At 32.4% G+C, this 70639-nt stretch overlaps 10 protein-coding genes across 12 annotated transcripts in view; 6 read left to right on the forward strand and 4 right to left on the reverse strand.

Moving 5' to 3' along the window:
- Nucleotides 1-5157: 5157 nt before the first annotated feature.
- Nucleotides 5158-7071, forward strand: LOC129895404 (transcription factor bHLH87). Its single transcript, XM_055971118.1, has 2 exons — nucleotides 5158-5266; nucleotides 5751-7071. The coding sequence occupies exon 2, from the start codon at nucleotides 5791-5793 to the stop codon at nucleotides 6940-6942; it is 1152 nt and encodes a 383-aa protein (XP_055827093.1). The 5' UTR covers nucleotides 5158-5266; nucleotides 5751-5790; the 3' UTR covers nucleotides 6943-7071.
- A 13251-nt stretch (nucleotides 7072-20322) lies between these two features.
- On the reverse strand, nucleotides 20323-24483 carry LOC129896042 (senescence-induced receptor-like serine/threonine-protein kinase). Its single transcript, XM_055971859.1, is given in 14 exon segments — nucleotides 20323-20653; nucleotides 20734-20923; nucleotides 21023-21085; nucleotides 21157-21283; nucleotides 21361-21587; nucleotides 21699-21844; nucleotides 21998-22078; nucleotides 22302-22448; nucleotides 22711-22782; nucleotides 22882-23017; nucleotides 23157-23256; nucleotides 23258-23630; nucleotides 23741-24290; nucleotides 24372-24483. Coding segments are annotated over 14 exon segments (2625 nt in total). The 5' UTR covers nucleotides 24454-24483.
- A 2164-nt stretch (nucleotides 24484-26647) lies between these two features.
- On the reverse strand, nucleotides 26648-27574 carry LOC129893781 (uncharacterized). The gene has a single exon (XM_055969164.1). It carries the CDS (start codon nucleotides 27572-27574, stop codon nucleotides 26648-26650), a length of 927 nt encoding a protein of 308 aa, XP_055825139.1.
- Nucleotides 27575-29046: 1472 nt separating this feature from the next.
- On the forward strand, nucleotides 29047-32859 carry LOC129896211 (mediator of RNA polymerase II transcription subunit 6). The gene is made up of 5 exons (XM_055972066.1): nucleotides 29047-29402; nucleotides 29908-30082; nucleotides 31477-31546; nucleotides 32084-32193; nucleotides 32457-32859. Exons 1-5 carry the CDS (start codon nucleotides 29164-29166, stop codon nucleotides 32604-32606), a joined length of 744 nt encoding a protein of 247 aa, XP_055828041.1. The 5' UTR covers nucleotides 29047-29163; the 3' UTR covers nucleotides 32607-32859.
- A 1130-nt stretch (nucleotides 32860-33989) lies between these two features.
- On the forward strand, nucleotides 33990-36357 carry LOC129895609 (uncharacterized). 3 transcript variants are annotated; one of them, XR_008767807.1, is made up of 2 exons: nucleotides 33990-34196; nucleotides 34409-34844. XR_008767807.1 is itself a non-coding variant. In XM_055971340.1 (2 exons), exons 1-2 carry the CDS (start codon nucleotides 34094-34096, stop codon nucleotides 36164-36166), a joined length of 225 nt encoding a protein of 74 aa, XP_055827315.1. In that variant the 5' UTR covers nucleotides 33994-34093; the 3' UTR covers nucleotides 36167-36357. The 3 variants fall into 3 exon arrangements, 1 of the variants encoding a protein (XP_055827315.1); XM_055971340.1 differs by lacking the exon at nucleotides 34409-34844 and adding an exon at nucleotides 36045-36357 and having other exon boundaries at nucleotides 33994-34196; XR_008767806.1 differs by lacking the exons at nucleotides 33990-34196; nucleotides 34409-34844 and adding exons at nucleotides 35740-35942; nucleotides 36045-36357.
- Nucleotides 36358-44206: 7849 nt separating this feature from the next.
- LOC129896210 (GDSL esterase/lipase APG-like) lies at nucleotides 44207-46621 on the forward strand. The gene is made up of 5 exons (XM_055972065.1): nucleotides 44207-44629; nucleotides 45031-45161; nucleotides 45410-45643; nucleotides 45820-46075; nucleotides 46168-46621. The coding sequence occupies exons 1-5, from the start codon at nucleotides 44377-44379 to the stop codon at nucleotides 46362-46364; spliced, it is 1071 nt and encodes a 356-aa protein (XP_055828040.1). The 5' UTR covers nucleotides 44207-44376; the 3' UTR covers nucleotides 46365-46621.
- A 10031-nt stretch (nucleotides 46622-56652) lies between these two features.
- LOC129895197 (GDSL esterase/lipase APG-like) lies at nucleotides 56653-59647 on the forward strand. The gene is made up of 5 exons (XM_055970878.1): nucleotides 56653-57008; nucleotides 58186-58316; nucleotides 58471-58704; nucleotides 58833-59088; nucleotides 59181-59647. Exons 1-5 carry the CDS (start codon nucleotides 56750-56752, stop codon nucleotides 59375-59377), a joined length of 1077 nt encoding a protein of 358 aa, XP_055826853.1. The 5' UTR covers nucleotides 56653-56749; the 3' UTR covers nucleotides 59378-59647.
- A 2506-nt stretch (nucleotides 59648-62153) lies between these two features.
- LOC129895668 (F-box protein At2g35280-like) lies at nucleotides 62154-63519 on the forward strand. The gene is made up of 3 exons (XM_055971401.1): nucleotides 62154-62348; nucleotides 62424-62604; nucleotides 63027-63519. Exons 1-3 carry the CDS (start codon nucleotides 62167-62169, stop codon nucleotides 63447-63449), a joined length of 786 nt encoding a protein of 261 aa, XP_055827376.1. The 5' UTR covers nucleotides 62154-62166; the 3' UTR covers nucleotides 63450-63519.
- Nucleotides 63519-66575, reverse strand: LOC129895667 (protein CHUP1, chloroplastic). Its single transcript, XM_055971400.1, has 4 exons — nucleotides 66335-66575; nucleotides 66140-66237; nucleotides 64673-65434; nucleotides 63519-64595 (listed from the first exon to the last, which is right to left on the reverse strand). Exons 1-4 carry the CDS (start codon nucleotides 66489-66491, stop codon nucleotides 63720-63722), a joined length of 1893 nt encoding a protein of 630 aa, XP_055827375.1. The 5' UTR covers nucleotides 66492-66575; the 3' UTR covers nucleotides 63519-63719.
- Nucleotides 66576-66916: 341 nt separating this feature from the next.
- LOC129896681 (uncharacterized) overlaps nucleotides 66917-70639 on the reverse strand; it is a 4142-nt gene continuing 419 nt past the window's right edge. The window contains exons 3-9 of the mRNA XM_055972618.1: nucleotides 70520-70625; nucleotides 69816-69858; nucleotides 69426-69498; nucleotides 68168-68255; nucleotides 68009-68065; nucleotides 67809-67887; nucleotides 66917-67562 (exon numbers count right to left, since the gene is read on the reverse strand). Of these exons, the coding sequence (XP_055828593.1) occupies nucleotides 67549-67562; nucleotides 67809-67887; nucleotides 68009-68065; nucleotides 68168-68255; nucleotides 69426-69498; nucleotides 69816-69858; nucleotides 70520-70625 (460 nt within the window). The 3' untranslated portion in view covers nucleotides 66917-67548. The remainder of the gene's footprint in view (nucleotides 67563-67808; nucleotides 67888-68008; nucleotides 68066-68167; nucleotides 68256-69425; nucleotides 69499-69815; nucleotides 69859-70519; nucleotides 70626-70639) is intronic.

The raw sequence follows: 70639 nt of genomic DNA on the forward strand, positions 1-70639 counted from the left end.
TAGAATAAAATCCAACAGGATAACCTAAACAAGTAATTTGACTGCTGTCATGATAATTAAGATAAGTACCAATCATTGCTAATTTTTAGAAGAGAATCAATGGGATTCTTATGATCAAATCTGATGGTTCCAAATCAGCAGCTCCGATTGATTTCCCAAGTGGCAAATGTCTATCTGGTACTGTAATCAGCCACTAAATTTCTGCCACGTGGACATGAGGGTGTTGTGTTCACGTGTACATAAGGATAAGAATTTTATACTGATTACAGTAGAAGAGATTTATGGGTCCCAGTGGGCAAAACGTTGAGCCGATAGATTGATCGGCTTGAAAGTGATGTCATGGAAGCTGACAAGTTGACAACTCACGCCGGCGTCGGCGTCCTATTATTAACACGGGAGGCATTTATTTAGTTTGGATAGTGACATTCAAGGACGTGTAGATGGATGGATGGACCACTTTCTTCTTAATGAGCCTGGCTCACTTCTGAATTTATCGGCCCAAACTTAACAGGTCGTAATAAAGACGTCAAAAATATTTAGACTGTATTTATGATACTTCTAAAAAGTTATAAAAATGTAGTTATATTTTGAGTTCATAGAAAATACATAATATACGTGTGTATTGATACATTTTTTCGCATGTACAATTGTGCAATAGCCTGAAACAACTAATACTCATTGCCTGAATAAAAACTTTGTATTGATACAATCAGTGGCGGAGCTATCCTTTCCAAGGAGTCATTTGACATCACTTTGTCGGAGAATTACATTATATATATATATATATATAAATAAGTGTTGACACCTCTTAATACAAGTTGAAAGTTTAGTGTAGTGATTAAAGGATTGCATAAATTGTTTGAAGTTGTGTGTTTTAACCCTGAATATAACTGATACTTGCCTGATAATTTATTTATGAAAATTTCTCGTTGCTAATCAGTTGTCGGATGGTAGGAATGTTTTCCTTCATTAGGATTAGGACTTCATTTTTTTTTTCACATTACGTTTTATGCCCTTGAATTTTATATGTCCAATATTCATTTTACTTTTTCACTTCTTTCTCTTAAATTATTAATAGTTTTACTATAACAAAATCTATTTTAATGAAAACATGAACTAGATGGAGATTTTTTTAATGGATAACATGTAAAATTTTTTGCAGCAAATCAATACTGTAATATTTTTGTCCACTTATAGATTGTTTTTATTGTTGTGATTTACTGGAGTTGTCTTCTTCTCCTACTAAATTCCAAAAATATTTTGTATTATATCACAAAGAAACTTCTCATCATCCCACGGATAAAATGACAAAAGCTATCAAGGCTTGAAACAACTTCAATTGACCTGTACGTACATTAAATTAAAGTAGATGATGTTTTTAAAAAAAGAGTAATTTAAGAAATGTAGAAAAATAAAAATGATCCAACTAACATATATAAATCCTGTTACGTGGAGATCACATTTCCGTTTTATTGTTGCATCCCAAAACCGATTTCTTTCTCTTTGATCATTTGTGTCCTAGCTAGTTGCCTTTATCTTATCTTTTAGTTACAACTTCCCATTGTTTGCAAGATTTTTTTGCTACTTATGCCAAATGGTGTAAAGTAGTCTAGCAGTAAATAAAGAGGAAAAAATTTAATTATGAATGAATATTCAAAAGCATATTAAGAATTTATTCTTTGTAAGTTCAATCTTTTAAGGTTTTCAACATTCACATTTACTAGTATTTGTTATTCTTTTTATTTCAATTCATGTCGTATGCGCTTTTTGCTGAGAATGTCATCTTTTAATAATTAGAAACGACTTAACTTTAAATAATTTTTTTTACCCAATACAATGATTTATAGTCACACAAATGTCTAAGGTTTAGACTACAAATTCCAAATTAAAATTCTTTCCGTTTTTCCTTAAATTTTGTTTCAAATCAAATGTTTTCTTAATGAATTTTTACACATAAATCATATTTCGTGTCAAAAGTACTGAATTGTATTTAACATTGAGATCAGTATATTGAGCTAAGTTAACTCAAAGACACTCTTAATATGATGTGATATTGTTTACCACAAATCAACCTACACTATTTTCCCCAAGAACCCCACACCAACTCTCTTAAGAGTATTACCTTATGTGTAGCTTTTTTCCTTTCGATTACCAATGTCGAACTTTGTTGGGGCACCAAAAACAGCAACCAAATTCCATTGGAAAAAAGACACTAGGTGGGAGTTATCCGATTATCCTATGTTGATATGGAATATAACTGGTATCCGATAAAATATTTGATGCATGTACAAGCTAGTTCAACCATCTAGCTAAATTTATGTGGATAGAATTATTCAATATTATGAATTGATAGAAGATGATAAATATTCAATGAAAATAATTGAGGCGTGCACAAATTAATTATTCATATTATTTTCTGAAGAATCTCTAACTCCTACCATGTTAAAATATATTCATTAAATGGAGCATATATACCTCATGAAAGAGAATCAAATCATTACGAGCTTAATTAATTATTGGTGTGAAATGATTATTTGGTTTCAACGACTCTAAATATAAAAAACAAGTAGACTAGAAGGTGAAGAAAAACATGAGCGTTGACAATTACAAATAAGAAAAAAATCAAATCAATCTGTTTTAATGATAATATAGAAAGGGGCCTGCCTGGATGGAAAATTTATACAGAAAGAAGCCAATTGCTATGGCAACCCATTTCACTGAGCTGTAATGATGGGTCACATGTGGCTATGATTCAGAGATTTTAGATGCTCTATGCTAAATATACATTGCAATATTTTTTTCTATTTCTTGCTAAGATTAAAAAGAACAGAATGAAGAATAAATAGATTGGTATTGCATAACGGTGTGATTCAGTGGTTAATAAAGTAAAACGAAAGAATCATGAGGTTTTTTTAAGTTCAAATTTTAACAAAAATGAAAATATTATTTCCCTTGTTTCAATTTACAAAAGAATAATACATTTTCTTATTTAAAAGAATTGTTCGATAAATTTAGATTTCAGCGAAGATAAAAATATTAATAAGTGATTAGTTTTCATCTATTTTAAGCTTTGATCATATTAATGAGAGATAGCAAATATATATAATTAATCGAGAGACGACAAACTGATCTGAATACCGTGCATAATCACAGATAAAAACAAGAAATAGTGGGAGTGATAGATAAGATGTGAAAAGACAAAGTCCTAGGAGCAAGTTGGTGAGCTTCTCATATCTTCACTTAGCTTCTGATTTCTGACTCCTAACCATTTTTCTTGCCTGCCAACATCTCTCTGGCTCCTCAACTCTTCCACTACTGTTATTCTTCAATCTATTTTCATTGTCCATTTTAAAAATTAAAAATAATATAATTTAGATTTTTTATTTTATTTTTGATGATTTTTTTATAGTCATACAAGTGTTATGACATATTAAAGACTATAAATTTTAATAGTTACATGTTCACATAGATATTATGACATGTTTTTTTAAAAAAAAAAAAAATTGTCAAGTCAAACATGTTCAAATAAATTGAAATAGCAAGATGTCATTTTATTTATCCTAAAATTTTTAATCCATTTATTTTTACTTTTTCACAATGTTGATAGGAATATATCCGTGGATAATGAAGGAAGGAATAAGAATTTCTGATGATACTGTGATTATTTGTAAAAGAATAGATTTTGAGCCTATTTGAAGTCTAAAACTTAGCTTATGAAATAAAAATTATCCAAAAATCATATAATTAAAAAAGATAACAAATATTACTTCAACCAAAGTTCAACATTTCTTTAAAAATTGTGACAAGTTACAGTTCTGCCGAGTCAACTGCTCCAAAAGGAACAGAAAAAGTAACTTTATTTTCACACACCTAAAAAGTTTGCTAAAAAATGCCTTGACTGTCATTTGCTTTTTCCAAATTGCTTTACTATTTGCAAAAAAGTTTACCTTTTTTCCTGACAAAGCAATTAAAAGGGTATGATTGACCCTTGGTAAACTTGGTCATCAACTCATCATCATCTAAAAGAAGATGGTAAAAGGGAGACTAAAAGTAAAAAAGTCACAGTAACAAAAATATTGTCATGATTAAAGCTATGATTGATGGGAGTCTATCAGAAAGAATGGAAAAATTGCCAAAGCCTAAATTGTTGCTTTCGGAAGTTTAATCATGTGATATCTCAGTGAACTTATTGGAATCTGATAGGAGAGCCAGATAGATTTTCTTTCTAAGAAGTGACCCAAATAAATAAGAATATACACTTAAGCTATTTATATTTTAGCACGATTAAGTTTAAATTTATATAAAAAAATTTATACTTCATGATGCCTAGAACTTAAACCCAAACTCCATACTTGGCAAAATAATAATTTATCACTCTATTATAACTTTGTCGATCGATTTAAACTGGCTTTAAAATACATGTGGTTTCATGAACTTTTTAGAGCACGCATGGAGCAGCAATTGCTAGAGCAACTAAGCAAACCAAAAAGGAGGTGGTCAGAGCTTTTCTCAATTCCTAAAATGTTTAATAATTTATTAATTAAGAAAAAAACAACATTCAAACTGACGGAATAATAAATATAATGCTTTTTTATTAACATTCAGAACGCATCTCAATAATCTCATGCTCCCCATCTGCAAAACTATATTCTTACAGCCCCACCACTTGCACAATAATCATATATTCAGTAAAAAAAATTTTATATTTTATTTATATAAAAAAAATATAATATACGTAAATTTTATTTTTGTTTTATAAAAATAAAAAAAGCTATTTTTAAAATTTTTTTAACTTAAATAACATATATCAAAATAATCTTAGAAAGTAATTTATTTTTTACAAAAGGAAAAAAGAGCTAGCAAATGATAGAAAAAATCTTTACATAACATTTAAAAAACAAGAATAAATAATAAAAATCGACAAATAATATAATAATTGAAGCACCCGCTTGACCCACGAAACTGACCAAAAAGCCTTATCTTCTCTAAATAATAATAATAAAAAACATTACATCTCCTGTCAACTCTTTGAACTATATATATATATATATATATATATATATATATAAATATTTTATTCCTGTGCGACCAATATTTCCCAATTAAAATATATACTACTCTTTTTTCTTCCTTTTCCATATATAAATAATTAGCTAATGTTCTTCCAACCAACATATTGCAAAAGAGGTCAAGAATTTTGGTATTCCAATATTGCAGCTAAAACAAACTCTTCTTTCTCTAACAGCTTGCAGTTTTCTGTTATATGGTGAATTTCTTCTTCTCTGATAATTTATCATTTATACAACTAGACAAATTGTATAGTAGCTAAAACTGACGTTAGCAAAATCTATTCTTGTATATTATCACAGATTTATATGAATCAAAAATATGGTTGTTAGAGCCACTACTTCTGCGTTTCACTAAATAATTAATACAGAGTTTCATTCTGTCACTGAAGCACAACATTTAATTTTTCCTGCAGCATACAGCTGCTAACTTAATTGTAAGTTTTTTTTTGTTTTTATTTTTATTTTTATTCATGACTTGATTATCACCGTAATATCTAGAAAAGTTCATTAATCCATACATAAGCATCCAGAAAGAATTTAAAGTCGATGGGTTCAATATTTACATTATTGTCATTGAATCCATTACATCTGTAATCAATATATTGGTGAAAGTTTAGTGATTTTAGCTCCGTGTTGGATTTACTTGAAAGTTTATTAATTCCTAACTCACATTTTTTTCAGGTATTGAAGAGCGGGTCTAATTATTTCTAGATTACTATCAATGGAGAATTTGGATTGGAATGAAACTCCATTTAATTTTGGAGCTTCATTTGATCCAATACATGTAATTTCAAATTGGAACATGCCACAGCGCCAAGAAGCTGCTAGTAGATTAGCTGCTGATTCTATGGCTGCTAAATCCGGAGAAGATCTAACCCGGGATTGTACTGAAATTGGCTTTTCTTCTTCCCCAATACTCAATATGCCGAATAATTACATCACTGATAACAATAATCCAATGGGTCTAATGTCTGATTTTGGTGTCCAAGTTGTTAAGCCAACAACTGGGCTACTCTCCAATACTGTATCTTTAGAATCCATTGATTGTTTATTATCAGCAACCACCACCAATAATACGGACACGTCAGTCGAAGACGATGGCATGTCCGTAATTTTTGCTGATTCGAATAGCTTGTGGAATTCGGGAGAGTCTGTAGCAGGTAATATTAAAGCTCCTAAAGCGCTGTCGCCAGGCTATCAACAGCTTTTGACTTGTCTTCCTACAGACCATAAGATACCGGAAGATCAACAAAAACAAAGAAAACGAAAACCTTACGAGCTCATTAATGCTAATGAGCTCGATGAGGCGGTTTCACAATCATCTCACGAGTTCAATCTATTCCAATCAACGGGAGATTGTGGTAATTTCCAGCTAATTTTGGAAAAACAATCGAAGCCGAAGAAGGCGAGGTTAATTGAGAATACTAATAAACGTCCGAGTTCATCAAACATCAATTTCCAACAAGCTAGCTCATCGGTATCCTCAATAGATCAAGAGCCGGATTCGGAGGCGATTGCACAGATGAAAGAAATGATATACCGGGCTGCAGCATTCAGGCCCGTGGATTTCGGGGCTGAAGTACTAGAAAAGCCCAAACGGAAGAATGTAAAGATATCAACGGATCCACAGACAGTGGCGGCGAGGCAACGGAGAGAAAGGATAAGTGAAAGGATTAGGGTTTTGCAAAGGCTAGTACCAGGAGGAAGTAAAATGGATACAGCATCAATGCTTGATGAAGCTGCAAATTATTTGAAATTTTTGAGGTCACAAGTGAAAGCATTAGAAGCAATAAGCCAAAAACAAGATCCTTTTACTTCAATAGTACCATTTAATCACCCAATTCCCATGCAATTACCACATTTTCCACTATAAAACCCTAATCAAATTCATCCACCAAAGAGTTGACATGCCTTTTTTTGTTGAAAAGAAATCCAGGAGGAAAGGGACAATAAAGATATGTAGTGTAAAAACTTATTAAGTAGTTAAAAAAAAAATTCTCTTTGTTTTTGTCGTTATTATTCTGCAGACGGAGGTTAATTTTTTTTTTCTTTTTCCTCCCCTCAGTTTTCTATAAGATGGGACTAAGAATTATTTCTAGTACGTATGTATGTAGGAGTTGATAATTTTTATTTGTTTGCATGGAACAAATAATTAAGGTGTTGTTCAATTAGTATGGTAGTCTGTACTCTGTAACACATTTAAGGATCCCACATTTAACATTACAGTCAAGTAGATCTTATTTAATATAAAGACTAGATGGAGCTTGAGTTTGATTTATTCGTCACGAATTCTTTGATTGCCATCGCGAACAGTAATTATGCTATTAATAAGTAATTTCGATCTCTTGAACGCCTTGAGAGGTGATTTGTCTTTGTTCTTTATCTAAAGTACTTGAGAGGAGTAAATTGTAACTTAATTTCAATAAATATTAGCTGGATCTTGATTAGTGAAGGGAAAAAAAGAATTTAAATTTGTATACATAACAGTGTAAGTTAAACTTGTTGGAATTCAATTCACCCAAGATCACAAGTAAAACATTAGATACATATTTGAATTTATAAGAATGGGAAGGAAATTAACCTTGTTCCACGACAATAACTGTTATGACGGAAGGACGCAAACCCGAAAACAAAGAAAATAAATAAATAACATCAAATTTAACGTGGGAAAACCCCTTCAAATCGAAGGTAACAACCACGGGATCTTCGAAATTTGAATTGCTCCACTATAACAATAAGAGGGTTACAAATATTCTCCTAAATGACTACACAACAATTGCCAAACAAGGAGAAGCAATAGTTATACCAACAAAACTAATAGGAAGAAAATCACCAAAAACAGAGCTACTGTTCGGGACCTAAACTAAGATGTTGCTGACCTCTAAATCCAATTTTTACCGTTCAAATCAAACACTAAGATGTTAGAAATACACAGTAAAAATTTCAGGCCGATCCAACGGTTAATGAATCGGAAAAAGCAATTTGAACATTTCTGATTGAAGAGGCAAAACTGCTGCGAAAAACACCCTTTTCTTCTCTCTTCTCTCTTGTTGAAAGCTCTCTCAAAAACCTCTCTTATGTGCCTAATGTCTCTCAAAGACACTACCAATGAGAAATTACATAATTCTCTCAAATCATCATATTTATAGAGTGATACTTTTTCCTAAAGTCAAAACCAACTCCAAATAGGATTATAATTCCAATCTTTTTCCAAATAGAATTAGGAACCAAATTAGAAGAATTATTCCAATGCTTTTACAAATACAATTAGGCCATGGGCCTTTGGCTGGAACATGGGTCATATCCCAATAAACTCCCCCTCCAGCCAAGAGGCCAAATGGACTTCAAGTGGAGGAACTCTTGACAGGCTTCATGCCTGTCGCTGTTCTACAAAACTCTTGTTTTTCTGCGATCACTATTTTTGTAAGCATATCTAAAGGATTGTCATCAGTGTATCTTCTCAACCTCAAATAATTTCTCTTCCACGACCATTCTAATCCAATGATACTTTCTACTAATATGCTTGGACTTAGAATGACAGGTGGAGTGCTTGGTGAGATAAATAGACCTCTGATTATCACGGAAAAAGACGAACCTTGACTGCTCAAAGTCAAGATCTTTCATAAATTCCTTCATCCAAAGTAATTGTTTGGCACCTTCAGTGATAGCAATATATTCAGCTTCTGTAGTGGATAGAATTATGCACTTTTGTAGTTTAGATTGTCAGGAAATAGCTCCCCCTACAAAAGTGATCAAATAACCAGAAGTGGATTTTGAATTATCAAGATTGCCTCTCAAATCAGAGTCTGTGTAGCATACAAGTTCAGGCTTGCCACTACCCAAGCACAAATCCATATCTGAAGTGCCCTTCAAATATCTTAGTATCCATTTCACTGCATTCCAGTGTTCCTTTCCAGGATTAGAAACAAATCTGCTAACAATACCAACAATATGTGCAATATTTGGTCTAGTGCAAACCATAGCATACATCAAACTACCAACTGCAGAAGAGTATAGAATACATGACATCTCCTTCTTCTCTACATTAGTAGATGGACTCTGGGTCGTACTCAACTTAAAGTGTTTAGCAAGAGGAGTACTAACTACTTTTGCTTCTCTCATATTGAATCTCTTGAGTACCTTCTCAATGTACTGCTTTTGGGATAATGATAACTCATTCTTCTTTCTGTCTCGATGAATTTGTATGCCTAAAATTTTCTTTGCTGGCCCCAAGTCATTCATTGAAAATGATTTGCTCAACTCCTTCTTAAGGAATACAACTCTAGATTTAATCTTATCAACAATCAGCATATCACCCACTTAAAGTAATAAGATAATAAAATAATCATCAGAGGACTTCTGAAAGAATACACAATGATCTGAAGAAGTTTTCTTGTATTCCTGATTTTCGATGACAGATTCAAACTTTAAGTACCACTGCCTTGGAGCTTGTTTCAAGCCGTACAAGCTCTTTCTCAATTTGCAGACATAGTTTTCTTTTTATTTAACCACGAAACCTTCAGGATGCTCCATATAAATTTCTTTTTCTAAATTACCATGAAGAAAAACAGTCTTGACATCCATCTGCTCAACCTCTAAATCTAAACTTGCAGCTAAACCTAGAATCATGTGAATAGAAGACATTTTTACAACAAGAGAGAAAATTTCATCAAAGTCAACTTCCTTTCTCTGGCCAAAACCTTTGACAACTAACCTCGCTTTATATCTAGGTGCAGATGTATGTTGCTCTTACTTTACTCTTAAGATTCATTTATTTGTCAAAGTTTTCTTACCTTTCAATAACTCCACTAACTCATATGTTCCATTCTCATGAAGTGACTTCATCTCATCTTCCATGGCTTCTATCCACTTATCTCTATGAGTATCTAGCATGACTTCATCATAATCTTCAAGTTCTCCCATGTCAGTCAAAAGTATATACTCATTAGGAGAATAATGTGTTGACTTTATCTTCTCCCTAGTAGATCTTCTACAAGAGGTTTCTGTAGCATCTGGAGTAGTCATTTGAATATGAGTTGGTGGATGATCAACCATAACATCATTACTAGGAGCATATTCAAGTTCTACACTCTAATGATCATTCTGATCTTGATCCCCATCGACATTAGTATCTTAGATTCCTTCATGTGCAAAAGATGTGTCAGTACTAGGAACTAGATCAACATCAACCAAGCTCTCATTAATCTGAGAATCTGTTTTCTCAGTCTGGTTAATATTTTCAATTTTTAGTCTTCAAAGAACACAGCATCACAACTTCTGATAAGCCTCTTATCAATTGGATCATAAAAGCGATATCCAAACTTATTTTGACCATAACCAATGAAGATGCACTGCTTAGTTTTAACGTCCAATTTTGATCTCTCATCTTTTAGAACATGCACACAAGTTTTACACCCAAAGACTTTCAAGTGATCATAGGAGACATCTTTTGCAAACCAAACTCTATTTGGAACATCACCATCCAAAGCAACAGTGGGAAACAAATTAATAACATAAGCAACAGTGTTAAGTGTTACTGCCCAAAAGGAATTTAGAAGTTTAACCTATGAAAGCACGCATCTAACTCTCTCAACAAGAGTTCTATTCATCCTTTCTGCCAAGTCATTCAATTGAGACATTTTGGGAGGAGTCTTCTGATGACGAATTCCTTGCGCTTTGCAGTAGTTATCAAAAGGACCAATATACTCACCACCATTGTCAGTGTGAATATATTTTAATTTCTTTCTAGTTTGTCTCTCAGATAATGCTTGAAACTCCTTAAACACATTAAGTACTTGATCTTTGGATTTTAAAGGATATACCCATAACTTACGAAAATGATCATCAATGAAAGTTGCAAAGTAAAGTGCACCACCTTTTGATTTTACTTTAAAAAGACCATACAAGTCAGAGTGTACTAACTCCAGTAGTTCAGACTTTCTTGAAGGGGGATGACTGTGAAAAGAAACTCTTTTCTGTTTTTCAGCTAAGTAATAAACACATCTTTTCACCTTTGTTTGTTTCACACCAGCAAGCAAATTCTTCTTAGCCAAACATCTGATCCCCCCTCTCACTCATATGATTGAGTCTCTTGTGCAATAATTCTGATAAAGTCTCACTTTCTACCAAATTTATAGAGTCCCAAGAATTGATCCTTGTGTCACGTATAAATTTGAATGTTTTCTTCCTCGAGCTACAATCATTGCATCTTTGATGAGCTTCCATTGGCCATTGAATAATTTATTATGATAGTCATCATCATCTAGTTGTCCTACAGAGATCAAATTCAAAGAAATGTCTAGAGCATGCTTGACATTCTGAAGGACTAACATTGTACCAAGATTGGTCTTCAAACAAACCATGCCAACATCAAGCGCCTTAACCTCACCAGCATTATCCATCGTTAGCACGTCGAAATTAACAAGAGTATAAGATGAAAAGAAGTCTTTCCTCGGTGTGACATGCGATATAGCTCCAGAATCTACTATCCAACTTGTATCTTAAGATACAAAATTATTGACGTTTTTATCACAAGCAAAGAGAAGGTTATCTCAGACAACAACAACAACATTGTCTCTATTATTTTCTTCTTTATTTCCTTCTCTAAGATCTTGCTTCAACTTATTGCAAAATCTTTTAATATGTCCTTTTTTTCCACAATGATGACATAAAAAAATTTGATACTTGGATCTTGACTTGCTTCTACTTTTACCTCTATTTCTCGAACCTCTTATTTTACCTTTCCCTCGATTTTCTGTAAAGAAAACATCTGAATGTGAGGATGTGCCTTGAGATCTTCTTCTGACTTCTTTATTCAACACACCACTTTTTGTATATTCTATAATAACCTTACAACCGAAAGAAGAATTTGTTAAAATAACTCAAAGAGTTTCCCAACAATCTGGTAGAGTATTAAGAAGGCAAAGTCCTTGTATTTCATCATCAAAATTGACACTCATTCCTGACAACTCTTCAAGAACACCTTGAAAATCATTTATGTGATGAAGAATAGGACTGCCCTCCTTGTACTTAAAGGTCATCAATTGCTTTAGCAAAAACAACTTGTTATTGCTAGTTTTTGAAGAGTAAAGCGTCTCCAACTTTTCCCACAATCTTCTAGCATGTGTTTCATTCACAATATGGTTACGAACATTATCTTCAACCCCTTGCCTTATATATCCACATACTTGTTGGTGTTCAAAATTTCAATTTTCATCTGTCACATTCTCGAGTTTATGAGCAGCAAAAAAGGGAAGATGCATCTTTTTCACGAACAATAAATCTTTTATCTTGTTCTTCCACAAGTTGGAGTTACTCCCATTTAAACACACCATCTTCCACTTGTTATGATGGAAGGATGCAAATTCAAAAACAGAGAAAATAAATAAATAACACTAAATTTAACGTGGGAAAAACCCTTCAAATCGAAGGTAACAACTACAGGATCTTCGAAATCCAAATTTCTCCACTATAACAATAATAGGGTTACAAATATTCTCCTAAATGGCTATAAAATAATTGCCAAGCAAGGAGTAGCAATAGCTATACCAACAAAAATAATTGGAAGAAAATTACCCAAAACAGAGCTACTATTTGGGACCTAAACTGAGATGTTTTTGTCCTTTTAATCCTATCTTCACCATTCAAATCAAACACTAAGATGTTAGAAACACTTAGTAAAAATTTCAGGCCGATCCAACGGTTAATGAATCGGAAAACCCAATTTGAACGTTTCTAATCGGAGAGGCAAAACTGCTGCGAAAAACACCCTTTTCTTCTCTCTTCTCTCTTGTTGAAAGATCTCTCAAAAACCTCTCTTATGTGCCTAATGTCTCTCAAAGACACTACCAATGAGAAATTACATAATTCTCTCAAATCATCTTATTTATAGAGTGATACTTTTTCCTAAAGCCAAAACCAACTCCAAATAGGATTATAATTCCAATCTTTTTCCAAATAGATTTAGGAACCAAATTAGGAGAATTATTTCAATCCTTTTACAAATAGGATTAGGCAATGGGCCTTTAGCTGAAACATGGGTCATATCCCAATAATAACTTTATTGAAGAATACAAGATCTTTTAAGTCTTGATACTGCTCTTAATCTATTGTTTCTTCTCAGAGATGGGGTAGAAAAGAAAAGAAGCGTAGTAACTGACTTAGGGACCATATCTTTATATAATATGTTTAAGTATCCTTTCAAGTTTAAACAGTACATTTTTAGGTTTAAACGGCATCTTTTCAATAAGTCTCCATTAGACTTAAGAAAAGGTCCATGGGTTTTTATGTTATCTAAATAAATCTATATTAATAAATATTTACTTTTAAGGCCCAAAACATTAATACTTTATCATATCATTCAATGGACTACTTTAATAATAGCATATCTATGTACAAATATATTAATATGTGAGTCTTTAAAATAGAAATTACTAACAAAACTTTACAAAATTATACCATTAGATTATGAAGAATTTAATCAAATACATAGTTTGCAGGATAATTGAATATTGTTTCACTAGTCTAACAGTGTAATCACATGTATATAGACATGAATTACACCAAAGAATCACAGCCTATGAATCGTACCTTGTTTCAGAATAGTTCCAACGCTTTTCGTAGAAGAAATCTTCACAAGAATCATCACTTGGAACTCTACAGGAATTGGAGAAAGAAGAAGGAGAAGAAACAGAAGAAGTGTCTGTTCTTTTAAATTTGCAGAGAATGAAAAGATGCATTTGTTTCTCCTGAACCCTTTCTATAATCCTAAAGGGATACAACTATTCAAATAGTTGTATCTTTTTCATTCAAATAATAAATAAATAAATATAATAATTATATATTATTTATATATTAATATGGATTCGGGTTGACCACATGGATGACCCGATCTAATTTCCTTCAGATTACATGCGACCAAAACTAAAGGTCTGTTCTAATGTCCATAGTAAAGATTAATATTGGTGGAACAAAGATTTTCACTAAGAAAATTTAAAACATAAACTAGCATAAATATGACGAATCAAGAGAATTTCAAATATCTACGATATATACCTAAAAAAAACATTAAATTAGATAAAAACTAAAACATGTGTAACTCTCTGTTTTAAGCAATTTTGAAAAGAAAAAAGAAAAGTCATCAACACTCAAGACTCATCATTATTTCATCATGATATAACTCTGAAAGTTATCTTTACTGTCTAACTAAATAATCTTGATCCAATTATCATGATGAACTCATTATTGCATATTCTAAAGCTTCAATAATGAGCATCATAATGAAATCCACAAGGTTGAAGATCTCAAAAGGACATAAGTAATAATAAGGGCTATGATTAAGATACTGGAGAACTTAAAAAGTGATTACCACTTTATTTGTACCTGCAAGTTTAATTCTATTTAATTTCAGATTTTTGTACTTAGTTAGAGATCTTAGAAAAGAGTGAAGTTTATTTTAATGTAAAAACAGTGAGCAAATTAATTAAAGAAAGGGAAAAAGGGACTTCCTTTGTTAGTAGATCAATTAGTGAATCCAAGTCAGTGGTCCTGTCTCCTTGATTCGATCCAAAGCGTGCCCCTCGGGGTTTTCACTCCTCATCCTTATTGCTAACCACGTTTATATATTCTTCCTTTTTGGCACTTGCTCTTTATTTTAATCATAATCATCACAATGTTTTATGTAAAAGAGGAGGATAGAAAATGCAAACCTCTAAATATTTACCCTATTTCATATTTACATCAAATCATATCAACTTATAGTAATTAGTTGATTTAATATAACATGATTAAGTAATAATAGTGTATTAGCAAAACAATATCATGCATCTACTGGTGTAGTGTAAACACTGTGTTTAGATAAATAATTTTACCATGCAAACAAGGATGAGTGGCACTAAATTATACAGTAAAGAGTGTGGTCTAGTAGTTAACGCAATGATGAAATTTATGAAAAATCAGAATTCAAATTTCATCAACAACAATAAATCAAATAGGCGGTTTCTTTCTATCTTAGTAATTTTTGATTGATAAAATTATTTAATACTTTTTCTAGTAAAAGATAACATGATCTGACGGGGAAGAAGGATTAATTCAAGATTTGAAATTTATGAATTCAATATATATATTTAAGTCTTCCTCACCACTGAATTTATTGAACTTTGTAATTTGGGGTTCAAAATTTAATATTTTTTAAAATTCTAATGATTTCACATATGAATTTATTTATGCTTTGTGAAAAAAAATATTAAATCTAGTTGAATTCATTAAAACTTCACTACATACACTCTTGTCTGATAAATTTGCCTAGCTAATTAAATACACATAAAAGTTAGCACGAACATCATCCTTATAAAATATAAAAAGAAGAAGAAAGAAATAGAAGCAGACATGTGTACAATTAATTCTTGTTGATGACGAGTAGGGTGATGGTAGAAGTGGTATATCTTTGAAAAATGTGGGTTTTGAGTCTTTGGTAGTATACTGCAAGAGGGGTTAGGGGAATTGGACTTATTTGATTGGATAGAATTAAGAGGTTAGAGATTTTGTTTACTAAATATAGCAAGTTCAGTTACTTGACATGTAACAATGCCCTACTTGTGCTCATTCAATAGCTGGACAAGTAGATTGTCACATCAAAACCGTTTTACCAAAAATCAAAGTCAAAATTTCTTTCCTATAATGTTTTCATGGATAGGAATATATATTTGATTTTGATTTTAGCTAAATCGGTTGTGATATGACTATCTACTTGTCTTAGTTGATTTTTTTCCAACTTTTAAAGTTGATTCATTAATACCAGTCGAATTGCGATAATATATCAACTATCTTTTTATCAAGTCATTAGTTAGTACCAACTCTTATTTGTCACTGACTTTTTGTTGATTGATTTCCTCTGATTTGTTATCATTATTTTTGATAAAAGTTTTGTGGCGTTCCTCTTTGAATATAATGTTGCTATTTAAATTGTACCCATTTTTTATTTTATTTTTGTACGTTTACCCACTTCAAAATAACTTGAGATAAACGGTATATGAAGTTCGGTTTGACAAAGTCAAATTTCAAAGAAATATACGACTAAAGTTCAAACATTTTTATTGAAGTTTTCAAGCATATATGATAGGTGAGGTAGTCGGAAGAGTCTTGGGCTAAGACTCCAAATATCACGTCCTAAGAAGAAGTTTAACATATTTTGAAGCGCACAATGGGCTAAAATCAGGCCCAAAAGCAGTTGATTTGACCCGCTGAATTTGCCAGGCCCATGTCCACAATAAGGCTTCTGGTCCCAATGCTACGAGTAACTTGAGATTGTCTTCTTCCATTTATCATATGAGAAGATTGACGAGACAGATTATTATTTTTTTGGTTTTCCACTCAATGTCCGAAGCTCGTAAAACTTTGACTAAATCTAAATCACGCACTGCAGGACCCATTCGGGGGTGGCACTCCAACAAGATTTTCTCCATACTTAGGAGTATGGCTCGAACCCGAGACTTCTAATACGAGACAGATTTATTAAAGTCTCAGTATTAGGAAATGTTCCTTCAATATTTTGAAGCTAGTTGATGATTTTACCTTAATGAATCACTAATTTCTGAACTATTAGATCAAAATATTTGCTATGTGAAAGAAACTTGACAAAAACATGTCTAATAAGCAATTCTTCACGTGTGTGTATATATATATGACATGGGTTATATATATATATGTACAAAGTATATAGGTTATATATACTTTATACTAAATATACATATAATATACATGTACTATACATATAATAGATATACCTAAACACGTCATATATGTTTTGTGCATATTTCCGCCATGACAAAATATTCGTAACGAACTAGGAAATACTATAAAACTTAAAAACATCTGCAAGTTTTTCAGCAAATCATGAAGAATGATGCGTGTTTGACTTGTCTCAAGTCGGATATAAAAAATGGTTTTGATCTTTGTATAAACAAATTAAAGACATCGACCGGACAAACCATAAGGAAGCTGCTGGAACTATTATATATATATATTCGTTGATGACTTACTCTAGTAATATTATACTTGGTTTTAAAATAGTGACGATGCTCTCAATTTGATAATCATATCAATGCTGAATAACGGTAAGGAATTTAAGTACTTCGCAAGTAATAGTAATTAATTGCAAACTGAATTAAACTATTGATGCTCCAGTTTGTTTAATTAGTTTATTATAAGGAGATCTATTCTAAAATGGTTTAAGTCACAAGATAATATTCGATAGAAAAATCTCTTTCTATCAAGTTGTACCAGTTAGTATATTGCTTGGAATAGTTATCATACAAGTATAATTTTAAAATAGTTGCTAGTATAGTCCTAATTGTCATACTTATTGTAAGGTTGCGGTCATCAAAATTCTAACCAGGAGTATGACCTTTCGGTTTGGAAAAATCAACAAAACTATCAGTTAAATTGATTATTTTTAAAATATATATAGTTATACCAAGTAGAAGTAGAATTTATTAGCACTGCGACTCAGCATGTTAGCTACAGATAGTTTAGTTTATTTAGTATACTGCATTAATTAGTTTAGCAATTATTGTTTATTTAGAGTACGTTATTAGTATTTGTTTAGGAGTCTTTTTATTCTCTCTATAATTTTATTTATATCTTTCTACGTTCATTAATAAATGATCTTCTTTAAGCACTTACTCAGTGTTTATATGATATCAGGGCTCTATACGCTCAAACGAGAATGATCAATTTTTTTTCCTTCTTTCTTCTTTTCTGTGCATCTCTCACGCAGATCAGAAGCTCAACAACAATGACAAATCACAACGGCAACAACAATTCCAGAGTTGTTAATGCTGACAACACAACGGGTACCAACATCATTATTCAATTCAATCTTGCATTCCAATTACCTATCAAACTCAGCTGTGGCCATAACTTCGCTACAGGGAAAGCCCAATTCTCCATGCTTATCTATGGCTACAACCTCTTTGGCCATCTTGATGGGACCACTCCGCCCCCAGTTGCACAATCACCCTTGGCACAAACATATCTCCAAATTCCTTGTTTATCAACGCAGGAACATCATTCCACCAACATTCATGAAAGTGAACCAGCCTGCCCTATCTCCGAGTTAGAGCTCGCTCCTTTACCACCTCACTGTCCGTCTCCCACTACCCGTGTTGTCACTCGATCTCAAAACAACATCACTAAACCCAAACAAATATTTGATTACCTGGCCAAATTGAACCCCACATCATACCCATTACTGCTAAACAAGCTCAAAAACATCCCGAGTGACGAGATGCAATGAAACAGGAACTTGATCCTTGAATTAAAAACCAGACTTGGGAACTTGTTCCTCCAAACCCAACTAAAAATATTGTCTCCTACAAGTGGTTTTTCAGGATCAATAGGAAATCGGATGGGTCTATTAATACATACAAAGCACGGCTGGTTGCGAAAGGCTTCACTCAGAGGCCGGGCATTGATTTTCATAAGACCTTCAGCCCGATCGTCAAGCCTACCACAGTCAGAATTATCCTCTCTGTGGCACTTAGCCACAATTGGCACCTTCGCCAGCTTGATGTCAACAGTGCGTTCCTCCAGGGCAACCTAGAAGAGGAGGTGTACATGGCACAACCTCCAGGGTTCACTAATGATGATAAACCAACTCATATATGTCGGCTTGGCAAGGCAATCTATGGCTTAAACAAGCCCCTCAAGCGTGGTACAATTCCCTCACAAGTTATCTTTCATCCATAGGCTTTGTTAAGACGAAGTCAGATGTCTTGCTACTCGTCAGACAAATTCTATGCGACACAATGTTTGTCCTTGTCTATGTCGACGACATTATTATCACCGGCAGCAACACTTTTAGTGTTGATCAGGTTATTGCTTCACTAATCAAACTATGTGAACGAGATCTTGAATAATGAGCTAATGACCGACTGCAAAAGTGTCCACACACCAATGAGTGCATCTGAGCTACTCACATTGTCTGATGGCACTCACCTGACTGATGCAACACGCTATCGTCGTTTCTTAGGCAGGCTTCAATACCTGTCTTTCACTAGACTAGACATCGCCTATGCAGTGAATAAGTTATCCCAGTTTATGAAAGCACCATCAGAACTTCATTGGAAAGCTGTGAAGCGTGTTCTCCGTTACCTGCGACGAACCTTCAGCTGGCCTACGTGTAACCTCCATTGTGGACTTCAATCTGCACGTATACTCTGATGTGGACTGGGGTGGGGACATCTCTAACAGAGTTTCCACATCTGGGTACATCCTATTCCTTGGTCACAATCCGATTAGCTGGTCCTCGAAGAAGCAAAATACCGTCTCTCGCTCCTCTACTTAATCTGAGTATAGGGCGGTAGTTAATAATGCTCTTTCTGAAACACTGTGGGTCTCCAATCTTCTTACTGAGCTGTGTTTTCCAGTACATCAGTTGCCTACCATTTATTGTGACAATCTTGGAGCCACATTCCTGAGCAAAAATCCTGTCCTCCATAGCCGTGTGAAGCATGCTGCAGTGGATTTTCACTTTGTTCGCCACCATGTAGACATCAAAAAGGTTCAGTTTTTTCATGTCCATGGTGCCGATCAATAGCTGATACTCTCACCAAGGCACTATCTAAACCTGCTTTCCAGAAAAATCTATTCAAGTTAGGCTTAGTGACCCATCGTCTAACTTGAGGGGGCGTATTAGCACTAAACGACTCAGCATGTTAGCTACAGATAGTTTAGTTTATTTAGGATACTGCATTAATTAGTTTAGCAATTATTGTTTATTTAGATTACGTTATTAGTGTTTGTTTAATTAGGAGTCTTTTTATTCTCTCTATAATTCTATTTATACCATTCTACTTTCATTAATAAATGATTCTTTCAGCACTTACTTAGTATTTATAGAATTAAAGGGGCAAGGAGGGGTTCATCGGAACTAATGAATCTTGTCACTGAAAAAATACACTATATATATACAAGGTAAAAATTATTTTTACTTACCTATAGAAGAAAATACTGCCTCTATTATCATTCATACCAAGTACACTACCATTATCACAAAAGAAGCAATCAATGTGATGGTACTCTACATTCATTAATTTAAATTGTTGTATTTGTACATATATATATATATGTATCATGAAACGAAACTACGTATTGTACGTAGTTTGTCTTCTACACTCACAACCAAATATATAAACACACGGTCATCTCATCTTAGGATGGAGGACATTATCCCAATTAAGAAACATCGTGTTCTTCAATTCGAGTCATAAACAGTCATCTCTCTTAAACATTGCTTTATTATCGAGACAACGACAGACATAGCTGGTCTACTTGTTGGATCGAGAGAAACACAAGCCATTGCCAATTCCACAACTCTCCTTGCTGAATTCATATCAACTTCTCGTAATCTTGGATCGATTACGTTTGAAACATCTCCTTTCTCATTCATCATGCCATTCACCCACGTTATTACATATATCTTGTCATGTTTTCCTAGTAAATGCCGCCCTGTTATTATTTCCAAAAGAACAACACCGAAACTGTATACATCACTCTTTTCCGTTAGCTTATTTGTCCTGTAGTACCTGCAGGTCAATTCGAGAGTTAAAAAAAAAATACTCGTTATTCTTTTTGAGACAGACTAATAAAATGAGGGAGCACATACTCGGGGTCAAGATAGCCTGGACTACCCGCGATTATGGTGGTGACATGACTTCCCTCTCCAGTTGGCAAAATCCTTGACAAACCAAAATCAGCAAGCTTTGCTTGGAATTTATCATCTAATAGAATATTGCTAGACTTGATATCTCTATGTATTATTGGTGGCAGGCAACCATGATGTAAATACTCCAATCCTTCATTATTTCAGTTAAAATTAAACACGTCAAATAATAATTAATCATTCTAAACCTGTGGTAGAGACTGAAGTTAAATTCATCTAGTGGTGTCTATACCTTGTGCCGCATCCAAAGCTATTTGAAGTCTTTCCTCCCATGTTAAAGCACTTGGATTTCTATCTGCATGCCACGAGAAAATAAAAGACTTGTGAAACGTGTGATTATAAACAATTTGACTATAAATCAGTTACCTGATAGTTGCATGTCTAAGCTTCGATTGGACATGTATTCGTAAATGATACCAATGTGGGTGCCCTCAACACAATAACCAACTATAGAAATCAAGTTCTTGTGATGAATGCTCATCAGGAGACTAGCCTGTCAAATTTTTTACATGGTCAAATTGGTGTTAACTATATGTCTTGTATACTAAAAATAATTACTTCTTCAGTTACCTCAGCCCGGAATTCCTTGAACCCTTGAACCGAAGTCGGGGATAGCATCTTAACAGCCACGTCACGGTTATCGACATAGCCAAGATAAACTGTCCCAAAACCTCCTTTTCCAAGGACTTTCTTGAAGTTAATTGTCATGTGCAACACCTCTGAGTATGTGAACTGCCGGTTTTTCAACTCCAATGCAATGTTTGGACTCTGTGTTCTTTCTATCTCACCGATCCTTCCTGTTATTAGAGAAATTAATTATTTCTCTGAGTAACAAATCACCCCTTCCTAGAAGTTCTCACCCTTTTTGTTCTTTTAATGACTCGAAATTAATATATATATTTGCTCACTTTGTTGGTTTTTCTTCCTTCGAATAAACCAAAGAAGTAGTAGTAAAGACAAGATGCCCAAGACCACCGCGGATGCAACAATTGATGCTAGTGCACCAACACTAAGATTATTACTCCTATTATTTTTCGGAGGAGGTTCATCATAACTGTATGTCAAAAAAGTAATAGAAATGTAATTATAACTAAATAAAAGTGTATCTTCATATCTAACGACTTAAATCTTTTAGATAAATTGGTAACAATAGATGTTTTTCGTATAATTATAAATTAATTCATGGTTTCTGAGAGTCGAACGAAACCTCAACAAGAGAGATCCATTTCTTGATTTCTCCATCAATATATCGGGTATTTTACCAGAGAAACTATTTCCTTTCAAGTATCTGTCACAAAGAGAACCAAATTAGTGTGTGTTCTATTTAAATTAATACTCCTTCTGTTCCAATTCATATGGTACAATTGGAATTTCGAGATTTGAAGTTCTAAATTTTGACTGTCAGACGTAAAAAGTACTATATAAATCATGATAATTAACAATTTAAAATATTTCAAAGTCATATAAGGAAATTCAGTCAAAAGAAAAACCTAATTGACTATCAAAATTGCAATTGTGTCACATAAATTGAGACGGAAGTAGTAATTGTAAAGGAGGTGGTCATTAGCTATAGGAGAGTAAATTACAGCTCTCGTAAGAAGGCTAGTTGAGAGAGATTGGCAGGCACCTCCCCCGTCAGCTGATTGTTTGACAAGTCCCTTCAACAGAAACACAAGAATGTCATGAAAATACAAATAACCGAAAATTTTACTTTATACCTCAGGATTTCTTTTTGTTTCCCAAATTGGTGGATTCAAAAAAATTTCGACCCAAAAATTTATGATTTGGGTCCACGAATTTGTGAAACAGCAAGAAGCATCGTACAACATGTATATATTTGTACTCTTTTCTCTAAAAAAGTTCTTCATATATTAGTTTGGTACAAGTGATAAAGCTTACTGTGAGTATGTATATACTTACAACGTTTTTAGATTTGAGAGACTTGTAATATAAGGCGATATTGTCCCTTGTAATTCACTTGAAGATAAGTTTCTACTCAACAAATTAACTTAAGTTAGTTTCAATCTCCAAAACAAAATTAGAAGAAACACGTTTATACTAAAGAAAATTGAGAGAATATAAGGAGAATACAAGGATGTAATCGTGGGGGGATGCTCATTAAAATTGCATGTGACACCATTCCAAATGTCAGCTTCAGGGCCGCATGGATCTCCTTGCCAGTTCTTCTTAACCCCATACGTCGATTTGACATGCATAATAGCCTCAACTAATAGCAAAATAATTGTTATTTAATTAGTGGCATCGAAATAAAGACTAGTATTACCCTTTCAGTCCATCCAAACTTTTGGGTATAATTAAATTATAGCATGTTTGGCCAAGCTTTACGAGCAGAGAAACTTAATTACCATCTAGGTCATTCGTTTGAGAGGTTATGATTTGTTTGACCACTTTATACATCTCCATGGCATTGATGGAGGGTTGACGAATTGAATTTCCCGTTTTGTTTGAGGGTAATTTGGTGATTGGATCTTGGCGTTAGAGGTGATTTTGAAGAAATTGTGGTTACGGACATATAGGACGGAGCGAATGCTGACTCAAACAAGTCTCCATCAACATATATGTCGAATTGCCTATTCACATGGTTGGCTTCAATCTCCGCAAAGTGCAGGTATATATAGTACTCGTCTGTCGAATTTGCAGGTTCCCACGAAAATGATATTCCATTATTGTCCTTATCAGCTGCTATAGCCGTGCTCAGAACTTTTGATGGCGGTAGAAAACTGCTGGTGTTATCAATAGTTGAAGTCGTACTCAATGATATTGTGTTTTCCACATCATTACATGGCCTCCATAAACGATCATATATGTCATTTTGGTATCTGAAGAAATTTGACCGTTATAATAAAATATTGTTAACAGAGGGTGAATTTGAAAGAAAACAAAGAGTAATAAACGTTTCATCAAATACTCTGAAACAAATATAATTTACCTTACAAATTGAGTGGCTTTTGAGCCAAGATCAAGGCGCATGACAGTTTCTAGTGACCCGGATGCGGTCACATACATGCTTGTGTTGAAGAGTCTCAATTCAAGTGCGGATATAAATGGTGTTCCTCGACCTGTATTTACTAGACAAAGCTGTATAAAATCCGACGAGAGAATGTGTATGATCTCTTTAAATAATGGTGTTGAAGCGTTGACTATTTGAATCGTGACCCAAAAGTCAATTCCGAGATGTAGATCAAAATTAATTAGTAGTTGACTTTTCCTGTCATAGTTTCCGTACAAAAAACTTGCTCTGATCAAGTATTTTTTTCCTTTTCCTTCTGGAACTCTTATGGTGTAGCAATTTCTTCTTCCTTGAGGAAAACTTGTGAGGGTGTACAACTGTTGTTCCAGACCATTGGCCTGAAACTCACTCGAGATAGTAGCATTACTACCTGTATCGATGAACCCTGAATCGGAAACATATTGTAGCCCGGTAGTTGGATCGGTGTAGTTAGAACCTTGAGAAATTCCACAATCTATGCTTATGAATCCTGAATAAAATTCAAGAATATTAGTATCCTAAAAAAATTGAACAAAAATGCAAATGAGTTGAATGATGAAATTATATATACCTGATTGATCAATTTGCGCGTTAGCTTCAAGTGCAAAGAGAGAAATACAAATTAGAAAGACAAAAATCAAGTCTTTTGTCATTTCACTATTTCAATGTTGAAGCTAGTTAAGCGAAACTCTAGATTCTTGATTACTAGAACAAGAAGTAATTAACAACCTTAATTATATGCATAATTCAAGTTGCGTCACTAATTATTTTCTTTTATAAATTCACAAGAAGATACGACTTTAGTATTATCCCGTAAAGGAATTATTCTTATGTGTTATATTTTTATCAGTAGCCATCGTTAGCCAGAAAGTGAAGTGAGGTTTAAAATAGTTAAGCATAATTCGTGTGAGAGATTGACTTTTCTAATGATGAATCTTGATAATTAAGTTCCTTCAGATTCTTTTTTCTAATGAAGTAAGAGAATTCTATTAAATGACATCAAGCAAATGCATCAAAGTTGTAAAAGATGGAGTGAATGTGACTGCCCAAGAAGACAAAGACTAGTCTAAGACTAACACCAAGGTGCATATAAGGGGTAGCTTGGTGCACAAAGAATCTTGCATTTAGCAAGGTTTGGGGAAGGATCGCATGGCAAATGGTGTGATGTAGACGGTCTATTCTAATATAAACATTAGTGATTTTTTTCACGCAGTGATTAAGTTAAAAATTTCGCTAAAAATGTTCAGAATTAATATATACTTAGAAAAAGTAATTTGTGACATGACATATATACTTTATATAATATTCTATATATACAATATAACTTTTCTACGAAGGGTGTTCAACTGATCACCCATCACTTTATGTGTCTATGCCACTATTTCTGTGACTTGAACCGTGACCTTTAGGTCACTCGAAGACAATTTTGTTTGGGGGAGTAAGCATCACAACTAAAGTTTGATATGATGAAAATAATGAAAATAAATTGGACACGAGAATTTTACGTGGAAACCCCTCAAACAGATAAAGGAAAAAAACTATGGGGTAGAAGAATTTTACTATTCAAATATGGGAGTACATTACTCTCAAATACAAGGAGAAAACAACAATTAATACTCTTCTCTTGTAAAAGGAACAACTCACTAAAGAGGACGCTCAAAACTACAATATTTATCTTGATGTATAACTCTCTTTATATTCTTATTCTCTCTTTCTGGGATGATTTAAATGAGGGCAAGAGACCCTCTATTTATAGGAGAATGAAAGCGCGTAAAAGGATTTTATGCGTTTTCATGTTAGGAGGAAAACGGCAATTCAATTTCAACAAAAACTGACTACCTTCCTTCTTTTTACTTTTTCAACTTTTTTTTTCTTCCTACTTTTTCCTTTTCCCTTTTTTAACTTTGAAAACAACTTGCAAATTTTACTTTTGCTTCAATGTTCCGTATGCAACACCATGGAGCATGCACATTCCGGAAAACAATCACAACTAGTTTACAGGGGCCGGGTCTAGTCAACTAAAAGAGACTAAGTAAACATTTTACTTTGAGAGCATGAATTAGAGTTGAAATCCCATTAAAATATCTGTTATTTCTCTTCTTTCAGATGCACCAAAAAATAGAAGACGACACCACTTGCAGTTTCTCCTTGAGAAGCTGAATCACACAAATAGAAAATTCTCAATATTAGCACTATAAGATAGAATTTAACTAAATATTTTTAGATTTAAATACATCAACCACAGTTTGGTCTAAAGTATTTCAAGAGGGAAAAATTGTGACAGTGACAATGAAAAGCGACAATATCAATTTAATCATGAGTACATCTATAAGAAAGATATATGAACAAATTTATTGATCATGTTGACCGAGGAACATGAGATTTTAATTTAAATAAAAAATATCGAAAAAATGTCAACCATTTGATGTTCTAATACTGGAGTCATATTGTTGAATAATATACAGAAAACAACTTACAAAAGTCACAGACTTGGAGAAGAAGAATAAATAAAAAAGGAAAAGGGAAACCCATAAACTCAGTCAAACCAATCCACAAGAAATTTTCTTTGATGCAGAGGCTATCACTTTGGAACAAAAAACCTCAGGCTAAAACTTGTGGATTAAAATTTTAGCCAAGCACCCTGCTCCTGAAGCGAATGGACCTTGGATTCGATGAGTTTACGTTTTTGATACAGTACATAAATATAGGTGTGCAATTTCACTAAAACAAAGACAAATTTAAATTGTGAGAACCTTAAAGGTTGAACTCATCAAGTTTACATAATTTTAGGTCCGCCTCTGCTTAGGACTTCCATACCACCTACGCGTGTTCTTCTCTCATTCATGGTTACTCAATCTTCCACGCGCACAAGAAAAGGCAAAAAGGCGAGGCTCTGGAATGACTCAACGTCGAGTAATACTTAGTATGATCGCTGCAATCACTGTCACCTCCAACGCTACTTCCTTCTCTGTCACTTTCCAATTCAGACACCCCTGGCTTGAAAATGAACAATCCATGACTAGAACCAGGTTCACAAAACAACCAAGAATGCACATCCCAAAATACTTGTACGTGCTGCTCGTGTACTAGTACCGTCTGATTTCCCCTGAATTTCCATTGTAAATTCTTTATGTGAATCAAAACAATCCCATCTATACTTATCCACATTTCAGGATCTCTTGGACCTGAAGTTGAACTTTCTACAACAATGTCACTTTCTTTTTTGTTGTTTTCAAATTTTGCCCTTGTTGAGAAACTTTTCTTACCAAAAGCATGTTCTTTTTTGTAAAACAACAATGCATCTACAAGAGCTGGCCTTGATTTTGTTCTCTTATAAGCTTTTTTCTTGTAATCACCTAATAATAAAACAACTTCTTCCTCTGCAATTAACGCGACGTAAAAATCTTTAAAGGGTTCAGGACTACCAGAAAATTTTGCTGATCTTAAATCCCAATAAGCCTCCAATTGATTTCCATCAACCTCAAATGTCTTGTAACTTTTTTTGGCCCAAAAATGCCAAGGTTTTAGATCAATCTTGCAAGTTTGATGATCTTCATTTTCTACGCTATCAACGGATATGGTGAGGCAATGATTCATCAAATTCTTTCTCCATATAACAGTCACATTACGCCAATATCCCCCGATATGAGACTGGTAAACACACGTAACGCTAGCTTGAGCATTTTTAGGATCTACAGGATCATCTTTTAATTTTTGAGCAATTGATGGTTGGGAAGAAAATGATTTTGCCCTCGCGGTAACACGATGAGGCATTTCTCAGATACTTGAAAAATACATAGAATTCATGGCTATTTGCTACATGAATGTCAATTAATCTACATCCTTTGAATGATAAAAATATCAACGGAAATAGAAATTAGCGACAAGCATATTATATTTACCTTGAGACACAAAGTTGCTCAGGTGCCTTAACAATATAGAAATGGAGGAATGGGAATAAGATAGGAACAATATATGAGATTAATCCTTAGTAGTAATATATTGTGGAATTTAGATGGAGATTCAGACTGTAAAATTTATTTCTTTTGGAGAGAAATTATGTTGGTACAAGCTAGGGGGGCAAAAGGTTCTGGGGAAGGAAAGACCATACCCCTAGGTGAGAAAATTTTGAATTTTCTACAGGCTTTGGTGATTTTGTTTATTAACTTTAACTAAAATTATTCTGATAAATCAAAAGTATTTCATTAACCATATATTAGGACGTGTCAGAAAACATGTTGAAGATACGAGGGTAGAATTCATAAATAGTCATTTTTTAGCTTTGTTATTTAAAAATAATTAGTATTCTCAAAATTTCATTTTTTGAATTTGAAATTTCATGATCATAACTATTTTTTAACGTCGCGATCTAAAATAAATGATCCACGAGTGTTATTTTTACAAAGATACGAATGGATAATAATTTTCATTAATCACTCTTTAGTAAGCGAAAAATAACCATTATCATAGAATTTCGAATTTTAGATGTAAAATTTGATGATAATAATTATTACCGAGGCCGAAAAATGCTTATTTTAGCACTTTTTTAAAAACAAAATAATAATATCTCCTTTTCTTTTTTAATTTCTGTGAATTTATTCAATGGTGATTTATTTATTCAATAAGAAGTTAGATATTATCTTCAGTTTATTAGTCTTTTTTCGGTTAAATTTTGGTATTTTATTGATAAAGTAATGAGTATAAACACCACCTTACACCACATCGGACAAAGCTCATTCCCTGTATGGTCCAATCAAGTAGGAAAAAAATAAACAATCTAAAACAAAATACCTAACATTTTAAACCTCTCTGTCCCATCTATTCCTTCGCTGGAGTTACTCTCAAATAGTGACATTTTAGTTTATCACTGTTAATGATCTTTCTTTCTTCCTGCTACTTCCAAACTGCTGAAATCTTGATAGTTGCACCGTCCTTTATCGATTGCAATATTTGCCAAGTAGTCTGCTAGTTGATTTCTTTTCCTGAGAATGTGCTGGAATATATGTTGTTTGTCTCGTAAGAATATTTTGATTTTTATCACCATCTCTGTAATTATTCAGGGACATGATCATCCCTGTAATTATTCAGGGACATGATCATTTTCCTTTTAAAATCTTATACAATAGCATAAAGCCTATTTGAATGATTATATTATTTGTCATATTTTACGTGAATTAACTCAATATTTTAAATTTAAATGTTTTAAAACTATACCTAAAATAGTGTAAATTAGGAGCATCCAATTTTTTCCTCCCAAATTACTCTCTCTTCGGAAATATTGTCGTTGTTTAATTACTCTAAGTGCTATTTCTTTACTGAAAATACAGTGTAGTGAATACTGGTAAAGTTAATCAAAGGGCGAGATGGCGTCGACGCCGATGATGCCGCCGAATGCCGACGGAAGTGCACCGGCGGCTCCACCGCTACCTGGGACGGACATGACGAGCATATGCTTCAGAGACCAACTGTGGCTGAATACATATCCGCTCGACAGAAACCTAGTATTCGACTATTTTGCACTATCCCCCTTCTACGATTGGACCTGCAATAATGAACAACTCCGTGCCCGCGCCATCCACCCTCTGGACTTTTCTCATATTTCGTATGTTTTCTTTCCTTCGTTTTTATTCTTTCTGCCCCTTTTATGCTGATTCGATTGGGAATGAATGATAGAAAACGAACAGGAAGAAGTTTTAATCTTTGTGAATTGTACAATGAGATATTTGCTGACATTTTGAAATTGAATTATTGGGGGTTTCAATTCACAATTTACCTTTTAATTCTCTGCTGGCAGAAGGTAGATTGAAGATTTAAAATTTAATCAATCAGTTTGGAGTTCTTAGGGCGGAGTTAGATATTTGGGGGAAAGGAGAGTATGTTGGAAGAGGTAAAATTGATAGACACAAGTACAAGTTGGAGGCAACTGATTTTGGGGGTAAATTAACGATTTTGTTATTCTGCACAAGCTCATTAGCAAGTGCACACTGCACAAACTTCATTTGTACGAGTATTTCTCGATTTTTTGTCACCATATGTGAATGTATGGTCTTTGGTAATGGAGACATGCACAACTAATTGTGCAATTGAATATGCAACTTATTTTGCAGGAAAATGACGGGCACGGAATACACGTTGAGTGAAGTAATGGAGCCTCATCTATTTGTCATCCGTAAGCAAAAGAGGGATAGCCCCGAGAAGGTCACACCAATGCTGACTTATTACATCTTGGATGGTTCAATATACCAAGCTCCACAGCTCTGCAACGTGTTTGCAGCTCGACTTGTTAGTATTCTAGTCTCTTTGATTCTTGTGTGTTAAATTGTCTTTTGCTACCTGCATCTCGGCAATTCACACCATCATTTTATATGCCATTACCTAGGTAAGAGTAGCAGTCTTTATCCTTCACCTTAAGGATCTGGGCCGTTTAGTTGCAAAGAAGTTATAGCCTCTTTCTTGGATAGGAAATATATTTCGTTCCCCCTTCTTCTGTCATTTTGTTCAGAGAAGGATACTTGTTATTTACTGAGTACTCAAGATAAATCTTCTAAGAAACTCCTCCCTTCTGCCTTGAAAAATAGCTTACGTCGCTTGAAAAACTTCCGTTTATACCACCTAGAAGGTCATTGTTCAAAATTCAATAATTATGTGTTAATGATTTATCCAGGATAAAATATTTTATATTCCTGGCAGCAGATTGGATTTTGATCTGGTGCTAACATTTTGAACATTTGATCTTTCTGTTGGCGTTTCATCCGAGTGATCCATACCAGGTGTGCAAGAATTTCCTTGCCCTTAGAAAGGACTTTACTTTTGGAACTGTTGTATGCTTTGCAAAGAACTAGGAGTATTGAGAGCTTCAGAGAGTGGTGAACGTAGTGCGAAAGCAGAGTTGGATAAATCCTTCTTCATGAACATTAAAAAGTTCACAGATAGTACCATTTTAATATTTAGGATCTCCTTTTTGCTCATGTAAAACTCAGTAAATAGCAAAAGCATTGCTTTCTAAGGATTTATTTGTACAGCATGATGAGAGACTGGATGGATGAGAGTAGACGGGAACAATGGCTTTGTTCAGTCACTTGAACTTCTGGTGTGCAGTGAAGAAATGAAGCTTTGTCTTCTGTGGTAGTACTTTAGGAAAGATCAATGTTGATCCCTTGTTTTTTCTTTTGATGTGTGTGCTTTTAATATGAGTTATTTGTGGCACCAGATGTTGTTAAAGATAATACACGACAAGTAGGCATGACATTGTTAGGTTCTTTGTAGGAAAATTTGGTAAGCTATCTCTGGAAGATTTCAGCTAGGTAATTGGGTTTCGGTCTGTGGATGGAGTTCTTCTAATTTTATAGGATTCTAAAAGAATTAGAGAGAAAAAGGAAGTTGAATTGGAGGAGAGACTGCAGCAATTCCATCTAAAAAATTTCATAGGGAGGAAAGTTTTTGAGGGATAATGCAATGAGAATCAGCATTGTTTTTTCAATGTTCTTCTGTATTCATGTGTCTTTAGTATTGTGTAAAGCAGGTAATATGTGTGAACTTTTGATATGCTTGACGTACTCTTCTGCTTTTATGGAAAAGCTGGTCCCCTTTTTACTGCGGTATGGGTATCATTAATTAATTTTGTGTGGGTCGAAGAATACATTGACGTTCATTGTCTTTATTTACTTATGTGACAGGGGCGTGCTCTATATCATATATCAAAAGCTTTTGGCACTGCATCCTCAAAGTTGGAAAAGATTGGATATGGTATCTTGACATCTCTTTCCTTTTACTTTTTCATCCTTTTAACCCTTTGTTTTTATGCGTGTGGGTGTTTTGGGTAGGAAGCATAAGGATCTTTAACAAGGGGGATAGGGTATGTTTTTTTAGTTTTACTGCAGTCTTTTCTGCATGTTTAACAGTTTAAGCTAGTCAATCTACATGCAGTGGCTGATGGATCATTTAGCCAACTGGTTGAACTGAAACTGGTATTTTTGAACACAGGGTAATGTGTGTGCGAAGTCGCCAAATTTTTAAAAAATATTAAATGTTGAACCCATAATTTCAACAATGTTATGCATTTCTCATATCGGTGTTTGTCCAACTGGCAATCAAATCGTACTACATTTCACTTGAAAAATATGTTGTGAGGTATTTAAATCATGTTTAGCTTAATAAACTTCTATAAATTATGGTCCAGCATCTGAAACTAAGTTGAAACGGAGGGACTATCATGCAAACAAGTTGAAACGGAAGGAGTATTATTTCATTATGTTGATTCTATTCAACAAATTCTGTTTGCAGTGGATTCTGAAAATGATAGTCCAGCATCTGAAACTAAGCCCGCCAAAGAGGCCATTGACTTCAAGGAACTCAAGCGAGTTGATCATATCCTTGCTTCTCTACAACGGAAGGTAAATGTAATTCCTTAACACCGGAACTTGTATTGTCTGCTGGAACTTTCTTACCCTGGATAAACCTGTTAATCTTGTCCAATTCATTTAAAAATATGAGGTCGTCAATTTTAAGCTAAGGAGCTTCATCCGAGTTGTGGAGTAGTTATCTTGGAAGTTTCTGAAATTTTATTTGCAGTCCCAGGCTTTATTAACGGGGATATTTGTGTTAAAATTCAATAGATCAAGTTCTAAAACTGAGATACTTATTTCTATTTGTGCAGCTGCCACCAGTACCCCCGCCTCCACCTTTCCCAGAAGGTTATGCACCCCCTTCCACTTCAGAACCCTCTGAAAACCAACAACCAGAGACTCAGCCGCCTCCAATTGATCCTATTATTGATCAAGGCCCGTCCAAGAGAATGAAGGTATGAGAAGGGAGTGGTGTATCAACCATTGCTTGTCTGAAGTAAAATGAGTATCGACTTTTAGGAGAAAAGTAAAATGATTAGTCAGAAGTTATTGATAAAGTGTTAATTTCTAGAGTATCTTTTTGTGCCTCCATTGGGAAGTTTGACTACGTACAACAAACAACACAGTAATTTATTGGAAGTCACATTCAAACGATTGCATTCTTACGAACTCAAACTGAGAAATCTGTGAGAAACATCACATTCATCTCGACTACTTGTATCTGTTCACTTTAACTACCTAAGTGTAAGTAACAATTCAAAGTCCAAAAGAGTAATTAAGGAGCAAAGGACAAGTCAAAGTCTATAATGTGACTCATTTATTTGGCCTTTCTCAATTATAAATTCCCATCGTATTCAAACCATAGATCTACTTAGTTCTTTTTCTTTAGCTTCTAACTGCCAAGCGGATGTTTATGTTCGAATAAATCCATGAATATTTTTATTTTATTTTGGTTTCCCATGCTGAAATACCTGCATACAAAATAAAATAACAGCTTCTACGCAAAAATGCTAATTTTGATAAGAATAATTTTTCATTCAATATTCGTATACCTGTATTGGAGCTTGATTAATCTGTATTCGTGCATTGCAATGTCTATTTTGGGGGGGGGGGGGGGAGGGAAACATGATTTTTTTCAATTATAAGTTTACTATTTTTATTAGATTGGAGTGTTAATTAACGATGATCGAGAAATTTGTAATTACCTAAGAGGTGATGTGATTAGGTAAATTTTCACACAGAGAGTTTAAATTCTTTGAAAACAACCAAGAAAAAGACTTGGGAGTCTCCCCTATTTGGACTTGGAAAAAAGAAATAGTAGTAGTAGAAGAAACGCCAGTTAATATAATCAAAAAATTTAAGGTGCAATCAGAACAAAGACATGTGGTAATGAATTGATTGAAGATCACCTATAAAAGAAAGGATGCAATTGTTGATTTTTAATGTGAAGAAATTGTATAACACTTGATTAATTAAATACTAAAAAAGACCAAATGGCTAGTAACTTCATATCAAGGTCTCGTCTCATTGCCATAATTATGTTTGTGATGATTATTTCAATCATAGGTGTGGACAATAATATTAAAAAATATTAATCATGTCAAATCGTAATCATATTACATACAGATTTTATCTTTATGATACATTTTCTTGTTTTTGTTTCATTCGAGCAATCAGCCCACTGAGTAGTATTAGGATCAGATGTTGTTTTTTTTTAAAAGTTGGAGATATTTTTTTGTTCCGTGTAATATTACCAAATTCAGAATACATGAGTTACAAATATTGTCTATAATAAATATGTTGCTTGTTGTATGAAGCAACATATTATAAAAATAAAACTTATTGCATCATCAAACTCTATATAACTACTGTATTGAAGTAGTATATGGTTAACAACATTATATCATATATAGCTTTATCAAATTAATCATCCTCTAGTCTAAAGGCAATGGCGATGAATTCTGAGAAGATTCTTCTGGCTACAATCATCATCTTTATGCTTGTTTTATCTCCAGTTGTACGTAGCAGCGCGGACAGAATGACTCGTCGAGGTAATTTAACAGTGTCAGAGCTATATGTATGGTGAGCGAGTTAAATTTTCTTCGTCCAAATAGGTGTAAAAGAATATAAATAACTTGTTGAATTTTTTTTTATATAAAGAAAAAGGGAATTAGTGTAATGTTTTCATTTTTGAATCCCCTTATTAGAATTTTTGGCTTTCAAGGACGACAAAAAATTTATAAATTGATGATGATTGGTGCAGAACTTGGGGTTAAGCAACCAAAATGCGAGAATTGCATCTGTTGCCAACCAAATACGCCGTCGTGTTGCGTTTGCGCTTGTGCCGTTCCGTTTACTGTCGCCGTCGACCAGCCGTGATCACGGAATTAAGCAAATTAGTGACGAGAAGATCGATCAAAGACGTTGTGTGATCATTTCTATATAAAAATAAAATAATTTGCTCAATGATTTGGCAATGTGTTTTGGGTGATTTGAATTTTTGTTTGTGTGAATATTATTGCTTCTATAAAATAATAATATGAAGAAAAAAAAACGTTTTTTTGTTTGGTAAAATGAAATAACTGTTTCGTTATTTTTTTTTCCTTTCATGCTCCTATTGTATTTGTAATTATGAAAGTTTCAATGTAAAATGGATGGATTCCACTCCACCAATTCAAGAAAACCCAATACTGTCATTTATCGTGTCAAAAGAAAAAGAAAACTTTAGAATTTGTATCTTAATTTATAAATTAAATTGAATATCTAATTAACATTGGCAAACCACAAGGCTCAAGCTAAGCGGGATTATTACGGATTCGAATCACAAATTCATTTGATTTACATTGTTATAAGGATAAATTGTCTCCTTTTTTTTATTTACAAGGACAATGGATTAAAACTAATCAAGCTTATGCAATCAAGGCTTGTATTCATTGTTTATTTTATTATATTAAAAAAAAGGTCAACTTTTGGCGTGGAAAATTTTAGCAGTATAAATCAGCGTACTATTCAAAGAGTTGAAAATCGGTGCAAACAAATTAAGATTTGAAAATCGGTGCAAACAAATAAAGAGTTGAAAATAGGTGCAAACAAATTAAGTGCGGAAAGATATTTTTATAAATAAACAGTTAAGTGTTTGGATAAAAGAGTTTATGTTGAAAATAAGTGTTTGAATTTTAGGGTTAAAAGAATAAAAAGGGTAGTTTGGGAATTTAGTTAAAATATAAGGGATATAAAAGTAATTTTCATGATCAAACAAAATGGTTTTAAGCACTTAGAAAGAAAAAACTTAGAAATTCTAACTTTTTATTTTTGATTGACTTTAAGAACTTTATGATTTAAAGTTAATATTAGGCAAATACGTCCAAAAGCTAAAAATAACCAACTTAAAGCCCATTCAAACGGACTCTAAGTGCTCATGTGCATTAGTCAGCAATCGCGGTTGCTGACTTTTCAATCATTTCATGTTTGTTTTTTAGTCAGAAATTCTCCAATTGCATATTAATTTATAACAAATCAAATTAATTAAATTGAACAGATTAATAAATTATAGTAAAGCCAAACCTTGAGTTTGTTGAATTCGTAATTCAAAGCTTCATCATTTTCTCTTTTACTATATCTTGCACTATAAAATATGCTCCTACTAAATGTTCATTCTATCTTAAAACTAGTATCTCATTACACAATGGTAACTATAATTCCAAGATGTATAATGATAATGACCCTTGTTTTCATTGGTTTAATTCTATCCCCTGGAATCCAACAAGGTGTTGCTGCTCGTTCTAATGTGTATAGAGGTAATCATGCATATTACACATCAAAATTATATATTTTTCTTTCTTTTTGTTTGTTCTTTTGTAATTATTTTTTTGTTACATAATTCCAATTTAATTATGCAGAAGTACTTGTGAGAAGACCAATATGTCCTGCTTGTGTGTGTTGCCAACCACCACCATCAGGATCTTGTTGCAGCTGTTGCGCTACTCCTATCCATTCTCAATCCAACAATAGTTCGCCTTAATAAACATGTAGAGATTCGTAATTCACAATTTAAAATATGATAATTTTAATTTTTAAGGATTTTTGATTAATTGTAATTTTGAAATTACTAGTGCACAAGTATACTTTAACTGCACCTCGATCTTTGGATTATTGGATGCATCAATATTGATCCAAGATTAAAATAATGAATTACTTCGTATGTTTTTGTTTCTTCTCAAATTTTGCAATGGCATGGTCCTGGTATTTGTCCATTTTGTGTCTTCTTGATTACAATCAAGCATCTTGGGAAGTAACCCATCCATTAAAAAAATACTTGGTATCCTATCTTATGCCGAATCGATAGATATACAATGTGTTATAACAAACAACTCCGTATAACATAATTCAATTCTAATGTATGTAATTAAAATTTAAAATATATCGAATGGAAAAAAAAAAGAGTTTAAACCTAATTAAACATGAGTCCTGCACATGGGACAAGTTTTATTTCTGCTACTAACTAACCAAATCATAATGCAATCGGCGTGAAATTTATGGGTACAAGCCGGAAGAACAGTGTAAGTTTCCCCTTTAAAAACTCCGATAAACAAATGGCGCAATCGTTCTCCTCATTAATGCTCGACTTTCCCCTTTCGCTTCCTTCATTAAAAATCAATATCTCATAATTATCTTCTAATGACTCCGACGGCGGCGCGTGGCCGGAAGAATTTGGTAATAAGACGACGTTGTTTGATGAAAGCCTTCTTATTCTTCTACTAGCCAACATATAGCACAAATACAGAATCAAAACAAAGGCATATATAGCAATTACTTGAGCAGCCAAATCCAATTGGGTTTCATTCATAATTCTTCCTTAATTAATTAATTCTGATATAACTTTGTTTAAGAGGTTTAATAATTAATAGTTCAATCATCATATCAAATTAAATTGATCCTGTTTAATCGGGGGTTTTGAAATCCTAGCTGCTTTCGGAGTTCGACTTCTAATAATACACTGATAAAGAAGAAGTAAATAGAAAATAACTAAAAGTATAATTAAAGAAATTACAAACACAACGTCGATGAAAAAGACAAAAATAAATGTATATTATAATATTATAATAATGATTTTCATTTTACTTTTTCAAGTGGACAAATTGCCCAGCTGTTACACTCAACTTGGTTATTTGTGCCTATATAATGGCAAAATCTTGAACAATGAATAATAAGAAAAAAGATACACATACACGACTTTAACTTTCTCCAATATTTTTTCCTCTTCGCCTTAATTTGTTGGTTTTCCCCTTCTGATATTTCCTTCTCTCCGCATTAATTTGTTGAGTTTAATTTATTTTATAATAATATAATCCTTTTTACTTTCTTTTTTGTTTTTAAAAAAATGTATTCAATATTTAGTAGTACTAATACTATTTAATTTCTACTTTTGTTGTTGGTAATAGTGTAATACTTGAGTTAGTTAATGACCTTTTGAAAATAAATCAAAAGATTTTTATTTTATTTTTTAAGCGGAAAAGGGTAAAAAAAATCCTTAAATTATGTGAAATAAATAAAAATATCCTCCATTTATAGATTGGGCCAAAAATGCATTTTTTTCAAATAAATATATTATTTATTTTCTTTTTGAACACTTTTTTTCCTAATAATATTTCTTTTATTAGCAAATGTTTATTCTACTTCAATTAGAAAAAAATAAAATAAAATTATTTCTTATTTTATTATAATTTTTTTTTTCATTATTTGAATAAAAATTAATGATAGGTGAATTTATTATGATCTTATATATATGACATATATTATCCGTTAAAACTTAGTATAAATGAAATTATTCTATTTTAATTGATAAAATGAGATTGAGAAGAAGAAAAAAAAATCTACATTTTTATTACTTAAAGTGGTTTAAAAAGAATGAAAACAAGAATCGAGTTCCTTAAAAGTAATAATTTTATAAAGAACAATAGGGTCATTTTTGGACCAAACTATCAACAACAAAAGTAATTCTTGATCAAAGTATTAACGACAAGGACATTTTTTAATCAAATTATAAATGAAAGACATTTTGGTTCATTTCAAATAGTTTAAGGGCCTTTTGACCCTTTTTCGTTTTTGAAATGGAGTTTAGATTATCCTGCCTATTATTCTTTCGGTCCATTTTGATTGTTCATATTTTACAAAAAAATAGATGTTCACCAATTACTAGTTCAGTTTGAAGAACAAAGAGATAACTAAATTTATCACTTAAGTGGCGTTTGAACATGCGATTTCATCTCTTGATTTAAAATTATGAGATGAAATCAACGTTTGAACATGTAATTTTTCAAAAAACTTGATTTTTAAATTTCATATCATGATTTCTCATTTTTTATATACATATATTGACCCACAAATTTATATTTTATATGAAAAAATCAGAAGTTTATATTTTACATATTTTTTTGCGAGAATACCAAAAGAATGACGATTTTTTTGTAGAATATAAACATGATGATATAGTTATTAATGATATTGACCAACAAACGTTTCAAAGAAATAATGTTAAAAGGTAGTACACAATTCATGTTCAATTTTACCTTTTTATTGAACTAAAGTTCAATCAATAAATGTTGAATTTTTTTAGTATAACTTTGTGAATTGGGGCAATTTTGATAATTTGCACAATTTATGGGGGTTTTATGTTTATGAGCAAAAAATACAACTTAAAAATCTTGCATGTCTAAATGAAACTTCAACTTCATCTCATATGATTACATATCATGATTTCATCTCACATGATCAAACGGACACTTAATTTCTAATTTATCATTGATACAGTCATTACCAAAAATATTAAAATTCATTATATTCAAAGATGATATATTAAAATTGTCTTATAACTCCTTAAAATATGTCAAATCAATACTAAACAAATAAAAATGAATTGTGTGTAATATAAAAGGTTTGTTTAAACTATGTTCGTGGTGTTAAATACACATAACTACATTTATAAGCATGAACTAAAATTGTGTTTGTAGCCAAAAGGGTCCTAAATCTGCGGTAGTAGATTGCATTAAATTCCACAACTTTGAGGACCTTGCTAGGGATCGTAGCCTATATTATACTATCTCCGTTCATTTTTATTTCTATTTATCATTTTTACTATATTAAAAAATAATAATTAATTTTTTTATATTTTATATTTAGCATTAATTATTTATTTTATAAACTAAATATCCATTAATATAAATATTATGATAAAATATTTATTTCAATTTTTAAGAATCCTGCAAAATTTATAACGACTTTCAAAAGCGAAGAAAAAGAGTAATTAAAGGAGACTTGCGAATTGTACATGAACAACTATGCAGCTAGTAGCTAATGACACGTTCATGATAAGAAATAATTAATTAATTAAATAACAATCTCTACCGGTGTAATAATTATTATTATAATTAATTTATATAAATACAATGTAGTGTGTGACCACTATAAATATATTAATGAGCAGCCCTACGAGTCTACTTTAGGCTAGTAAAGAGAGTTGATGGTTCGATCGGATGTTAATTTGTCAAATTATTAGCAAACCAATGTGTATTCTTGTATTGTCGGAAAATCTTAGCAGTTGATGGTTATTTGAATTTTTATTAATATTTTCACTATCGATGAAAGTTTCATTCTTCGCTTTTCGCTTGAGTCTAAAAAAGAGAAAGTAGTAAAAAGTCATAAAATTAATTTTAGGGTTCATGATAAATTAAAGGAGGCATGATGAGATCTTTGTTGGAAAACTTACAAATACAATTTAGGGAGAAATGGGTGTCGATCCTACCTATTCAGATTATAATAATTTAAATTTTTCAAAACTCTATAAACATTGCAGAATAAAATACTATCTTAGTACCCTTATTAATAAGGATGATTAGGAGATTGAGTGGTCTTTAGGTGTATTGTTTTTCGTTTGTCAATGGTAATTTACATGGATTACCAAAAAAAAAATACTATCTCCGCTCGGATCAAAAGAGAAAATACGAAATTATTTAAATTTACCCTCCAATAATCATTAATTTTTGGGGGAGGAGGAAGTTTAGATAGAGAGTGGGAGCTGAATTCTGCCAACCCGACTTAACTACAAATTACCAGAATAGTTATAAGTACCAATAAATGTGCTACTGAGTAGCATTAATACAATCTTTTATTACTATAATATAAAAGTATTATTTTTTTCATCCCTTTTTTAGGTTCGATAATTTCTAAAAATTATGATAAAAGAGTTTATTTCAATAGAGCTAATTCTCGATCTATATACGGACAAAGGATTTCACATTATAAAATCAAACATGTTGAATATATATAGAAGTGATTTTCATATCTCAAGTAAATGCAATACCAGAAATTAGTTAAGTTAGGAACTTTGAAATTCATTAACAGTGACTTTCTAATTCATCCAAAATAAAGAGTAGCCAGGTGCACTAAAGCTCCCGCTATGCGTAGGGTCCGGGGAAGAGTCCGACCACAAGGGTCTATTGTATGCAGCCTTACTTTGTATTTCTGCCAAAGGCTGTTGCATTAATTAATATTCCTAAAAGGAAAAAAAAAAGTGCAGGTTCTAAATAGAGAAAATACATTTTTTGTCATAATTTTTCCGTTGGGAAGAAAACAATTTTAAGATATATCATATATGTAACAAGCTATTGATGTATCATATGAAGTAGAGTGTAGTTTGAACAGTCATGATAGTGTTTGACTAATTTAGATTCGTGACATGCAAGTTGACTCGCTAAAAAGACAGTAAAATGCTTCTACGAAGTGATTCTTCATTATTTACCGAGTTCAAATGCAAGACTTGAAAGAAATTCTAATTATCTATCACACCTCTTGGTGGTGTGTTTTTTGTATACATTCAAGTTTCATTTCAATACTCGTGCGTTGTGGCTTTAAAGGGATTCAAGTACACTCGGTTTCGATGTAATTTAATTGTCAATGCAAAGCTAATGTTGTAATACCTAGCTACCAACAAGAGTTGTGGTGGAAAGTTAAGTACTCATTCATTCTTAATTAGAGGTATCGGGTTTGAGTTCCCCAGGATACAAAAATTTCTTTATTAGGGAGGGTTTTACCCTTCAATGTGGACTTCTCGGAGTCAATTGATAAAAAAAAAACAGTGTATGAAATTTTCTTCTTGTATATCTGAGAAAAAAAATCTCTACAATCTACTCTAGTATTTATACAAGATAGTATGGAATCTACTCTATAACAGAATGGACATGTGTACCATTTTTGTTGTAACCTCCTAACAACTTTAAAAATAAATACTGAATTTACAAATACACAAATAAAATAAAATACTATGTATGTACAGCTCATGTAGGTATTGAGCCTTCTTCTTCTAGCCATATAAAATTGTTTCTGTCAACCCAATACAAAGTTTGCAATATTGTCCTTAAGCCCAAATTGGTAGAAGCCCAATATAAGCCCAAGATATCTTGACCTAATTTTATTTCCCAAACATCGGAAGACTTCTATTTGTCCTAAGTTCAATGTCTCATCTCATCTTCTCACATTGTCTACTTCCTTCAACGCATCCCAACCAGTGGCGGATCCACGAATTTTATGAAGGGGGTTCAAAAAAAATTAAACATGTTAATCAGAAAAAAATGTGCTTATTCGGATTCGAACCCGCGCGCTGAGACAAGCTAAGGCAAAATATTGAACCCCATTTGCCACTGAGCTAGTCCTTTGGCTTATGCTCAAGGGGTTCAATGTTAAATATATACACATAAATTAAAAATTTTATCTTATATATACAGTATAATTTTTAAACGAAGGGGGTTCGGATGAATCCCTGAACTTGCCTTGGGTCCGCCCCTGATCCCAACCATAGAACATAGAAACCATAGAAATGGAGGATAAATCCCAACCAACTCAGATTTTGTTGGACTCCAATGCAGGTATCGAACATGAAAAAAAAAAAGTTGTACGTACTAGCTAGTAAGTGTAGAAGAACAATCATGAAATATGGTTATGGAGATGATGAACATGAGACGAGTGGTTCTCCTTCACATTTAAGAGCTTTGCTGCTTACTGCTATTCAATTCACTGTGTAAAGGGCCAATTAATTCCCTTGTCTACCATCTTTAGACCAAATTTCTAATTCTCAAACCTTATTTTCTTGTCATTTTTATTTCATTTATCAAGAACAGAACGAACATGAACTTGTTGTATCGTTGTACCCTACATGTGACGTTACCCTACATATGACGTCGTTGTCTATTTTATTTTTTAAAATTTACTACATTAATAGGACGAGAGAGGGCATGTTGTCACAAATGACTTTGATGACCGAGCGAATCGCAAACAATTTTACTACTAACTAATCAAACTATGTTTTTAACTGGATTTGAACTTTTCTTGTTAATTATGGAAAGCAGAACTCAACAACCTTAACCAACGATTCGATTGACTGATTAATATTTACTATATTAGCAAAAATATATCAACATAGAAATCGAACTTGAATTTACCCAATCCCAAAAATTAGCTCATGAGATGAAGACGGTTGAAAATTAATCATATACGGAAACCAAACGCTCATCCACAACAAACGTGCCGTGGGAGAATGAAAGTATTAGTTTTGAAAGTATTAATAAAAAATACACCGAAAAAAAGAAAGAAGAAGAAATAGGCAATATATAGGATATATACCATTTGTTGATCCTATGAAACACAAATGGTTAAGTCCGGTTGTATTTGTCGTTCATCATTTCTGAGGTTGGCAGCCAGTGAATTATGAAAGAGGGAATTAACTCCATCACATGCATGCTCCCCCTTGGCCGCAGCCCAATGCAAATACCGAATGCCCCTCAACTACTTTCTTTATTCATTATTAGCTTCGTGTTAGTTGTTTTTAGAATTGACAACATAATTACTCTCATCTCTATAATTATTGCACCTTACCAATTTTGCTCTGTTTGTGAGGTTGACAAACAAAGCTCTCTGTTGTCACTTGTAATGGCAATGAAAGCTCTGTTTAATGAAATCTTTGAAGGAAAAAAATCAGGGAAAATGTCTAAATTTACCGTTTTAGTTTACAAAATATCTTAATTTTACTCGCTGTAATATTTTTGAGAGGCATGACAAAAGTATGGACTGGGCGGATCTATATGTGTCTGTTATTGTGCGAACTTAGTTTTTGACTCAAATTTTATATTTATGTTAAAAGTTTCACTTAATATAATTATGCTTAATTTATTCAGAACTTGGTAAGTTAATTTCTCTACAATACAAAATATTTACTCGGTAATATGATTTTAGGTCATTCATTTTTATGTCATTAGCAAATCATTTTGTATCTAATTACTTTGATTTGAACGAGTTTCAGCATGAATTGAATGAATTCCACGAGTCAAAATATTCACGAAAAAATACCTAAATTTACCATCTAGTTAAAATTATCCTCTACATACTTCAAGTTTGGAGCTCTTATGGAGTTGAGAGTAACTACAAGACGATTTGTTAATGATAATTGCCTGCTGTTATATTTTAGGAGCCTGTTTGGACGGGCTTTAAGCTGGTCAAAACCAATTTAAAGCTCATTTTTAGCTTTTGGACGTGTTTGCCTAATGCTAGCTTTAAGCCATAAAGTTCTTAAAATCAGTCAAAAATGAAAAGTTAGATTCCTAACCTTTTTTTTTTTCAACTGCTTAAAGTCATTTTCTTTGACCATAGAAATTACTTTTATATCCCTTATATTTTAACTAAATTTCCAAACTACCATTTTTATTCTTTTAACCCTAAAATTCACATCATCTTCCTCATTTAAGCACTTTTATCCAAACACTCAACTGCTTATTTATAAAAATAATTTTCAGTATTTCAAAATTATAAAAGCACTTCATACATAAAAATTACTTTTTTTAAGCCCATCCAAACGAGCTCTAGGTTGAGAGCTATATTAGTTAGAGATAATAGTTAATATGAGACAATTTTTTAATGATAATTGATATGAATAAACGCAACTATGAAAAGGTAAAATTAAGATATTTTGTACTAACTATGTTTACCTTGATTTAAGCAACTTGTGAATTAATGGGGCTTAACTACCTCCAAAGCGGCATTAATGGCTATAGCTCAACCTTCATCTCCCTTCTTTGAATGCACAACTATTCATCCTTAGTCGGTTCTGACTTACACTTGGCTCACTATAAAGTTTTGTTGAGGAAAGTCACTAAGTAACACTACACAGTACAAAGTTTTGGAAATATGGGTATCCATAGACAGCAAAAATTGGCATTTTTCTTTGTGGCTTTATTGGGCTTTATTGCCATCCGTCTGAATAATGCTCAAACGCTTGTTCCGGCAATCCTTACATTTGGCGATTCCGCTGTGGATGTAGGAAATAATGACTACATTCACACTCTTTTTAAGGCCGATTATCCACCTTATGGAAGGGATTTTGTCACTCGTCAACCTACTGGTAGATTCTGCAATGGAAAATTAGCTACCGATATCACTGGTAAGTTATTTGCTTTCTGAAACTCACTAGCTTGACTAATTACTACTGTGAAATGATAGTATTGAGAATTTTAGTCTCATATTCATTTGAATTTGAAATATTTAATGAAGAAATGAATTGTTTTTTTTACTGTTCTGTTCACCAATCACAGGCGGGGCAGAGTCATAGTAGTAATTATGTGTTCAACTTGGACACTCATAGTTTTAGCTCAAATCATATATTTATATTTAAAAAAATTATTTAATTTCTAGAAATAATCTATATAGAATTCAGTAAATAAAAAAGAATTATGATTCTAAATTCCTATTCTAAAAATTCTAAATTCGTCCTGTTACATAATATTTAGCTATATATCAACCTAACAGTTGTGGTTTCCTTTTCTTTTTTTTTTACTGTTGTAGCTGATACACTTGGGTTCACTACTTACCCGGCTGCATATTTGAGCCCAGAAGCATCAGGCAAAAATCTCCTTATTGGTACTAATTTCGCTTCTGCTGCTGCTGGATATGATGATAAAACCGCCATCCTTAACGTAAGGCTTACAACCACTCTGTTCTTTTTTTACTGTGTTCGTTGTAATTGTTGGTAAACAAATATGCTAAATTTAAAGGACTTTTTAGCGAACTTAGATGCAGAAGCAAATAATGAATTGCTTCTTTCTAATTGTCGCTAAAGACCATTTTTGTTGTAGTGCTGCTATGTTGGTGAGGAATTTTGATCAAAATTCGTTAAAAAAGCGGAATTGGGGCTAACTGTTTTGACAATTTTTTGGTGATGCAGCATGCAATTCCATTTTCGACACAGATGCAATATTACAAGGAGTATCAATCCAAGCTAGCAAAAGTTGCAGGCAGCCAAAAAGCGGCGTCCATCCTAAAGGATGCACTGTACATAATAAGTGCAGGAAGCAGTGATTTCTTACAGAATTACTACATCAATCCTTATATTAACAAACTCTATACTCCTGATCAGTATGGTTCTTATCTTGTCGGCATATTCACTAGCTACGTCAAGGTAATCAGTTTGATACTATTTTAGTTGTAGAATTTAATACCTAATGCTTTTAGTGAGGGTGACAAATAGGCATCTTCAATCAAAACTTGAATTAGTTGCGTGAAATACCAAAAAAATGGTTGATTTTGCTACGTCTAGTATTTTTTAAACGTTCCACCATAAATTTTGTAAAACAGGATTTGTATGGGCAAGGAGCAAGAAGAATTGGGGTGACTTCACTGCCACCATTGGGCTGTCTGCCAGCTGCTAGAACATTGTTCGGATTTCATGAGAGTGGATGTGTCTCAAGGATCAATACAGATGCCCAACAATTCAACAAAAAGATGAATTCAGCTGCAACACAATTACAAAAGCAACTTCCTGAACTTAAGATTGCTATCTTTGACATTTTCCAACCCCTATACGACCTCGTCAAATCTCCATCAGAGCACGGTAATTTTCCATACAAAGTCTACTATTCAATACTGCTTATAAAAAATCCTGCATACGATACTGCTATTAATATACTTTTTGGTGATTATTAGGATTCACGGAAGCGAATAGAGGGTGTTGTGGAACAGGAACAGTGGAGACAACATCATTATTGTGCAACCCAAAATCACCAGGGACATGCAGCAATGCAACACAATATGTGTTTTGGGATAGTGTGCATCCATCTCAAGCTGCTAACCAAGTCCTAGCTGATGCACTCATTATTCAAGGCATCAACCTAATTGGATAATTAATCCAATAAAATATGTGAATTTTACTGTTTTTTATTTACTCTATAAGCCCTTTTATAGTTACCAAGTGACTTACTTTTACTTTTCTTTTTTTTTTTTACTTTTTAAAATTTATCGTTTCCTTTTTCTGGGGTTTCTTGTTGAGATTCATGAAGATGAAAATGATGTGTTGTATTACTTACTTTTTCTGTTATTAATGAATGTACCACGTGTTGTCATGGAAAAAAAATGTAGTACGGTAAGTTTAAACTGAAAAGTCTCCTTTTATTTTAAGCCGCATCTGCATCTTGGCACTGTAAACATTTATTTCCAGCGGCTCGATGTTTATATCAAATTATTATAATAAATAAGTAATATAATAATGTGAGATTGTGATTAATTGTTAAAAATTTATGTACAAATATATATTATGAATTTATTTGTTTTACACCGGAAGACCTCGTGGAAAATCTTAATTCTGTGGAATTTCGTTTACCTTTTACTGAATTATTTGGTCTCTGTTACAAAATATGCTCGGAAAAAGGGTTAAAAATATCTCAGATACTAAAAATGGCTCACAAAATTCCCTCCACCTACCTTTTGATCTAAAAATATTTCTTGGCTTAAAAATATCTCTCAAACTAACACCCTAAATCTGACAGATTTTTGTAATTTAAAGTAGTCACTTGACTTATCATGATTGGCCATATATATTACTTGACTTGAAATTTAAAAAAAAATGATGAGAAATAACAAACATTTAATGGTTATTATGTACTTAAATTATAGTTTCAGTTAATTATTAAATACGACTACAGTTTAATTAATTTTGTTATTTAATTTGTATAATTCGATTCCTAATTGTACAAATTCAGAATTTGTATAGTTCGATTCCTAATTGTACAAATTCAGAATTTGTATAGTTCGATTCCTAATTGTATAAATCCAGAATTTGTATATGCTTACCCTAACTATTTGTATATTGATACATTTAATATGTATAAGGGCATCCCGTTATACTAAAGCTCCCGCTATATGCAAGGTCTAGGGAAGGGCCGGACCACAAGGGTCTATTGTACGCAGCCTTACCTTGCATTTTTGCCAGAAGTTGTTTTCAAGGCTTGAACCCGTGACCTCCTGGTCACATGGCAGCAACTTTACCAGTTATGAATTTTATATATGATTTGTTGATACATTTTGATTTGTATAAGTTTGAAAAAAAATTTAAGTATATAAATACAGAATTTGTATATACTTATCATGTTTGTATATTGTCAAACGAAATACACAAACAGAGTTTTGAAAACTTCCTTAATGTATAAATACAGAAATTGTATATATTTATCCTGTTTGCATATTGACAAGGGAAATATAAAAACGAAAATATTCATAACAAACGAATCTATAACTATAAAGCGTAATTAGACAAACTATAACTAAAATGTATAATTAAGATACTTATACTAGATACTTGTAAAATTTCCTCTTACTATTTAAATCCGCCATTTTTTAAACCCAAATTCGCTGACCCCATTTAATTTGAATATCTGAGTATCTGACCCATTCTTCATAGGCAAATTCCGCATACCCATTGGTGGTGTACTAATCTCGAAATAATTATCTCGAAATAAAATAAGTAAATGATAAAAATATTTTTTAAAATGTTTTTTATACCTCATTTTTCACATTCATATATATTTATATTATTTTTAATACCATATAAAACAACATTCACTCTTTATTTTTATTATAATTCTTCATATTTTTTCAATTAAAAAATTACACTATAATATAATTTTTATGTATAAATTTATTTGACTAATTTTTATGTTTACTTATATTTTAATTTCTCATAAATTATTTTTTACTTTAAAAAACTTAAAATGAAAATTCTATTTTTAAATTAAATAAGAAGAAAGATTTATTTTTAAATACATATGGACATCATGGAAATGAACAAATAAAAATATTTAAAAGTAAAGAAGATGAAAGTTTTATTTTAAGAATGAATATTAAACAACTAAAGATTGCAATGAAAATATAAAAAACTAAATAAAGTGAAGGGTATTTTTGTAAATAAACAACTTATTCTTAAAATTAATACAATGCATATTATTTTGAATATAACAAATCAAACACTCAATAAGAAATAATCTCAGCATAAGTTATCTCATAATAACTAATCCCAACATAGCTTATCTCATTATAACTAATTTCATCATAACTTGTATTCAAACGGAGGCGTATCCAGAATTTTGAAAGTATGGGTGCACTATTGCAAAAAGATGAATCTAAGATATAAATTTGATACATTCGACTTTTAGGTTTTTAACACTGCACTATTAAGAATAGATGAATCTAAGATAAAAATTTGATCCATTTGACCTTTAGGTTCTTAACACTGAACTTGTTACAGTGCTAAAAAATATTAGTAATATTCAATGTGACACACTTAAGGTTTTTGAAAAATTAAAATAAAAAAAACAAAAGAAAAATTAATTGAAATGCCAAAAGTGTTACCGATAACCACTTGGAGAGGTGTTACCTTTAAAATGAGAAAAAATAAGATAGATATAAGATTTAAATTTCTAACTTCACTTAGAGAGGTGCACCCAATCATCATCACGTTATATAATACTTTGAATGTGGGTTCACACACACATCTATATTTAAATAAAAGGCAGTTCATTGCACTATAGCTTCCGCTATGCGCAGGGTCCGAGGAATGACCCGACCACAATGTTCTATTGTACGTAGCCTTACCTTGCATTTCTGTCAGAAGCTGTTTCCAAAATTTGAACCTGTAACCTCCTGGTCACATGACATCAATTTTATCAGTTACTCTACATCTATATTTAAATATTTTAAAAAAAAATATAACACTACTATATAAATCTAAAAAAAAAAACATGAATTCACATGTATCCACAGAACCCCCCGTAGATACACCCCTGTATTCAAACCAAATGTCCCCTATAGAGTTTACGAACATGCTCTATTTATTCTGATTACGTTTGCAATTATTTCTTGCAAGTAACAATGAATGAGTCATATGGTTAACTGTTCCGTCGAATAATCAAACAATTAAAATTAAGAATAAATAAATAATTCAATAATAAAAAATTAATAAATATTAACGATCTTCACAAGTCAACTTTCATGCCAGTGCCATTGTGCCAACACCTGAACTATGAAGTTTAGATTCCTATAAATATGAAAGAAAGACAACAATTCATATAAAAATAAATAATAGCCGTATGAAAAGTTTTAAATGCAATAATCGAGTCTAAAATAAATCGGGTGCAACTTCCAGATGCACTTTTTTGCTTACTTTTCTTTTGTCATTGGGTAGTGCCCCTTTTTATTTTATTAGTAACTAAGTAATTTATTCTAGCTTCGCACGATTTTAAATGACTTTATTAAATTTACAAACTTAAATTAGAAAAAATAAATAAAGATATTAAGAACATTCAAAATTAAAAATTCAGACGTTGTTAATATATTTCAAGAACTTTTAATTGAAAGATTGAAAAAGTCTTATGTATTATCTATAAATTTTATGACTGTCACATTTGATTTTTGATATAAGTAACTTCTAATTTTATAAAATAATCAAGCATACTTTATTGTATTTTTGTATCAATTTCATGACATGGATTATACTCGCCTTCAAAAATTTTATGATTTTTCTTGATGGTGAGTGGAGGGAGGTGCAATTAAGTGTCTCAAATTGATTGAGGAAATGTCTTATGTGCATAAATTTGCTTCTGATAAATATTTTAGGAGACTTTTAAAAAGAAATATAACTTTTAACTTCATATCATAAAGAAAATTACCGGTCACAATTCACATACGACAATTGCAAAAAGGGATAATCTTCAATATAAAATCATAGACTCACCATAATTTATAGCAGAATCTAGTTGAACTTAAATAGCTAAAGGAATCAATATATCAGTAATTTTAATATTGATGGAGTGGTTTCTTCTCACATGTGCACATAAATAGTAAATGTCTTGTATAATATTGGAGTTTTGTCAAAATATGACCGCAGAACAATATAAATTGGCCAACAAATGATAATTGCAATAGCATTATAACATTGCATTGTGAATTTGTGATAATGAATGAGACATTTGAAATAAAATGGTGGTTAGCCTTCTCAATCAGATGTGTAATGTGTTTGTACTACGTGCAATAAAAGTATTCATTATAAAACAAAATTTAAAGAAAAGAGAATACAAATTATGCAATTCATAGACAGAGTTCATTAGATGGACACATTATTTTAAATAAATGGCCATATACATTATAATACTGAATCTGAAGAAAAGGGAATATACAGTCCATAGACCGAGTGCAGTTGATGAATGTAACTATTGCATAAAATGTGAGCATCGTAAAAATATTCTACGTAGTAAAGATCATGATTGTGTTAGTCAAATAAACCTATACAGACAAAATTCACTTTTAGAGCATTGAAATCAAGAAAAATCATAAATTTATTAGCAAGTTTAGAACCTAGATTAAGACATAACAAAAGTATATGAAGAGTAATTGAAGCTATTTTCAAAACCTTTTATTTATTGATGTATGACATAATTATATTCCTAAAATACCTGTTTTTCAGAATATTCAGAACTAACAGTCAATAATATAGAAAGAGTTCACCTAAGTGCACAATTACTATGTGGAAAAAGAATAATTTGCCCAACTGAATATTAATTGCTAGCAAAAAAATTGAAATGCATAAGACTTGGAGACTTGAGGGTGTATGAACACTGCATGAATAATGGTATAAACTGCACTGTAAGTTGTACTAATATGGCACTTTGCTGAATTCTCAATTCTTCAAACCTTTACATGTGTACATATGTACACAAGTTGTAAAAAGTTGTGTAAAATGTTACCTGAGATGTATTTTTGTGAGGTCGAGCACAACTAATGGATGCATACACATATTCTATTAGGGGTAATTTGGTAACTGAATAAGAAATAAATTATTCGTATATTAACTTTTATATAATTTATATTACGATGGGTAGGTAGATAGGAAATTAGAAAGTAGAATATATATATATATATATATATATATATATATATATATATAATACATGAGAATAACTAATTTTTATATAAAATAATATATAGATTAACTCATAACTAATTCCTACATTATCACTATTGCATAATTCTAACCGACTACCAAACAACTAAGACGACCCCTTAGTGTCATCTTAGTATACGTTGTTTTGAAACTATCTACATGTCTAATTTCAGAGGTATCTATACAAATATTCAATTACATGGTTTTATCCCTCAAACTCTCAACATAATTGAATTTGTAGCTTCATTCATCTTCTTTCCTTTCAATAGTTGTTCCCATTCTCTTTTCCTCTTCTTTGTGTGTGTTTCAATTTTCAGGTATTTGTTTGTACGTTCTTTCTCTTCGATCTAACTTATAGAGGGATTTATTTTGGATCTAATCTGATATTTTGGAGTTAGAAGTGAAGAAGGCAAAAAGAACAAAAATGTAACTATTGAAAAGGTTCCAAACAGAAGTAGAAGAGGGAATTGGGCTGTCTCCTATTTTTAGGAGGAAGATATTAGATAGATGGTCGATTTGGCACCTTAATAGTATCAAATTAAACATTCTGAAATTTAAAAAGTCAGTAGTTTAACACATAGATAACACCAATTAAATATGAATTTGTGTAACTTTGCGTATTTTTCACATACGTAAATCTTCTTCTTCTCTGTTGATTTCTTTTTTGATCGGTTTTTGTTTGAAAATATTTGAAACATAGCGAACGGATGGGTAGAATTTTCATCTGTTGATTAACTGTATTCTTCTCGGATATCAATGGGTTTATAGAAAACAAAGTGAATCAATGAGTTTATATAAGAATGAATTGGGAAAAAGAAATCCATAGAAAACCCATAGTGATAATCATGAAAAGTGCATCAGTGAAGAGAAGGCGAGGTTGTAAATAGTTTTCTGTGCGGCGGTTTCTTTTTATTTTTCATGCCCATGAAGTAAAAGATGCGTCTTCTCATGAAGTTGTAAGCGAAAAGTAATTCCTGATCAATGAGGACCGCCAGGCAGGTCTAACATTCTCTTTTATATATATATAAAAGATTTATTTTTTATTTTTTCTTTTATTTTATTTTTTACTTCAAATTTCTTAATTTTCACACCATTCTATTTTATATATTAAAAATATATATTAAGCACAAAGTAATATACTTAGTATTTAAAAGACGATTAAAAGTCTATTCCTTTTCTTTCAAAATAAGAAATGTTTTAGAGTTTCAAGAAGGAATTGATCTTATTCTTTTAAAATTATTCTGGTTTACATAACCAAGAACCATTAATTAATTTTTCTTTTTCAGATATTTAATTATAGTAAGCACAATATTATACTCATCAAAAGGAGTAGTATTCACATTTCATCAGATTTGAGTACGCGTAGCTCTAAAAAGAACACATTGAAGTCTAATGCATCATTAAATGTTTCAAGTTGAAGTTTTAATGATAATTCCTCGTTAAATGTCCATCTGGTTAAAGAGTAATCGCGTACTCCTCCAATACTCAATGGAGTGTGCCTAAACTAAAAATATAATTTATTTTAAAACAAATGAAATATATTAATGTGAATCAAATAATAACTAAATATAGTAAAATCTTACTAAATTAATACTCGATAAATTAATAATCTCTCTAAGATAATATTTTCTCCCGATTCCGACTTGGATCGATGAAAAAAATCACTCATTTCGATAAGATAATAAGATAATATATTTTCAGAAGATCCCTTTATAAATGTATGGTCTCATTAATATTATAAATTAATAATTCTATAAAAGTACAAATATATCTAAGACAATTTAGTGAAATATGATTCTATTGTATTTTGTTAAAATTTAAATCTAGTTGAAGCTCATTTCTAACTTTTCTTATTGCGTCCAAAAGTTTCGGTGTTGTCTGTTCGAACTGCATCATAAAATTACAAAAAGTTCTACATGTGATAATTGCTTCCTAACGTGTAACTGGTTCCAAAGGTATTGTATCATCTTAAACTTCATCATCAACATTTTTTTGTTTCGATGGTATCCACAATTTCTTTTAAGCTCTGGACCTCTGAACATGTATCATTTTCACCTGGGTAATCCGATAGGTTATTGACGTCCATTTCATTGCGGTAATCGAGATCATTAATCATAGAGATAAGTGTCAAAAACACACATAAACTATTGCGAGTGAGAGTTTTATACCTAAATTATCACTTAGTTTGAGAAACACATCTCTATCTTTTATTCCACTCTCATCATGGTGTGTGCTACACCCTCTCTTTCATTTTAAAAAAATTATCACATCACACTCCACATAGACAAAATATTTCACCTAGATAAAAATTAAATAAATTCTTAGAATTAGTTAAAATTAAATATTCAAGTATTACTATCCACCCTTAAAAAAATATAAAATATTTTTATTACTCCACTCCACCACCTTTTCTCACCATACTCCCCCCCCCCCCACACACACACAAAAAAAAAAAATTATTTTTATTTTCTAAATTTATTTTATAAAAGTTTTTAAAAGAATTCCTACTTCATCTTCCCTCTCCTCCTTCAAATAATAATTTAGAGATTCTTTTTATATATTTTTTTTAAAAAAAATTCTACCTCGCCACACCTAACCCTCCACTTCCAAATTTTTTTCTCGTTTTGTATTAGATACATACATATGAGTAAGAAAAATATTTTAATTTTTTTTTAGAAAAATAACTTTTTAAAAAAAATAATCTCTTTTTTTGGGATAGAAATATTTTAGTTTTAACTTTTAACTAATATTAATAGTTTTATTTAATTTTTATCAATATAGAATATTTTATCCACGTGGAAAAAAAATCAAAATATATAGAGAGTGTATTACAAATACCACTGAAGTGTGTTTCTCAGAGAAGTGATAGTTTAGATATGAAACTCAAAAAAGAGGAATAATTTAGATGTGTTTTTGACACTTATCCCTTTCACTTCAAGTTCATAAATGATGTTTCACAAGTAGGTTCATTAAAAAAATGACATTTTTTTCTTATGGATTTCAATTTTCTCTCCATGTCTTGTATATCAAAATTAACCTTCTTTAAATTTCAAATAATCTTTAAATTAATAAATATTAATTTATCACTTAAATAATACCTCTACAAAATAATAATATTTCATAGTCTCAACTCTCACATATATTAATTTAGTGTTGTATATACCTTTTTAGCCGAACATCACTCTCCCTGACCCTCATGTTGCACAGCTATAAATAATAGCACTATAGCAACCAACAAAAAGGCAGTAATGGCTAGCTCAACCTTCAGGTCCCTTCAATTTATTTTTTTTAATTTTGTTTAAATGACTGTACTTGAGATTTGCACGTCTCATGGTGATTACTGACTGAGCTAACACTCTTAGACCTTTAACATAAATAAAAATTAAAAAGAAATATAATAAGAAAAATATAAATCTGACCTTTAATTCTATGGTGCTAATCAATTTAAAGACGTTTACACAGCGAGATCGAGTTTCAAGCGGTGCATACCAAAATTGAAGCGCAATGAAAAGTGTAGATTCATAATAAGACGTACATATGTCTTAGAATTTGGCGTGTAAGCCTCGAATGTAAAAACATAGCCCCTCACATAAAAGTGTACGCCCCGAGAATTAAATTTAATTTTTATTATTTTAAAGATAGTTTTTCTATTAATTATATTTTTATTATTAATGTAATGATATTTATACTTTATGCTATCATATTTTCATGTTGTAATGAGTTTTTCTAGAATATATAGGAAAGAAAGCAACTGTCATAGAAAATAACGTTCTCATAAATAATTTTTTTAGATTATCGCGTCTAAAATTGATATGGTTTCATAGCAGTATGTTTTAAGGAAATTACTTTATCTATTTTTTGTTATTATTCTTACACTTTTTATCATTTTTCTTTTTTGAAATATATACACTAATTAGTGTAAATATCAATAAAAGTTATCTCGACTATTATCATTTTTTATTTTGTTGGCTTTCTCAAATAATAATTATACTAATATTTTTCTATATTATTGATAATTTTTTGAATTTAGTTGGAGAATTATTGAAACAAAATTTACTTATTTTTTTAATAATAGAATTATAAAATTGGAGATACCCTATAATCATTAGGACTTATGCTCCATGTTGTTTTGGGGCATACGCCTCATACCCACCTTTTAAAATACTAATGCTAACCAATCGACTCCTTACTCATGATGTTATTAATGGCAAAGAAGAAATTAATTGACAATTATAAAATGATATTTATTCAATCAAAAATAATTCAAAGAGTTATAAAATCCTTTCGCCATCGCTCAGTCCAAAAGAAAAGATATGTAACGTAACTAACACTTTCGCAATATTTTGGATATGTATTTTTATGTCATTTTAGTAAATTAAATCTATGCAAGTACAATCAAGTTTATATTGGAAATTTAAAGACCAAAAAAGGGGGGAAAAAAACTTTTATATGGAAACAATTCATAAAGTCACTGCAGAATGTACCTAGGCTGTAGCTAGGCTTGGGCTTGACCTAATGATTTGACGTTACGTTGGAGATAATGGTGGTAGTTAATTTATTTTTAATTATTTAGCATTCCATATCCGTATTATCATCTAATTAATTTAAATTTATATTGTATTGATTTTCAATTAGAGAAAAAACACTTTTTATTAAAAAAGTTTCATACTAATACTTAAACTCAGGATCTTATTTTAAGAGACGGGTCTTTTTCACTGCATTATATTTTTTGATGGCGATGAGAATTAATATTTGGTGATCGTACTTGATATCTGGTGAAGGGTAATTACACTAATTCTAACCAATTGACTCCTTACTCGTGATGTTAACTGTGTCGGCTATAACTAAAAGGAGAAGAGGAAAACAGACCTACTAATATTATGCATCAATTTCATGGAGACATACAATCATTCTAGAGAAGTAAATAAACAAAGAAGACTCTTCCTTTACAAAATGGTGTGCACTATTAAGGCACAATATATTCTTGTTCAATTCCTAACCTTAATCATAATGACTCTCCAAACAGATTTTGACACAAAAGTAATAAATTAAAGACTAAGCTCGAAAGTAGGTAGATACAAAAGCAACAAAGTTCAGAGTATAATTAATGCTGATAGAATAATGAAGAAATAAATGAGCACCTGGGTATGTCTAGTCTTCTCTCTCTAGCTGTGTCAGGTCCCTTGTATTGAATGCAGAACTATTCATCCTTTAATTTATTGGGATCTGAATTACAACATGGCTCATTATATAGTTTTCAAATGTCTAGCTAACTAACGCATCGTACGTCTTTCGAAAATGGGCATCCACTATAGGCAAGCAGTGACATTTTTCTTGGTGGCGTTATTGAGTTTTGCGATCCGTCTGAATAGTGCTCAAGATTCGACAACACTTGTTCCGGCAATTATTACATTTGGGGACTCAGCTGCTGATGTAGGAAATAATGACTACATTCTTACTCTTTTTAAGGCCAATTATCCACCATATGGAAGGGATTTTGTTACTCATCAACCTACTGGCAGATTTTGCAATGGAAAATTAGTCACCGATATCACTGGTAAGTTAACTTACTAATTCCTACTCTAAAGTCTTCAGAATTCAGAATTTTTAATTTGGATCACCCAACTAATGACAGTGTTTTTATCTTAGAAAGTCACTCGATTTTGTTGTTTTGTAGCATAAAAGTCACTCAATTATTGTTGTTTTTAAATGACCATACTCAAGATTTTCACACCTCATGGTGAACAAGGGTTGAACAATACTCCCGGACCTTGCCTTAACGTAAACGTTAAACGTAAAATTAATAAGAAGTATAATGAGGGGATAAAAACCTGACTTATGATTCTGTGGTGCTAAGTGATAAATGAAAAGTCACTTAGCTAAACTATTGACATTTCACGAATCAAGTGACTCAACTATTGCCATTTTCCTTATTAAGTCACTCAACCAATTGAGGCCATATTTCCAGTAGATATTACATACATACAGTGGCGGACTCAGAAATTTTACGAAGGGGGTCAAAAAAAATTAAACACGCTAATAAAAAAAAATGTGTTTATTTGGATGCGAACCCGCGATTTGAGACAAGCTAAGACGAAATATTGAACCTCATTTGTCACTAAGCTAGTCCTTTGGCTTATGCTCAGGGGGTTCAATGTTAAATATATACACCTAAATTAAAATTTTTATCTTATATATACAGTGTAATTTTTTAACAAAGGGGGTTCGGATGAACCCCTCAACTACACGTGGGTCCGCCCCTGCATACATAGAATATTTTTCTAGTTGGAGTTACAATAATATATATGAATTTGACAGAACTCATTAACTTTATCTCAAAGTCTATATTAATATTCAAAAATTCATTTAATATATATTATAGAAATCAGTAATTAAAAAAAAAAGTTATTGATTTAGAATTCATAAAATAAAATTTCTAAATACGCTTCTGATTACTTACAGAATCCTGTCACATAATTTTTAGTTATCATAGGTGGCAGAGGCAGAATTTCGACTAAGAGAAGGCAAAATATGGAGAAGTAGACACACGAATTAGTCGAAGGGGGTTCAACATCTATTATATATACATAAAAAATTATTTTAACCACGTATAAATAATAAAATTTTATGTTTAAGGAGATTTGGATGAACCCCTAATCGTAAGGTGGCTCCGCTAGTGGTTACCATATATCAAGCTAACAGTTGTGGTCTATTTTATTTTATTACTGTTGTAGCCGATGCACTTGGCTTCACTACTTACCCGGCTGCATATTTGAGCCCACAAGCATCGGGCAGGAATCTACTTATTGGTACTAATTTCGCTTCTGCCGCTGCTGGCTACGATGATAAAACATCCATCCTCAACGTAAGTTTTACAACCACTCTGTTGTCATTGAAAATTGTAATTGTGGCTAAATATAGTGAATTGTCCATAACGATTTGTTGCAAAAGACCCTTTTTGCTGTAATGTATCTTTTGAAATTGGGGCTAACTTTCTTGACAATTTATTGGTGATGCAGCATGCAATTCCATTGTCAAAACAGATGCAATATTACAAGGAGTACCAATTCAAGCTAGTAAAAGTTGCCGGCAGTCAAAAAGCAGCATCCATCTTAAAGGATGCGCTCTACATATTAAGTGCTGGAACAGCTGATTTCTTACAGAATTACTACTTTAATTCTTATCTTAACAAAATTTCTACCCCTCATCAGTATAGTTCTTATCTTGTTCGCATATTCACTAGCTTTGTCAAGGTAAATTATAAGCTATGAGATACTTAGCGATAAATTAGCAATCAAGTTTGTAGCTAATTTCAATTTTTAAATAGTATTGGGTCACAGAACAATTCGGCCAACATTAAATTGATTAATTATGTAAACAGGATTTGTATGGGCAAGGAGCAAGAAGAATTGGGGTGACTTCATTGCCACCATTGGGCTGTCTCCCAGCTGCTAAAACAATGTTCGGATTTCATAAGAGTGGCTGTATCTCAAAGATCAATAGAGATGCCAAACAATTCAACAAAAAGATGAATTCAGCGGCAACACAATTACAAAAGCAACTTCCTGGCCTTAAGATTGTTATCTTTGACGTTTTCCAGCCCATATATGACCTCATCAAATCTCCATCAGACCACGGTAATTTTCCATATTTAAGTCTACTATTCGACACTGTTTATAAAAAAAATCCTGATTGTTATTGACATAATATATCATTTGGTGATTATTAGGATTCACGGTGGCAAATCGAGGGTGCTGTGGGACAGGGAAAGTGGAGACAACATCACTATTTTGCAACCCAAAGTTAGCAGGGACTTGCAACAATGCAACAGAGTATGTATTTTGGGATGGTGTACATCTATCTCAAGCTGCTAACCAAGTCCTAGCTGATGCGCTCATTATCCAAGGCATCTACCTACTTGGATAATTAGTCCAAAAAAAAATGGTGAATTTAATTTACTCTCTGAGTTTCTTTTTTGCTCCAGTGGAGAAATCTTAGTAACTCAGTTATTGACTATTTCAACTTGAGTCGATCTCCACATTGTAATTCTCGTTTTCCTGTTGAGATGTTGAAGATGAAAATGATGTCTTGTAGAGTTGTAGTTGTCCGTCCTTATTTCTGTTATTAATGAATGTACCATGTTGCGTGTGTATCTCCCACAGTTTTCTGTATTAAATGCAAAATGACTTGGAACAATGCAGCAGACTTGGCATGCCTCTAAGAGCTAGAAACTTATTCATTGTCTTTTAAATTTTCTTTTTTATAATTTGAAGGTAATATTTACAAAATACCACAATTAAATTCTCAATTTTAAATATACGTTTTCACACATTTTTATTGCAATTAAATTTTGATATACGTTTTCTCACTTTTTTTTGTCTTACATTTTCTGTTCTCTTCTTTCCTACCAGAAGACAGTAACGGTTGTTTGAAAAAAATAAAAATAAAAATGCATTAAACGTTTAGTAATAAAAATAATGATTGCAACTAAAATAATTAAAAGGTGTAAAAATGAAATTAACTGTTGCAGTTGCAACGATGAAAAGTTGTGAGGACAGTAAAGAGTTATAAATTAATAAGAATTGCAAAGATTCAATTGAATGGCCACAATTCATTTTCACACATCCGTGTTGAGGTATGTTGTGTGACTACCAAATCTCTCTTTATTCTTTTCTTTTAATTTATTATTTTCATTATAGATTTTGTAATTTTTTTATGTAAATTAAATGATATTTTTATGATATATATTTAGATATCTTCGAAGAGTAATATAATTTGTACATGAATCTCTTGCATCTCGCCTTCATCGAATATTAAATTTAATTTTATGAGGTTTTATGGCATGAGCTATACACTTGTCATTCTGCTATTGGTTTGAAAAGAACTTTTTCTTCATATATAAAATACTTTAAGACGGTCATGTTTGAAAATTGATGACTTACGTGAAAAATAGAAAGTGATGAACTACACAAGGCCGGGTTACGGTAAATTTTCCATCCTCCTCAAATTTATGTTGATAAGTTTTGCTTGATTGTGATATGTTATTAATATTTTTTGGAAAGTGTACACTGAACAACATGCATGTTACCTGATATTATTATAAATTTATACATGTTTGAAAATTTATTGAACGTAAATCAGTGCATGAGCCTATGCAAACAGATTTATCCCTCTTTTTCAATTGAGCTGATCACCTCCCTTCGCTAGTTAGAATTGTTATTCTTTTGAAATTCTTAATCTCAATATTAATGTTATTTTAAAATAAGTTTTACCTTGCATATTCTTGATGATGAATTAGTAAATGATAATTTTTTGGATTTTGTTGAAACTTGAAAATTTTGTTGCATATTGAATTCATAGATTTTTATTTCCCTTTTTTTAAAAAAAAGGAATGAAATTCTTTTTTAGATTTTATGAATTTATGACATAACTTCAATGATTTCGAGGACATGAAAAGAATAGCTTCATAGAAATGAGCAAGGAAGCAAGAAGGAAAGAAAGAAGGTTATTTAAAAGATTTTGTTAGTGTGATTTTCGTCTTTCCTTATTATTTTTGTAGTAGACGCTAAACACTAAATTGCATTATTCTGAGCATTATTATAAACTTATTACTTTGATAATATACCTTATCTTTTAACACACAATAATACATCGATGGAGAAAAGAGTTATAGCCAGTCCTTCACACCTAAGCCTTCCAACTGAATGTCCAGGTAATTTCTAGATTACACCTTCTAATACTTCATTGATGATGGACACAACTAATATTATCTTTCTCTCTTGCTTCAGTAATTAAACTACCACCAGTCCCTCTCGAATGGACACACACTCACATGTTAAAACGGTGGATCCACTACCTGCGGAGAAAGCAAGACCAACTAAGAGCCAGCATTAATGTTGGAATGCTATAAGATCCATCATTCAATGATTAATGGTTGCGGCACTAATGTGTTTTGTAGTAGTAGATTGTTATGTATTAGTTTTACAACTATCCACCTACCCACCCCCTTTAACGCACTTTACATTCACATCATTTTTTACATTGCGTCTTTATTTCAAACATCTCACCATCTTTTTATGTATTGTGGTACAAATTGAATTTTAACGTTATATCCTTCTCTATATTTAGTGTCCCTTCATTTACATGTTTTTAACACAGCACGCTGGATCGATGATTATTAGTCACTTCATATACAATCAAACCTTCTACATATGAATAATAAATAATGTTTTTCACTTAGTGGTTCTCATAAAGATTGTTGTATTACCTTCAAATTATAAAAGAAAAAATATGAAAGGCAATGAAAAAAATTCAAAAAATTCAAAAAAAATATAAATTGGTTTCTTTTCAGTAATTCATCCTCATTTGAAAAGATGACTCCCCCAGAATTTTTTAGTTAAAAAAAATATTATATAAATTCAATAAGATCATAATTATCGCGTGAAGCACGGACCTATTCACTAGTTTAAATACTAAAATAGTAAATTAGTTACAATAGAAGTTTCTAAAAACAAACATCTCTCAACGTACACATAGGAGAAGGAAAACATAGTACCGCCAACACGCTTCCTACTTTCATCAGAAGTAAGAAACTAAACAATTTCCAAATCCTATTTAAAGAAGGAAACCTGAAAGAAACGGAAACTAAGCTATAAAAACATATTATACATAACTCAATTGTATTCGTTGTTTGTAATAAATTTCTTCAAGCAAAAATGTTGATCAATCGTCATTCAAGAAAAAATATGAAAAGCATAGCAAGAAGACGAAATAATAACATAATCATAAAAGAAAAATTTTGTTCTTCTATTGAATCTCTTCCCAATGAGTTACTTACTGAAATTGTTGCGAGGGTTGCTTCTTTTTCCTTCAAGAATTTTATCAATGTCAAACTAAGGTATGTAAATATATTTATAATTTTCATATTTATAAAGAACAATTTAATTTTTTTCCTAACCGATTGATATCATAGTTGCAAGGTTTTTAATGAGATCGCAAATGAACAGTACGTATATCAGAAGGCAACGCTGGCAGACATTCCAATAGAACCTTCTTGGCAAAAGCAGGAGGAAGAGAAGATAAATAAAGTTACTTCTTTCATGGAGCTATGCAGAGAATGCGGGAATACAGAAGCTTTATATAGAAAAGGCGTGGTAATAATTAATTTTAACTTTACTCTTGTTTCTACTAGACACTTGCGACTCAAAATTTTGATTTTTCCCCCGCATATTATGAAACACTACTTATTATGTCGATAAGTTAACCATTTAAAGTATGTCACTTTCCTTTAATTATACGCATTAATCTCAATAAGTCGTAAAACCTCTTGCATGCTCCAATTGATGGTGATATGTATAAGTAAGGAGATACATATTTTATGTGATTAACTTAACTACGTAATAAGTGTTTGTGAACACGCACATAAACTTTTCCAAAATATGAGTTGGAAGTGTCTAATAGAAACATTTATCATCTGTTCAGGTTCTTAATTGGAACATGATTAGTTCGAATGTCCAAATAAAATTTACTAGCCTAACTGATACTAATGTGTACTTAAATGTGTTTTTCTTCTCAGATGGACTTTTTCAAAAACGATAGGCCAGAACTTGCAGTGGAATTTCTAAAGCAAGCAGCAAAAGGAGGCCACTTTGGAGCATTGTACGTGATTGGCATAATTACAGTCTTTTGGGGCGGTGACTTCAAGCAAAAAGGGATAATGTTGATTGGCAACATGAAAGAAACAGAGCCACTGAGAAAAATAACACGAGAATGTCGAAAGAGTTTAGTAGAGATCTTAAAAAATATTTGGGTGAAAAATCCTTTAGTTTTGGGACAAAGACCCACTCGTTGCACTATTCAACATCAACAACACATTGGTAGGAATGGATGGCCTCTTGATAGTGATGACGAAGATGATGAACATGTCGATTTTCATTGTCATGCTTGTAGTTGTGATGTAGAAATTGCTTATATCATTAGTATTTTACCTATGTATTAGAATTAACTATCGATTATGTAATACTTTTTGGCTCTAAACTATGTGCATAAGTTGATTCGTTATTTGCCAAGTCTGTTATTTGTCTTTTCAAAATTCATTGATTATGTAGAAACTCACTAACATAAAATGATTAGAATTTAGAACTCTCAAGTCTTAAATCATGATTCCGCCTCTATCTGGACCTTATCCTACCTCAGATCATAAACAATGTTGGGAAACATAGAAGGGGAAAAAAAGTGACTCTTTGAGCAAACTTTATATACACAAATGTTAGAAGGAACTAACAGATGATGATCTCCTGCCAAATCCCATTTTAGAACGGGACTCTTTTAAAACTTGTGCATACTTGAGCAATTCTGTTTTCTCAGGCCCATCTTTAGTTCTGATTTCTTGAGGTGAATCCAATCTTCCTGAACCTGACGACGAACCCCCATCACTTTTTTGCCTACTATTCATCTGATAGTTGTTGTTCTCTCCTAATTTGCCGCTCCTTGAACCTTGAGACTCAGAATGTAAGTCCAGATATTGTTTGGATGAACCTTGCGAGGACGTTCTTGACCTGATGTTGATCCCATTAGCTCCGGAATCTAAACCAGAACTGTTGTACCCTGGAGAATAACTAGAATGTCCTGCTACATTATCTTCTAAAGTGTGCACCATTTCCATAGAAGAACTCCGACTAAGTTGGCGGCCCTTTCCCCGTACTAGTCTCATAAGCTTACTAAACACCTTCTTTTTGCTCGAAGTCTGAGCTTTACGGGGTGATGAGTTATCAGTAGAAGTGTCATCAAATTCAACAGAGTCTGTAAGAAAGGATGTTCGAGAGGATGACCATTCGGAATCAAGATCACTAACATTAATCTCCCTTTCCCCCTGACTTTCTTCTTTATTTGCATATTCTAGAATTAGTTGCTTGGCTTTCTCCTCTGACTTAGGGCTCAATGTTTTGCTGAGGTCTCTTGCAATTGTCTTACATCCGACTGGCTGATAGTTCCTCAGCTCATGCCGCAAGCAAGCATTTATCCATCGGAGATATACTAGCTCCTCAGCATCAGTGAAGCGATCTGCTTGAAGCCGCTCAACATCCTTTGCCAAATCCTCATTTTGCTTTCTCAGCTGTAGAGTTTCCTCCTTCAGTGCTTCTGTCTGAAACAAGAAATATTCAATAAGTACACAACACCAGATAAAGCGAAAATGAAACGTAACATGAACAAAAGACTTACTTCTTCATTCTCCAAGACAGAAGCAGAAATGATCTGAACAGATTCTAATCTATGAGCAAGATCTGAATTTTCTTTTCTTAAGCTTTGGTTAGACTTATTCAACTCATCAGACTGCTTCTCCAAATCCTTGAGTTTTCGGAGCTTTAACTGGATATCCGGTTCAGCTTCAACAGTCTTCTTTTCCTGGTCATGCAACTTCATAACTTTTTCTTGAAGGGCTAAAATATGTTCTTTACTGTGATCAGCTTCTGATCTCACTTTCTTCTTCAGTTGCTTTATCTTGACTTTTGCAGCTTCGAGCTCAGAAACAACTTTTGCATAATCAGCCACTTTAGCCTCTAACCTCATCTTATCCGCCATTAGTGACTCAATCTTGAGACCAAAAATCTTTGCCTCTACATTGTTTATTTTTAGTTGATTTTGAAGTTCCATGATAGCAGTTTCTTGCTCCTTGAGACCATAATACTCGAGCAATTGGATTTCTAGAATCCTCTCCCTCTCTTCAAGAGTTTTAACAATATTTTTCAGGCTCTTAATCTCTTGCTCATGGTTAACCATTTCAACAATTCTACATTCTCTGGGTGAATCTTCATGCTGCATCACTGTTTCAATGTCTCTCTTTGAGGTAGATAAAGTAAGTTCCTTTACGAGTTCATTCAACTCTGGCAGGAAAAATCCATCTCTCTCTGCGTTGAATATACCACTACTAGATGGAACACCTGTGGAATTATCAATAACGTGTTTAGAGATGTGAAGGTCCTCCTGCAAGAGAAACGAAAAACAGATTAACTCGCAACAACCAATATATGTTACAGGAAAAAATTAAAAGATTCACTATAATTCTTCTCATAGCAACTTCTTTTGTTTTTGCCGATTAACAACTAGCAAGTTCGTTAATTCATATTTTTGGATCATCAAAAGGTGAAGTGCACTAAACACATCCAAAAAAGCATAGTCAGAGGGGAAATTGTTGGAAATGAAAGGATGTTCTTTTGATCAAGTAATTCAAAGTTAAAAAGAATGAATGCTAAGAGATACAAAAACAGTAGTTTAAGATGTTTTAAGCCTTTTATTAAAAATAAAGAATAATTCAAATAACTTGCATGAAGCTTAACCACTAACATAAATTGTTCAATGCCGCCTGAAGGGGAAGAGGATTTCCATAAAACAAAGATAGGAGTGCCAAGAAATAATGTGGTGTCACCCCTATTTTGCTGTCCAGGAAGCTGTTGACTAACGACTTAAAAATGCGTGACTTATGGAAAGCATGAGCAACCCTTCGAACATGAGATAGCAATGACATGAGATTGACAGGACAGGGTCGGGTAATCTCAGCTCAGGGGTTTAGGGGTGCTTCTCCTGGTGCGACTTAGCACTAATCTAACTATTACCCAACGCAATTTCTCAAACTTGGAATTTTGTAAGCAGTAGAAACAAATATGATGCTTGAACAATGAATAATCTTACGTGTTTCTCTGACGCGATAGAAACTGAATTTCGGGAGGAAGGTGACAGAGTTGCATGGGAGGCGTGATCATCATTTGTGAGCTCAAAATTTTCACCACCTGTAACTCAATTCACAAAATCAAAAGCAAACAAAAAATTAGAAGAAAAACAACACCCAATCAATCAACCCCATGAAATTGAAATACAAAAATTAACCTGTTGCGTATGGAGGGGAAGATGAATTGGAACTGGATGGTTTGATTCTTTTGGTTGTGAAAATGGTATAGATCATTCCACCAAGAGATATAGCCAAAACAACGCCAACTTTGAGGACAACAGGCCTTATTATTATGTTCCTATTATCTCTCACCATTATCAAATTCTCTCACAAACATCATCATGGATTCGAGTTTCCCTCTTCCTCCTCCTCCTCATCTAAATACCCCCAACAACACAAAACAGGGATTAAAAATAATTTTGATGAAAAGGGGATTATTGAAACAAGCAAGGGCCAAGAGGGACTCACTTCTCCAGGACGATAAAGTTAGAAAATGATGATGGTGTTACGATAATTATGTTGGTTAATTATCCTAAATGGAGGTTTAATACTAGTATGTTATTAATCGTTTATATATGCACTATATTTTGTTGTTGATATTTCAATATTTATTTGCTCTAATTATTTACATGCACGCGCAAAACCAGGAGACAAATCTAAATGTCAAAACTATCATTGCATTATTATAGGTTTCATGTTTATTTCTAAGGCCTAGTAGATAATGATATGGCATAGTTAAATCATTATAAAACTCTAGACAACTTTCTTATTCCCGAGGCAATGACTGACGCCTCAAATATCCGATTGTACATCTCAAACACGCCTAATGCTCAATGCCAAGGTTTTATACCCAACAGCTCCAATCATGTATGAACTTCCTGACTACCATAAATTGATTCTCAAAACAGAGAAACTGACATTTCTACTCCGCAAAAGCCCTCTTCTCAAATACTCTATGAAGTTTAACGCAAATTAAATTTTTTAACCCAGTATCATATCTACATTTGAACACTTCTCAGGGAAATAAATACTACTCAAACTTTGTGTATTCATTCGCTGTGAGACATTGTGGCTGAAGAATTATGGGTAATAAGCATGGATGATAGCTCTAGCAAGGTATGCCCTTCAGCACAACACTATACACAGACGCAAGTAGATCCCAAATGCAGATTTTTTCTATCAGAAAGCAAAATGAACAATTTTCATATCATTGGGATACAGAAATTCCTAAGGTACAAAATTGATAGTGATATTTCAGCAACTATCATTCAACACTGTAGAGATGGAAATCTTGTTGTAGTGACAGAAAGTTGGCAATCGGAACCAACATCCAGCGCTTTAGGAATTTGTTGTTAGCTTAGCTGCCATATCCTCAAAATCTTGGAGCTGCAGAGATACAAGCAAGAAGAGATTAGATGAGAAACCGAGAATCAATTGAGTGGAAAAGGATCCTTTTTATTACGTCAGAGGGGGGGAGGGGGGAAGGGGATACGCTACTGTTGGGGTTTGATCCGTCTGCCTCAACTAACCCCTCAACCCCAAAGAGTGTTTGGGATTTAGATTTTTGGAAAATTCCGAGTAAAAGATTTTTGCAGCAATAAAAAAGAGAATATAGGCAAGAGTAGGCTTTACCACCACCCATCGTTGCTTCAGGCAACCTTTCAATAGAGTACTTGTGTTGAGTGATGTACATGATTGGTACACCAGGGACCTGATCATTCAACATTAGATGTAAGTTTTTTTTTCTAGATAAGGAACAGAAGTCAATAGTTTAAACAGCAGAAGAGAGGAAAAGGAGTACGAAAAAAGGGATACAAGCTATTATGTCATACCTTGCGTATTCTACGCTTCAAATCTCGATCACATGTCGCGACAATATAGCACTTGTGCTGTAGAGGAATAAAATCATCCACACATGCAATAGGATTACAAATTGGTTTACACAACTAACGAATTCAGAGAACATTATGCACATTGGATAAAGATCATACCTGTGTAACTCTCTCAACAATACAATCATCGGCATATGTCCCCTTGTGAGTACAGGGAAGCCTTTCAAATCGGGGATCTTTTGCAATTCTATTAACAACAAAGAAAAATTTAAGGGAATAAGAACATCATGGGGACAAAAACCAAAAACAATATGTTTTTCCCACCAAATCTCACTGTTGTTGAAAGGGAGGAGTTCACATTATAATCTAAATGAAATGGAGATGAAGAAACAGATTTATTCTTTGAAGAGAACTTCCAAGAGATTACAGAAACTTAAATCCATTAGTACTATACAAAGTTACCCATGTTGGTGTCATCACTGGAAGAAGAAAAAAGGATCTGCATGACTAGTAACACAGTTTGCACAATCTAAACACAATTTAAGGCAACGCTACTAGCTACCCTGCTATTGATCTGAAAAACAGACTCTGCGAGGTAGTATTCTTTGCACTCGTGAAATGGTTGGTTCCAAAAAGAAAAACATACAGATAGACAGAACAGTCTTGCAGATATTATAAGTTATTTACAGTTTATACAGGCCACCCACAACAAGGTTTTCTATTTAAATAATTCCTTGTTCCGTGTTTTTCCTTAGCACACATATTAACTCACATCTTCTTGTGGTCAAATTGTCTATTTTGGTCACAGGGCCTTTACTTTTTTCATCATGTGGGGGTCAGAATTAATTCCTGTTTATCTAAGTAAAGGTGTAAAGCTTCTACTAATGCTTGCATATTTCTCTGCCCTTCGCATTCAGGAAGGATTAAGCAATGATTAAACCTTAGACGTACACAATATAGTTCTTGTTATTATATTGATATTAAATTAAACAAAATTCTAACCATAAAAACTACTCCCTCCATCCCATTTTATGTGGCACAGTTTGACTTGGCAGTGTTTAAAGGAAAAAGGAAGAATTTTGAAATTTGTGGTCTAAAATAATCCTTAAATATTTGTGTGGCTATAAATAATTTCATCAAGGATAAGAGGAGAATTTTAAAGTTAAATTGTTGACATTCTTTTTGGGACGGACTAAAAAGGAAAGGGTATCACATAAAATGGGACCGGAGGGAGTAATTAACAATACCCTCAAATCACTAAATATATATACGGGGGATGTTTCACTATAGAAACGGCTGTTCTAGCTAATCATCCACCCTTTCCAAGTGTGATAAAAGGGACTAAACTAAACAGCACTTAGCTTAATCCACTTTAACTAGTGACAGAATTAAAAGATAATTTGAAACAAGACTGTACCTAAGAGCAACACGGTATTTCTGACCCAGCTTCTCAAGCTCAGCCATGACACAGTCTGTAATGCAAGGAGTACCTGTGGAAGGAGAATATATTCAGCTGAAAAATGTAACTTCTCTGTAAATACAAAGCCAGTACTCTTTTGGGATTTTCCAGTGATGAATTCAGATAGGTCACAGTAGCAATCACTTGCTCCTAGAATTTTTAAAATTAAAACAAACTACAACACCATGAAACAGTTATTTCATTTCATTTTGATAATGACTTTGAAACACAATTATTATGTACCTCATTACTTTAACCACAAAAGTATTCTACTAAGTGAAGATTGTGTTAGAAAAGCGGGGGAGGGGAAAGTGAGAAACCAACCACCTAAGGATATAGGGAACTTACATTTGGCATACAAGCAATCCATCATCCCTTTCTCCAAATCCAACTGAAACAGAAGAGTTCAGCTCGATCAGCGAAGTCACGGAAATCAGAAACAACATATATCAAGGTAAAAAAAATCATTAGACAACGCGAACAAAATTGGTGTATAATCCACATTGTTCGCTAGCAACCACTATCTTCTGACTTTTTTTAAGTAAAGGCAACCACTATCTACTAATTGGAAAATAAAGGAAGGGAAAGGCAATGAAACCGAGAGAATAAAATGTTCAATGCTCTTAATCATTTTAGGAGGAGTTGGAATATAGTTCATCCTTGCCCCGCATAAAGCTAAGCAAGAACTTCTATCCCCTATATAGTTTAAATATCAATAGTTATATAATACTCAGTTGATTTCTAGTTGCCAAGCATAACCTGGTGAATAAGGCAAGTGTGCGGAAACTTAATAAGCATAATGGATGTCACAACCCCTTTATCCACAAAATTTCTCAACTCAAAATCTTTCCGATGTGAGATTTTTTAAGAATCTTTGTTTTTTCCTAACAAGTATTTTGGTACAAACAAGAAACACGGACTTGTATATACTATTGGTTAGACTTTTGAAGGCTTAATACTGAATGGAATAATATAGTTAGCAAAGACGACACCAAGCCTGAGCAACATTAATAAATTCTTTAAATTTACTAAATTAAAAAGAAATCACTCACTTTATTCTGAATGGAGAAATTGATAAAGTTAGTATCAACTAAAACAAGATACGGCGGCCCCAAAGCTGTGTTATACTTGAAAAAGAGTGCAGACGAAACGTAAGGCCTGAAACACATAAC

The sequence above is a fragment of the Solanum dulcamara genome, chromosome 7 (assembly GCF_947179165.1).
Source record: "Solanum dulcamara chromosome 7, daSolDulc1.2, whole genome shotgun sequence".
Classification (NCBI taxonomy): Eukaryota; Viridiplantae; Streptophyta; class Magnoliopsida; order Solanales; family Solanaceae; genus Solanum; species Solanum dulcamara.

What these genes read in the sequence shown, in the direction of transcription:
- LOC129895404 (XM_055971118.1), top strand. Translation starts at nt 5,791, where the DNA reads ATGGAGAATTTGGATTGGAATGAAACTCCATTTAATTTTGGAGCTTCA.
- LOC129893781 (XM_055969164.1), bottom strand. Translation starts at nt 27,574, where the DNA reads ATGCCTCATCGTGTTACCGCGAGGGCAAAATCATTTTCTTCCCAACCA.
- LOC129896211 (XM_055972066.1), top strand. Translation starts at nt 29,164, where the DNA reads ATGGCGTCGACGCCGATGATGCCGCCGAATGCCGACGGAAGTGCACCG. An exon ending in ACGTGTTTGCAGCTCGACTT is followed by an intron (nt 30,083 to 31,476) that starts GTTAGTATTCTA and finishes CTTATGTGACAG; the next exon opens with GGGCGTGCTCTATATCATAT. An exon ending in GTTGGAAAAGATTGGATATG is followed by an intron (nt 31,547 to 32,083) that starts GTATCTTGACAT and finishes TTCTGTTTGCAG; the next exon opens with TGGATTCTGAAAATGATAGT.
- LOC129895609 (XM_055971340.1), top strand. Translation starts at nt 34,094, where the DNA reads ATGGCGATGAATTCTGAGAAGATTCTTCTGGCTACAATCATCATCTTT. An exon ending in GGACAGAATGACTCGTCGAG is followed by an intron (nt 34,197 to 36,044) that starts GTAATTTAACAG and finishes TTAATTATGCAG; the next exon opens with AAGTACTTGTGAGAAGACCA.
- LOC129896210 (XM_055972065.1), top strand. Translation starts at nt 44,377, where the DNA reads ATGGGTATCCATAGACAGCAAAAATTGGCATTTTTCTTTGTGGCTTTA. An exon ending in ATAAAACCGCCATCCTTAAC is followed by an intron (nt 45,162 to 45,409) that starts GTAAGGCTTACA and finishes TTGGTGATGCAG; the next exon opens with CATGCAATTCCATTTTCGAC. An exon ending in TATTCACTAGCTACGTCAAG is followed by an intron (nt 45,644 to 45,819) that starts GTAATCAGTTTG and finishes TTTGTAAAACAG; the next exon opens with GATTTGTATGGGCAAGGAGC.
- LOC129895197 (XM_055970878.1), top strand. Translation starts at nt 56,750, where the DNA reads ATGGGCATCCACTATAGGCAAGCAGTGACATTTTTCTTGGTGGCGTTA. An exon ending in TATTCACTAGCTTTGTCAAG is followed by an intron (nt 58,705 to 58,832) that starts GTAAATTATAAG and finishes TTATGTAAACAG; the next exon opens with GATTTGTATGGGCAAGGAGC. An exon ending in CAAATCTCCATCAGACCACG is followed by an intron (nt 59,089 to 59,180) that starts GTAATTTTCCAT and finishes GGTGATTATTAG; the next exon opens with GATTCACGGTGGCAAATCGA.
- LOC129895668 (XM_055971401.1), top strand. Translation starts at nt 62,167, where the DNA reads ATGTTGATCAATCGTCATTCAAGAAAAAATATGAAAAGCATAGCAAGA. An exon ending in TTTATCAATGTCAAACTAAG is followed by an intron (nt 62,349 to 62,423) that starts GTATGTAAATAT and finishes TTGATATCATAG; the next exon opens with TTGCAAGGTTTTTAATGAGA. An exon ending in CTTTATATAGAAAAGGCGTG is followed by an intron (nt 62,605 to 63,026) that starts GTAATAATTAAT and finishes TTTTCTTCTCAG; the next exon opens with ATGGACTTTTTCAAAAACGA.
- LOC129895667 (XM_055971400.1), bottom strand. Translation starts at nt 66,491, where the DNA reads ATGGTGAGAGATAATAGGAACATAATAATAAGGCCTGTTGTCCTCAAA. An exon ending in TTCCCCTCCATACGCAACAG is followed by an intron (nt 66,238 to 66,334) that starts GTTAATTTTTGT and finishes ATTGAGTTACAG; the next exon opens with GTGGTGAAAATTTTGAGCTC. An exon ending in CTGTCTTGGAGAATGAAGAA is followed by an intron (nt 64,596 to 64,672) that starts GTAAGTCTTTTG and finishes TTCTTGTTTCAG; the next exon opens with ACAGAAGCACTGAAGGAGGA.